At 41.6% G+C, this 72,089-nt stretch overlaps 1 long non-coding RNA gene across 1 annotated transcript; it reads right to left on the bottom strand.

Annotated features, from left to right (window-relative positions):
* Positions 1 to 34,038: 34,038 nt before the first annotated feature.
* Positions 34,039 to 48,112, bottom strand: LOC120571090. The gene is made up of 3 exons (XR_005641180.1): positions 48,062 to 48,112; positions 34,238 to 34,417; positions 34,039 to 34,085 (listed from the first exon to the last, which is right to left on the bottom strand). It is a non-coding gene; the product is annotated as an uncharacterized LOC120571090 (long non-coding RNA).
* Positions 48,113 to 72,089: the final 23,977 nt, after the last annotated feature.

Genomic DNA, 72,089 nt, shown 5'->3' with positions numbered 1-72,089 from the left:
GGTGGGTTTGGCGAAGGCCTGTTAAAGAGCGAAGATTACAATAGATCTTATGAACAAATGCTTATTTCCATACGTCCTATCGTCATATCGTTGCTGAGAGAAGAGATCCCAGGAAGGAGAGAAAGATCAACTGAAGGTTTAATGACCAAACCTGCTCTGTGTAACCGAAGCTGAGGGTTGTAAACAGCGTCCAGTAGCTCCCGTTGTCGCTCGTTCTCCTCTTTTGAACGACAAAGTTCCTCCTCGTACTCTGCTATCGTTCTTTCAAACAGCCCAAATATCTCTTCAGCAGCCGCAGTTAGTCGCTGCTCCACCAACGCTCTCAGCATCTGGACTTTACACATTTTACCTCTTTCTCTACACAACAAAGACACTCTGCTAACACTCCTTTCTGCTAGACGCCATCTTGTTCAAAGTGTGAAGTCAGCCGCAGGGAAGATACAGCTTCCGGTACAGGTTAGTTGCTGAGCTTCAAAATAAACGTCCGGAAGTGTTCCAGACTTCCTCTGAAGACACGCAGGAATATAAATAATTAAAACACACTTTCTTCTTCTTCTTCTTCTTCTTCTTCTTCTTCTTCAGTTGATTGTTTAACGGCGGATGCACACTAACTTAGCGCACTACCGCCACCCTCCAGATAAATTGTGCATGATCATCACTGTGGCTGACATCCTTGAAAATACTGTAGCCTGCAAGCTACAAAAAAAAAAAAAAAAAAAAAAACATTTATAGAAATAACCCTTTTATTCTGTCAATGAGTCCAGTGTTCTTTAAAAATGCAAGCATATACTTTATTACTCTATGATCAGAGCCCTTAGACAAAAGCTCTCTAAGAATAAAACTTTCCCCACTGCCCTCTACTTTCCTTTTCATAAAAACCCTTTCTCTATTAAATTTCCTACACATCATAAAGACGTGTTCCACTGTCTCTGGCACATTACATATCTCGCAATTTCCTGTATTATGTTTTCCTATTAACTGTAATGTTTTGTTTAGTCTGGTATGCCCTATTCTCATTCTTGTATAAATTCCCTCTTCTTTTCGACACCTTAATACTAAACGACCCATACCCACCTCAGGATTTACAATATAAAAATCCCTTCCTTTATCTTCCCTGTCCCATTTATCTTGCCACAACTTTTTAACATGTTTTTTAATCATTGACTTAGCCTCTGATTTTGATATTTTACACTGAATAGATATATTTGTCGCTTTCAAAGCCTGTTTAGCAAACTTGTCTGCCAACTCATTACCAACCATACCTACATGAGCCGGAACCCAAACAAACTTTACATGCGTCCCCCCATTTTGAATACTATGCAACAACATCAATATCTCACACACAATATCAGACCTTTCACATGAATTACCTGATTTAAAATTTTCTAAGGCTGACAGCAAGTCTGAGCATATGGCTACTCTTCATATCTGTCAAGTATCCCGTTTTGGCCGGGAAAGTCCCGTATTTTACCCTTCTTTCCCGCCGTCCTCCCGTATTAGTATTTTCCTGTAGATCTCCCGTATTTTAACCTGCGTTATTAAAATAAATAATAATACCCCGGGCCCAAGCGGAGTAAAAAAAAGAAAAAAAACATTCCCAATCTGAGCTTTGTCACTAGCCTCGCGATAACTGCCACGTGCAGTAGCCTACTACAGGTACTGTAGGTGGCTGTTGTCGCGAGGTTAGTGTGTGAGGTCAGATGATGAGTGACAACGCGGGGAAAAAAAGAAGAAAAAAAACAGAGACGGATGATGGACGCTACGACAGAGACGGTGCGCTGCCAAAACTTCTGAAGGCTTTACTGTGCATTCCCCATAGCAATGCAAGTTGAGAAAGGGTGTTTAGCATGGTACGAAAGATTGTTCCAGAGAATAGGAGGACGTTAGACAACAGAACTGTTTGCGCTCTACTCTCATGTAAAATTAACCGCTCTGGCCCAGCCCACAAATACACTCCTTCCAAAACAGTCTTAAAGAATGCAAAGTCTGCAACAAATTTGTACAATAACTCACTAAAGAAAAGTTATGTGAAATTAAAAGAAAAACTGTAAAAGAAAATCAATATGAAATGAAAAGAATGTGTGGAATGAAAATTAAATTATAAATGTAAAGACAAGCAATCTTATAAATTGTAAATGTTTTCAGCATTCTGCATCAAGTGGTGATTTTAGCTTTCTTGTACACCTGTCTTAAAATGTAAGGGATACTGGAGCTTGGTTGGGGGGGTGGGACTGCTCGAGGTGGGCACCGGAAAATTTCCCTTATTTTCAAATCCAAAACTTGACAGGTATGCTACTCTTATCGGTTTACTTTGCTCTACCCACTGCAATGCCATCACAATAGCTATCAACTCTGCTGAAAACACTGATAAATGATCCGAAACTCTTGCAGAAAACTTAATATCAAACTCTGGTATCACATATGCAATTGCCACTTTCCCTGTATCTGGTTGCTTTGACCCATCAGTAAAAATGTGCACATACCCATAATAGTTATCCACATACCTCATAGCCAGTTGTCCACTATCCCCCTTATAATTTTTGATCTTTTCATGCAAAGTTATATCAGCATCTGGAACCGGCAGTAGCCAGCGGTGCGGTGGATAGACTACTGATGGACCAAATTCGAAATGTTCTACAGCCGCTTGCTTTACCTCTTCATGTATACTTGCACTAAACGTCTCTCTCTTACTTTTTGCCTGCTCCCATGTTGAAATGAGGACACTTTTAGTTGGATGGTCTTCCATCTGTCCTTTTAGATGAACAAAATATGACAGTGACATTTGCAGCCGTCTCAACTCAAATGGCATTTCTCCTACTTCAACCTGAAGCGCTGATATAGGGGAGGTTCTCATGGCTCCTGAACATATCCGGAGGGCTGAACCCTGAATAACATCAAGCTTCTTTAATTCAGACTTTGCAGCAGACCCATAGCGCCACACCCGAAATCAACAATAGATCTAATTAATCCCACGTATAATCTTTTCATTGAAGTCATATCTGCTCCCCACTCCTTATTGCACAAGCACCTAATTATATTAATGACTTTTTAAACTTTTGTTAACTACCTTTTCAATATGATTATGCCAGGTAAGCTTAGAATCAAAAAGCATACCTAAAAATCTCACAACATTTTACTCTTTCTAAATCTCTACCATACAATTACGCAACGTAAACCTTTCTTCAATTTTTTTTAAACGAGAAAAACACTACCTTGGTTTTCTCAACAGAGAACCTGAATCCCCATTCCCCAGCCCATTCTTCTACACAGTCGATAGCTTTTGCAAATTTTTAACAATGAATTGAACATTTTTACCCCTTTTCCAGAGAGCGCCGTCATCTGCAAACAATGATTTGCCTATACCATAATCAAGCGTATCATATATATCATTTATCATAATAGAGAACCAAATTGGTGAGATAACACTTCCTTTGGGGGTACACCGTTTTCCACAAAACACAATCAGAGAAGCTACTGTTTATCCTCACCTGAATTTGCCTATTGCTTAAAACAAAATCCATAAAATACATTTTCCGGTCTATTCCAAAGCCTGGATTTTTAATTAACACACCATCCTTCCAAAGCATATCATGCGCTTTTTCCAAATCAAAAAAAATAGCAGCTACTACTTCTTTACACACTTGGGCCTTTCTTATATCACTCTCCAATTTAATAACTGGATCCATAATTGGAACGACGTTATCAGATTTCGAGACTCAACAGAAAAAGTCAGTCTCTCCACAATCCTTCTCTCCATTATCTTACCTAGGTGGGATGACAAAGCAGCTGGTCTATAGCTAGAAGCCACAGTAGGATCTCTCCCTGGCTTTCTAATTGGAATAATAACAGCCATCTTCCAGCTCTTTGGAATTTTCCCTTGTTCCCATACCTTATTGAATAACTCCAATACAGTATGAAGAGCTTCGTTACCGAGATGCTTCAACATTGCATAACTTATTCGATCTTTTCCCATAGCTGTTACCTTCGCCTTACTCACAGCCTTCTTTAGTTCACCTAGTGAAAACTTCGCATTCAAGCTATCATCTCGATCCTCTACATTTTCTAAAAGATATTGGTACTGTCTTTTTGTTGCCTGCCTCTTTTATGTCTTTCATCTTCAGTTAAGTTAAAACTACTATGAACATTAGCTATATCTTTGACCATTAACGCTGCTTTATCTCCATCCTTCACTGCCATAGTCTCACCATTCTTAAGGACTGGATAACTCCGAGATTTGCCGCACCCAACTCATTTTTTAAAAACTCTCCACACATCATTTCACACGGTTTTGTCGTCCTATAGTGTTACAATATTTTATCCAGTAATTCTTTTTTACTTTCCTAATTACTTTTCTCACCTTAGCCTGCCTCTCTTTTATATTCCATATACTTTTGAAAGCTTAAACTATTTTTTAAAACTCTTTAAATACTTTATTTTTGTGCTTATTGCTTGCGTGCAGTCCTTTGTCCACCATGGTACCAATTTTACGCCTCGCCTTCCCGGCCTCGACTCGGCAATAGAAGCTCTTGCAGCTTCCACCATAGCTACACTAACATTTTCTGCAAATTCATCCACATCATCCATCACCTCAACCTGACCCATATTCCTATCACTTAAAACTGTAAACATTATCCAATCAGCTTTATTAAAATTCCATCTTTCAGAGAAACTCTGGTTCACATTGCAGCTCCTATTACCCATCCTACATAAAATCGGATAATGGTCACTTCCAATCGTTGTCTCACTAAAACTTCCCATATTATTTGACCTGCAAGGGACTGAGAAACTAAAGTCAGATCCAATACAGACTGTACTCTCACCCCAAAACGAGTAGGTGACCCATCATTTAAACAAACCAACCCTTTCCTATCCATAAGTTCTTCTAAAACCAAACCATTATGATCCGTTCTATCCCCTCCCCACAGAGAACTATGTGCATTAAAATCTCCTAACCAAATTACGTTGCCACTTTCTTGCCCTTCAACCAGCTCCAGTGCATCAATATCAAGTCTTTTACAGGGATTATAAAAATTTACAATATTTAAACTACCATTGTCACACCAAACCTCAGTAACTAAATACTCTAAGCCTACACCCTTACCTAAAACTCTGTAGGGAACCCCCACCTTATTAAAAGTAGCACACCCCCACTACTATCACTCCTATCACTTCTTTCACACACATATCCATTTAAAACAAAATTTAGATGAGGTTTCAGCCATGTCTCAACAATGCAAATAATCTCAGGTTTAATCTCTAGTTCGGAGATAAACCTCTTGAGCTCTTGGCCATTTGCCACCAAACTTCTAGCATTCCACTGTAGAAAATACATTTTTTTTTTTTTTTTTCTCTTCTTTTTCTTGTCTTTTCCCTCCTTCCCTGCCTTTTCTTCCTTTTAAGTCTTAGCTTGTAAAATCAACGTAGGCAACTGTGAGACAGGCTGTGATAGGGATGTTGGTTTCTCAGATTTATCTCTGTTCTGGAGTTCTTCATAAATGCTCTCCCACGTAATGTCTTTGATACCCAGATACCTATTGGCACTTTTAACCACAATAGCCTGATAGTCCTTCCTGATCCATTTTCTGCCTCACCACTCGCTCATTCGCGTCGTCTGACTCGCTGAGCCCCCTCTTCCTTTGAGGTTTTTCCTTACTACGGTCACCCTCGTCCATACTATCTTCACTCGCCATCAACTGTCCCCCCAACCCTGCCACAGTGTGATCATACACAATTTACTTAAAGCAGCTTATTCCAAAAACCTCGGTGTTAGTTGTTTTGACAAACTGATAAACGTTATTTCTCCAGCTCCAGAAGATCAACCAGATTCAGCCAAACCGCGTCTCAACACGCCGGAAGTCCACCAAAACACACTTTCGAAGATTGACAAATACTTTATTACATTTTCAGAGCTCAGAGAAAACAATAAACCAAATTAAAGCCAAGCAGCGAAGCTGCGAGGCACCATTAGTGATTCTACATTTTCTTATTATTGCACATCTTTCCTCTGCCATGGGAGTCTATGGCAGACCATAGAACCGTACAGTAAAAAGTTGTGAAATTTGGCACATTGATTCGGGACAGTCCCATAATTCATTTCACCAAGTTTTAGGTCTGCACCACAGGCAGTCAAGCGCCACCAATGGGTCAAAGTTGGAGATGCCAAACAGGTCCACTATGGGGGCACTATTATCACAGGAAGTAGACTCATATCTCAGCAACGCTTTCACGTATCAAAGCCTTACTAAACTTAGTATATGGACTTGGGACCCCATTCTGAGGACACACAATAAATTTGGTGACCTTCGACCCCTAGGGTGGTGCTAGAGTTATAGTAAATGAGCTCATATCTAAGCAATGCTTTCACATTATATACCAAACTTGGTACATGGACTTGGGACCGTATCTTGAGGACCGAACAATCAATTTGCAGTCTTTTTGGCACTAGGTGGGTGCTATAATCACAGGAAGTAGGCTCATATCTCACCAATGCTTTCATATATTGAAACCAAACTTTGTACACGGACTCAAGACCCAATCCCTGAGCTCATGTATCTCAGCAACGTTTTGATGTATGAAGTCCAAACTTACAGGTACAGGGACACGATAGCTGATTGTGAGGACGTGCAAGGAAAGTGGTGTAATTTGTCCTCTAGGGGCACTGTAACAAAGTAAATGAGCTGATATCTCAGCCAATCTTTATCCATTTGCCCTCAAAGTTGCTGTGAGTGCTTGTTGCCATGTAAGTAGCCAGAATAGGGGAAAAGTTAGGACAATTCCAAAAAAAATGTTTTTACTTGTTTTTGGCAGTAAAAGGTAAATATCCCCATTGACCAAAAAGTAAACATCCATATTGACCGACCAACCCCTGTATCTGCATGTATCTTGCATGGTGTTTAGTTGCAGTAGGTAGATGCGCCAGAACTACAGTGACCACAATGTTGCCAAGTAACGTCAAATCAAAATCTGGGTTTCAAAAAGGAAAGAGAAAAAAGAGAGAGAGGAAAGACAAAGGAAAGGGTGTCAAACTGTAACCCAGTTTTTCACCAAGAAAGGTGGGTAGCCTCTAGTCTGTGAGTGGTATTAACCTGTTGGCTTAATGTCCATAGTGAAATAAGCTAGCTAGCTACAGACTAGTGTTAGCCTACATTTAATCACCATTTAATCAGTGCAGGGAAACGTTTAGCAAGATATTCATATTCAATCATTGTCCCCGCCCCTTTTAGCAGACCTAACAACAGATGAGTCAGCAGCACCCCAGTCTCCCCCTAACTGTGCCCCTCCCTGTCCCAGTGAAGATGAGCAACATTGTGTTTCATGACATGCCTGTTATTTGAGAGAACATTTTGGGTTTCCAGGAGTCCTTTGTTGTTATTCATACCTTTTAATTTGATGTCACTGGTACTGTTAGTTTGTTATGACCATACCAAACCTCAAAACCTTTTGATTTAGTGACCACTTGATCTGTTTTGTAGCATTATAATAACCCTGGTGTGGAAATTCCATTTTACATGTTCACTTTATTTTCTTGTTGGTATATATGTGCAGCTAAAGTTAAAAAATCAGCTGTTTTCATTGTTTTGAGAGGATGATGTTAATTTATTTTGATTGAAAAGTTAATATATATTTAAGTTTGTTTTTCTTTTTTTTTAAATCTTTCATTACTAATTATAATAATAATAATTTTGTTAAGAGAATTTTCCATTTTGTCAAATTTTACAATAAAAATACACTGAGACTGTAAACAGCAGTAAATATTGTGCTTGTATTGAACTACAAGAAGCAAGACCGTTGCAAGCCTTTAATTAGAGTTATGTAAAGCTTTTGATGTGACAGTTAGGTCCTAGAGATGTGGTGGTAACAGCTGTGCAGAGGGGGCCCAATTGGATTTTTTGTCATGGGGCCCAAAATTCCTGGTGGCGCCCTGCTCATGCCATGGCAACGCCATTCCTCCTAGTGAACTGCTTGGCCCCCTCATGGCGGCTTGCAGCTATATTTTCATCCAATTTTATTGTTTGTGTGAAGATTAACATCAACCTCACCTTCATAAAGCAGGAAACACGGTGAATTGTATACATCTGAGTCATAAAAAGGACAAGCTTTGCACGCTTTTATAAATACTTACTACATATAGAGCATCCAATTTGTAAATATTATATTAAATTTGTGAAACAAGGACCTTAAGCACTCATCCTTTGAATATCCTAAAGACCTTCAACAATTAATGTTGAAGGTCTCTTCAGCTAAGCCATCTATTCAATTAAATTAAATTTTATTTATAGTATCAAATCATAACAAGAGTTATCTCGAGACACTTTACAGATAGTAGGTCTAGACCACACTCTATAATTTACAAAGCCCCAACAATTCTAATAATTCCCCCAAGAGTATAACAGCACAACAGTACAGACCAACACTTTTTGTTTTATGTGTTTCATAATGACACTTGAGTTCATAATTTTAATGATTTTACATTTGTATTTTCGGGTTTACATGACAGACAGTTGAATTCCTGAATAAAAAAAAAAAATTTCAAAACTAAAAGTTAAACAAAAACATTGTAAAACTTACAAAAACCTATGAGAACCGTGGAGAGTCAACCCACAGCCACTCTGTTGCCCTGCTGAAAATGTGAAGCAGAAACGCTTAATGTCAGATAATGTCCATAATAATTGGACGTTTGGATCGATTTTTTGACAGTTTTCAGTTCAGTGGTTATGAGGAGCAATATGAGAGAGAAATTTGGTAATCATTGATCATTGTTCAGGTACATTAAACCACGTTAAGCTTTTTCACGTAAAGCGTTTTAGAATGTCCTGTTTACTACCCCTTTTCTCGTAGAATTAATCGAATATCCTCTTTCCTTATGTTTAATCCATTCTCCTTGCATTTTATGTACATCCACCTATATTCATGGAGTTGGCAAGATGTTTGTAACTGTTCATTAATAAAAGTAATTGCCCGATCCAAATCGCTGTATCCCTTGCTCCGTTACAGGTTGCAAGACTTTAAAAAAAAAAGTTTTGCATGCTCACATAAAACTTTCATGTGCGCACATAAAAAGGTTTTGCGTGTGCACATAAAAGTTTGATGTGAGCACTTGAAAGTTTTGTGTGGGCACATGAAACGAAATTTTTGATTTTTTTGCTCATGTAGATAAGTGACTTCTGTGGAAACAAACAAAACGGAGAAAGTTTTCTTTCCAGGTTTGGTCCTTCGCACCCCGGGGCTGAGTCAGCTAACAGAACTAGCTAATGCAGGCTAACCACAGCTGATATTAATCAATAAAATGGGTCTTTAATATTTCTATTTTCACCATGGACGTTGAAGTAAAAAGTGCTTTAAAACAAACTTTTGGTGGCTCAGTTCTTAATGTAAACATGAACGTGGTGCAATATAAAACATATCTGAGGGTTGCTTCTTGCTTGTATAATTTACAGCAGAAGTTCTCTGAAAATCTCTTTTATATACAAGCTAAACCGGTATTGGAACTGAAATTTCCCTAACCTGACTGTAATTGAATCTGGATCTTGTGAATTGAAATTGAATCGATTAAGAACATCATTGGCACCCCACACTTATTACTTATATAATAACTCAGAGTGCAATAACATAAAGCCCAGTGTCGCTGTGACTGAACTGGTCAAGTCTCCAGAGGCTGGTTTTAGAACGTAAGACACGTCTCCTGTTTCAACAGCCGATAGAGAAGTCAGCTGGTAAAGTCAGCTACAAACTATAAAAAAAAGATCCAGAATCCATTTTGTTTCTATGTTACAAACGGTCAGCTGGTGGAAATGACCGAGTTGTATGAGGAGCCATTAGGGACATTATTCCCAATTACCTTACACACACACGCATAAGTGAAATGCTCTCACACACACTACTGAGCTGCTCACTTATCACATCCTGTGCAAAAAGAAAAGAAAAGCTAACTAGGTTGGTTGTTTGACCCCACACAAAATGTTTGCTTTGTGAAGAGAACTTTTGATTGTTACGATTACTTAAGTACTCACGTAACCATTGAATAACTGAACCTTGAAAGCCACAGGAACTTAGTTAAGTAAGTTCATGATTAACTTCATCAATGCTGATTTAATCCTTTCATTAAGTTGTAAAATAGCCCCAAAAATTATGTTGTTGCCCGTATAAAATGTTGTTTTCTCTGTTCAGTTCAACTGCTGACTGAAAGTCCTTCCAATCCGCACTGTCATCAGTCTCAGGTTCAGAATAGTCTCCAGTCTGGTCTTTTAGTCTGGTTGTAAAAGTGGATGTGAGTTCCTGGCTGGTTCTGGTACTCCACAGTCCTCTCCATCAGCTTTTGTTTCCATCTGTTTGTCTTTGATGAAGATGTGAGGATTGATGACCTACACACTAACGGGTTTGAGTCTGGTGCACCAGTTGAATCTTTTGTCACAAACACTGCAGTATGAGTTCTCATGTGTGTCTTCAATTGTACATTTTCGATATTGGATTAGCATTCAGATAATGCTAATTTGCAAATCCTTTATCAAAAAAATTGAGCAATTGAAAGGTTTTTCTTCTGCACGAGTTATGGGTTTCATCAGATGTGTCTCGCGGCCAAATCCTTTCCTACAATTAGAGCAGCTGAATGTTTACTTACATCTTGAATCATGTTTCAGAGAGTTTAGAGCTGACTGAGGTTCTCTGGTCTCCTTCCAATCAGCACTGTCTTCAGTCTCTGGTTGTAGATGTGGATGTGTTTCAAATATGTTTATTGTGAAACATTTTCATTCAACAAAGAAGTTTGCATGGCATTTACATGTTTCTTTAAGAATGATCATAACAAAAACCAGTAACAGACATCATACAAATAGTAACAGAAACCGTGACAGACACTATACAAATTATAAATATATATATATATATATATATATAAAAAAAACCGACATAGCTTACCACCCCTGTAAAAGTGGATGTGGATGTGAGTTCCTGGCTGGTTCTAGTCCTCCACAGTCCTCTCCCTCAGTTTCTGTCTCCATCGGACCAACACATTTATGTGTTTTGACATGAGAACACCAGGCAAATCTTTTGTTACAAACACTGCAGCTGAATCTTTTCTCCTGTGTGGACTATCATGTGTCTCTGTAAACTTCCTCTCTGTGTAAAAGATTTCTTACAAACTGAGCAGCTGAAAGGTTTTTCTCCTGTGTGGATTCTCATGTGCATCTTTAAAGATCCACAGTGTGTAAAAGATTTCTTACAGACTGAGCAGCTAAAAGGTTTTTCTCTTGTGTGAGTCATATGTTTCTTCAGATCCGACTTGAAACCAAATCTCCCACACTCAGAACAGCTGAATGTTTTCTTACATCTTGAATCATGTTTCAGAGAGTTTAAAGCTGACTGAGGTTCTCTGGTCTCCTTCCAATCAGCACGGTCATCAGTCTCAGGTTCAGAAGAGTCTCCAGTCTGGTCTTTAGTCTCTGGTTGTAAAAGTGAATGTGAGTTCCTGGCTGGTTCTGGTCCTCCACAGTCCTCTCCATCAACTTCTGTTTCCATCGGACCAACACATTTATGTGTTTTGACATGAGAACGCCAGGCAAATCTTTTGTTACAAACACTGCAGCTGAATCTTTTCTCTCCTGTGTGGACTACCACGTGTAACCGTAAATATCCCTCTTTTTTCTGTGTAAAATTTTTTTTAACACTCCGCCCCTCAAAATTTTTTTTTTTTTTTGGTGTGTTCTCATGTGTTTGTTTAAATCTCCACGCTGTATAAAAGATTTCTTACAGACTGAGCAGCTGAAAGGTTTTTCTCCAGAATGAGTCATCATGTGTTTCTTCAGGGTTCCACGTTCAGTGAAAGCTTTATCACACTCAGAGCAGCTAAAAGGCTTCTCTCCTGTGTGGGTTCTCATGTGTTTCTGTAAATGTCCTCTCTGTGTAAAAGATTTCTTACAAACTGAGCAGCTGAAAGGCTTCTCTCCTGTGTAAGTTCTTATGCGTTTCCTCAGATGTTCCTTCCAGCCAAATCGCTTATCACAACGTGAGCTGCTGAATGTTTTGGGCTCTGGCTCCTGCTGGTCCACACTGGAGCTACACTCCTGCTGCTCAGGGGGAACCTCTTCTTTAACCACCAACAGCTGCTCAACATCTGCAGGAAACATATACAGAGAAATGTTGTGGAACTGTATCTTATCACCTGGATTGTGATTGTTAGAAATAAATACTGGTTGTTCAGACAGTTACTCAGGTTACATCTACACTACTAGTCTTCCTTTTCAGCCTTGGAAAACCTGTTGGAAATGCTGCTGACTGACATATTAGTGCCCTCATGTGGTGAAATAATACAACTGCGCTGTTGAGCACAAAGTAGCGCAGTCGGTAATAAAGAGGCATAACCAGTGCTTAATTTGTAAAGTGGGAGGTCCCGGAGCGCAGAGGGGGGGTGGATCCAGCGACTCAAAACGGGGGTTGGAAATAACGGAAAAACATTTTTTTTTTTACACAGCCTACGTAGCTTCTCTGACTAAAAAAACCTAAACTATGCTATGTGTACATCAAGGCAATGTTTTTTTTATTTCAGAACACGCACTGCATCCATCAGACTATTAAATTAACCAAAAAAACACCGCGGTCTGCACATTCTTGATCGGCAGAAATGGTTTTTGCTTGTTTGGGATCCGATCCTGGCCAGCGTGTTTGAAAAAGTTAAGCAAACTTTGTTGTCTTTTTGACATTTTTCCCTTGACTGAAACGAGGCTATAGCCGCACAAGCGCTTGTGTCACTAGAAGTGCAGCGCCGCGCTGTTGAAGTGTCTCCCCTCCCTCTCCCCCCTCTGTCTTACCCTGAAAATTCACCTCAAAACGCATCGAAAATACAAACAGGATTTTTGTAGAACGTCAATGGGGAATAAAGACTAACAAGACAGATAACAACATTGAACACTACACAAACAGTAGTTTATTTTTTTAATTTAGGGGATTCATTTTTCCTGGTGACACAGGAGGTGCCGGATCCAATAAAAAAGGTTCCGGATCCAACGTCGGAGGTGCTCCAGCGTGTTCCGGCTCAAATTAAGCCCTGGGCATAACAAGAGACAAGTCGGAATAACAGAGTGCAAAGTGGACTTCACTGCATTCAAATGGTTCAAGTTGTGTGTGTCTCTCATGAACGGTGAGTAAAACATTATTTGAGTCTTTCACTGTGTTTTGGTGAGACTTTTGTTGATGCAGAGCTAATCTAATCACCATATGGCTTCCTCATGGTAATTCTAGTTTAGCTGTACCTTTCTAGTTATAGTAAAACTGTAGTATTTGGACAATGTTGACATTATGCTATCTAAATGACATGGATGTCTGTTTTTATTGCAACCTAATAGTGCGATCTGTGTTATTTCTTTCTACAAGAAGTACATCCCTATATGTAACCATCGCCTATACAGTCCTAAGTGAATACCTATTCTATATTTGGTCCTTCGAGCCAGAAGTGAAGTTTTCCCTGGATCTCAGGATGAAGCTTAGTTTCACATATAGTGGGTCATTACCAGAATCAACACGTCCAACACGTTCAGTTACAACATCCTCCCTACCTTAGAGACTATGAAATGAGTTTTGTCGGCCACAGGCAAGCCATTACAACTCCAAGTTATCTGCACACAGCACAGTATGCGACAAATCTATAAGAGGACCACGTAAGTATACAATCTGCATTCTCTGCCCAGTCGTTCTGTTCCTCTAAACCATTACTGCAAGTCAGACAGGATGGGATTTACCTTTGATGAAAGGGACCTTATCCCTGATGAGACTAGGGCACCTGATACTCACCCTATTGTTGAGCAACAGCCTGTAGGTAGTGATGGTCAAATGAAGCTTCGCGAACCACTGTCTTCATTTTCTGAGCTCACTAGATGGCTTTTTCTTTGAACAGAGAGCGCCATCTAGTGAGCTCAGAAAATAAAGACAGTGGTTCGCGAAGCTTCATTTGACCATCACTACCTGTAGAAGCTGGGGGGGAGGGGGCTGAAATACCAAACCCATTAATCCAATAATTCACCTTACCGTTGACCTTGGAAAACATCGTCAGCTGCTTATTTGCCACAGTGTGGACTTCCCCCTGCAACCGGGGAGTCGGGGAGAGACTACTGGTTATCTCAGCCTGCAGAGCCCACCCCCACAGGTACAGTATTAACTCTTCCTTTCACACAGCATGTGCAGCTTAGGATCACTTTCTTACAACACACACTCCATCCTCCCTTCCTTAACACTGCAACATCCCCCACTAAGGCTGTGACGGTAGTGTTTTTACGCGTGCGCGCGGGCAACATATCACTGCGGTATGGCGGTTAACCGAAAACCACTTACGAGACTAGCATAAGTTAGAGCGAGAATGGCAGGGTGCCTTAAGTGAGTGATGTCAGGGCCCGTGTGGTCGCGCAAGGAGAGCAAGCGATAACGGAGAGTAGCGTATGAGTGCCGCTATGAGGAAAAGCGACAGGAAAAAGAGATAGCAAAGATGATGTAAAGTGAGTTAAAAGTGAACCATAAAACAACAAGCTTGAGCTTCTCAACAAGACACAGTGACTTTATCTGTTGACAGTACCACCGGTAAAGTGAATGGCGTTACCCCTGAAAAACATGGGCTTAACCCTTAGTACAGTGTTTCCATTTCAGCTCAGTTTTGCTTTCATTTACGGCCACTCTGCTTTCTCTCCTCTCCGTTGATCTCTTCCACAGACAGTTCAGAAAGCTCTACTGTCAATAAAGTTTGTTGCCGACAATGCCGAGGGCAGATGCTTCGCAGCACAGCGGACATAGCAGCTAAGCAGACAGAGAGCAGAAAAGGAGACTCGGAAGTCCTCTGACATGTTGCGCTCTCTAATACAACCAATATAAGCTGCTCTGTTTAGGCTACAAAAACATGCATGCAGTCTGCGGTTATCGTCACAGCCCTAACACCCACCCACCCACACACACACCCACACACACCCACACACACCCACACACACACACACACACACACACACACACACACACACACACACACACACACACACACACACAACAAGTTCCTTCCCGAGACTATGTTGCAGACGCACCGTTGCTCTGTCTGGTGCTAAGCACCGCCCAAGACGATTGTGATTGGTTTAAAGAAATGCCAATAAACCAGAGGACATTTTTCTCCCATCCAGGAATGCTGTGTGGACTAGCCAGACCTTCCTCTGCAGCGCTTTGAAGGAAGGTCTGGACATGCAAGACTAGTGTGAAAGGAACCCTACTCCTAAAATAAAATAAACCGGGTTCTCTTGAACTTTTATGCTCTTGACTTCTGCAGATTTCCCCCCCTTTATTTCCACTAAAAACCCTGTTAACGTTGTTCTTACCTTCCTCTTCACTCTTCACAGGGACAGGGGTGAATGGGAACTTGGTGATATCAGCCTCCTCCAGCCCTTGAAGCTGCTCTCCCTCCTGACTGCTCCACAGTTCCTCCTGTTCCTCTTTAATGTGTGGGGGGGGCTCTGGATCCTGCTGGTCCACACTGGAGCTACACTCCTGCTGCTCCTCTTTAATAACAATCTGGCTTTTATCATCTGGAGGCAAAGCTGAAACACAGACAGAAGTTAATGTCAGCTAAAGCTTAGAGAAAAGTTGTTTAGCTCGGTGGCCAGTGTGAAAATGAGACTCTAGAAAAGCCAGAAGACTCCATAGGGCCCTACATGAAGTCAGTGCTACAAGCTAACTGGAGATTTTAAAATATGACTACGTCTAAGTACCGGTTAAGATGACTGAATTGTCATTATGTTTTTGTATCTTTTATTTGTTTTTATAGACACACACAAATGCACACACAGACACATGCACGCATACACACAGACAGAGACACACGCACACACACAGAGAAACAAACACACAACAAGACAGATGCACGCGCGCACACACACACACACACACACACACACACACAGACAGAGAGACACAGACACAACAAGACACATACACACACACACACACACACACACACACACACACACACACACACACACACACACACACACACAGACAGAGAGACACAGACACAACAAGACATACACACACACACACACACACACACACACAGACAGACAGAGAGACACAGACACAACAAGACATCACCACACACACACACACACACACACACACACACAGACAGACAGAGAGACACAGACACAACAAGACATACACACACACACACACACACACACACACACACACACACACACACACACACACACACCTTCTAAGTCTCAGAGGTTACAATACTGTGCTGTTGTGTTCCAAGGCCAACATCACTACTATGTAACAATCACCTATACAGTCCTAAGTGATTACCTATTAAATAAGAACCTTTGTTTATCTAGAAAACAGCCCCGACATCACAATCACCAAACCCACCAGACTCCATGTAAATAATCAGGACTTTTAGCGTGTATAGAGCCAGCATATCTCCACCAGACTCCATGTAAATAATCAGCACTTTTAGCGTGTATAGAACCAGCATATCTCCACATGTAAATGGGTGAATTAAGGGTTAATGTCAACCAAACCAGAGTGGTGATTGTCGGAACAGTGGAAAGATGAACCAAGACGGCTTTTAATAGTTTTATTGTGTTTCTGTCCACTTTGAATGCAGTGTGTTTTACGATGATAAAAGTCCTGATTATTTACATGGAGTCTGTTAAGTTTGGCGAAGGCCTGTTAAAGAGCGAAGATTACAATAGATCTTATGAACAAACTCTTATTTCCATACGTCCTATCGTCATATCGTTGCTGAGAGAAGAGATCCCAGGAAGGAGAGAAAGATCAACTGAAGGTTTAATGACCAAACCTGCTCTGTGTAGCCGAAGCTGAGGGTTGTAAACAGCGTCCAGTAGCTCCCGTTGTCGCTCGTTCTCCTCTTTTGAACGACAAAGTTCCTCCTCGTACTCTGCTATCGTTCTTTCAAACAGCCCAAATATCTCTTCAGCAGCCGCAGTTAGTCGCTGCTCCACCAACGCTCTCAGCATCTGGACTTTACACATTTTACCTCTTTCTCTACACAACAAAGACACTCTGCTAACACTCCTTTCTGCTAGACGCCATCTTGTTCAAAGTGTGAAGTTAGCCCCAGTGAAGACTGCAGCTTCCGGGACAGATTAGTTGCTGAGCTTCAAAATAAAAGTCCGGAAGTGTTTTAGGCTAATTTGAAGAAAAAAACACAGGAAGATATGATTAAAATACACGTTTGAAAAAAGACAAATATTTAAATGCATCTTCAGGGCTCTGAGAAAACAAAGAACCTAATTAAAGATGATGGTAGTTTGTTTCCCTTCTTTAATGTGTCAAATAAAAGGCAGAATGTTTAATCTTGGAGTGTAAATATAAGATGTCAGCTGTTTGTTGTTTGTCTAAAGGTGAAGTTTAAGTTTATATTAGACTGATTATTATCATATAAAATATATATATATATATATATAAAATCAGACCACTTTTAAAAAAATGTTTTACACCTACCTACCTACCTATCTCTCTATCCATCCATCCATCCATCCATCCATCTCTCTCTCTCTCTCTCTCTCTTTTTTTTTTTTTTTTTTTTTTTTTTTCTTATCCATCCATTTATTCATCTATCTCACAAACATAAAAAAAACACACATCTTCTCTATCAAGTTGTTCATTTATTCATTTTATTTGCCTTATGTGCACAAAAACACAAAGAAGCAGTTGTTGGCAGTTCAAAATTCAGGCTTGCTCCAACATTATTAAATGTGTAGAAAACAAATCATAGTAAAAATGAGAATCTCTGAAATAGTACATAAGTTGAAATATAACATACATAACATTAGCAGTTTGCAATGTATGTAGGAAGGAGTTTGGTATTTCACACAGGGGGGAGTCAGACATCAGGCTGCATGCTAGCAGCAAACTACATATAACTATAACAGCACAACTGTACAGACCAACACTTTGTGTTTGTTTTATTTGTTTCATAATGACACTTGAGTTCATAATTTTAATGATTTTTCATTTGTATTTTCAGGTTTACATGACAGACAGTTGAATTCCTGAATAAAAATAATAAATCTCCATACTAGGAGTTCAACAGGGACATTCTAAAACTTATAAAACCCATGAGAACTGTGGAGAGTCAACCCACAGCCACTCTGTTGCCCTGCTGAAAACGTGAAGCAGAAACGCTTAATGTCAGATAACGTCCATAATAATTGGACGTTTGGATCGATTCTTTGACAGTTTTCAGTTCAGTGGTTATGAGGAGCAATATGAGAGAGAAATTTGGTAATCATTGATCATTGTTTAGGTACATTAAACCACATTAAGCTTTTTCACGTAAAGCGTTTTAAAATGTCCTGTTTACTACCCCTTTTTGATTTGATTTGATTTATTTAATTAATTGTATCAAGAATGCCATAAACATAAACATGAAAAGACATCTAATACAATCAAGGATAAAAACACAATAAACTCCAGGACTTATTTCCATTGTGGTGATAAAAATTGACATGACATAAAAACATTTTCCTTAAATAAATAAAAATAAAAACGGTAATTTGCCTTTTGTTCTATTCCGCAACCCTATGTAGTAACCAGGTCTTGACTGTCTTTTTGAAAGAGTTCAGTGTGTAAATTACTTTAATTGGCCGATCGAACTTGTTCCACTGAACTGCCCTTATATGGGTAAAGGTTCCTTTCCCTAACACTGTCTTAAATCTATAAGGACACAGGTCAGATATCCTGCTATGCGTGTAAATATTGTGTGTGTCCTTTACCTCAATTATAAGACACGACAAAAAAATAGGGACACTACCAAACAATATTTTACAGGTCATGGTCAGTCTTGACATAGTAACATGAAACTCAACAGGAAGCCAATTGAGCTCAACAAATTGTGACCTACCTATATGAGACCTATGGCCCAAGGTCAGAATTACTCTTATTAATTTATTCTGTGCTGTTTGCAGCCTCCCTTTAAGTTGGTTTGTTAGGCCTTCAAAACCAGGAAGTACATGCATTAATTCATTAACATGCATTACATACATTAAAAAAGCCGAATCATCAGCATACAGAAATAGTTCACATGAACAGGAGTCTGCCATATCGTTAATGTATGTTAAAAATAAGGACGGACCGAGAATGCTTCCTTGAGGAACACCGCATTCAACTACACGAGGGTCAGACAGCACTCCCTTTAAGACCACCAGTTGTTCCCTCCTTGATAGGTAAGACCTAAACCACCTACAGGTGAAGTTGTCTGCCCCCAAGGCCTCAAGTTTGGCAATCAGTCTGTCATGATTCACCGTATCAAATGCCTTTTGGAGATCCAATAACACCATTCCACAGAGATTTCCATTATCTAATTCCCTGCAAATGAAGTCGGATAAATAGAGTAGGCATGATTCATCTCCATCTCCCCTACCTCAACCTTCCGTAAGACAAATGAGTTGGGCAGTGCACCAAGTTTATTATAGTATGATTTCACCCTATCAATGATAAATAACCCAGAGGACGGCCGAAGATTTGAGACCAGCTGTTCTGCTATACACGTGAAGTAGGTATTAAAATGATTAGCAACCTCTTTATTATCGAAAATTAGGGCACCATTAATTTTTTTATCTTGTGCTTCTTGGTTTCTTGGCATTTGTCTTAGTGGCCCCCAAATCCTTTAAGGTCTTCCACAACTTTTTTGGGTTATCTTTATCTTTATTATTATTATTAGTGGGTTGATTTTGCATCTCTAATAAGTTCCTGAGTCTTATTTCTTGCTTGCTTATATAAAATAAAATCATCATAGTTTTTAGTTCTATGAAAAATTTTAACAGTTTTGTCCCTGGTTTTAATAGCATCATATATAGCTTCATTAAACCACATACTAGAACGCTGTTTAACTCTGATCTGTCTAAGAGGGGTCACCTTATTGATCATTTAAAAAAATCTATCTTTAAACTCTGACCATGCTATATTAACACATGAACAATTAACCACAGGTGACCAATCCACCTCATCAACCAGCCTCTTGAAAGTTTCCTGGGAGTATTGTTTAAATGATCTTGAGAGTACAGTCTTGTGAGAGTAAAAAGTTTTTTTTACCAGTTTTTCTTGTGCAAAATATTATATTATGATCACTTATGCCGTATGTAATAGTACCACTTTCAGATATTTTAGTTTTGTCTAAAACTGAGATCAGATCAATAATACTCTCGCAAGTCAGCTGATCAAGACCAAAGGAGTGACACAGGTCCTCCAGCATTTTGCCGGAAGGATGAGCACAGCCCGACACATTTGTGTTCATATCCCCCATTAATATCAGCTCTGAGCTCTCTTTGTCTGATAAATTCAAGAGGACCTGTTCTAACTTATCATAGAAAGTAGCATGGCCTGGCGGTCTGTAACAAGCCCCCAATAAAATGGGGTTGGTTTTTGGTAAACTTATGTCCATCCAAACAATCTCTAAATCCCTGTGTGTGCCACTATTGCCCTTTATGCAGATGACTTGACTATTTTTGTGTCTGATCATGACTCTACCAGACTTAATACTGTATTAAATAATGAACTAAAATTAATTGAAAATCGGAATAGAGAAAATAAGTTAATTATTAATGTTGCAAAGAGTAAATGTATGATGTTGGGATCTAATCACCTTTTAAAAGATTCCCCTGCTCTGAATTTGTCAGTTGGTGGTTTGATCATTGAACAAGTGGCTGAGGTCAAATTGCTCGGCGTGATTGTGGACAGCAGGTTGACATGGAACACTCAGATAAAACTAATATTGAATAAAATGGGCAGGAGTATGGCTGTAGTTCGCCATTGCAGGAAATGCATACCGATTCGCATACGGAAAATTTTGGTGGAATCAATAGTTTTGTGTCATCTTGACTATTGTTCCATCATTTGGGCTGCAACTACAGAAAATAATTTAAACAGATTACAGATTGCACAAAATAAAGTTTCTCGGCTAGTCCTAAACTGTTCTTTTAGAACAAGTATTAGGGACATGCACAATCAGTTATCATGGCTTCATGTAAGAAGCAGAATTAGGGGAGTTGGCTGAAAGCGCAATGGAGTAGACGCACTACGAGATAGCTCCGCAACTACAGAACTAAACCACAGCTTGATGAACTGGAGTCATTATGCAGCTCCCTCCAGACAGACAACAAATATATGAAAACAAAGCTGGAAGACCTCGAATCCAGATCCAGACGCCAGAACACCGAGGGTGCCGAGGGAGGTCAGCCCACCGACTTTATCACGGAGCTGATACCGAATGTGCTGGGCAAGGAGCACTTCGGGGCGAACTTCAAAGTTGACCATGCTCACAGGTCCCTTGCGGCCAAACCCGCCAACGTTGCCCCCCCCCCCGGGACTGTTCATCGCCAGGCTGCACTATCCACAATCCCGAGACCTCATCTTACGGCTCGCCAGTGAGAACCACCCTATCCACTTTAACAACAAAAGGATTTCCTTTTTCCCGGACCTGACCCGGTTGAAACACGCATATGTTGCTATATTCACTCAATAAGTCCTGGAGCTGAAATATATCAGTGTTACCACCTAATCTTACATTGTCATGTGGAGCTATTTAGGTTAGAGATAGGCTCTTAGTGTATACCAGTCACCCTATGACTGTTATTCCGGTAAGGTACTACGTTAGTTACCTAGCTATGGGGGGGTTGTTGGTTCAAGTTCTTTTTGTTATTTTTTTAAGTTTTCATGGCAACATCTATTTTCTACATAACATGTTTGGTGACTTCCTGTAAGATCTCAGCTAGTCAGGCACATTGGGAGGGATATAAAATGGTGAGCTGGAATGTGAGAGGCTTGGGCAGTACTATGAAACGATCCAAGGTTTTTTCTCACTTAAAGTCTCTGTCAGCGGACATACTGTTCCTGCAAGAAACACACATGAAACCAAAATTTAGGGATAAACTAAAAGTCAGCTGGGTAGATCAGATATATCAGGCCAATTTTAATGCCAAAGCAAGGGGAGTAGCAATATTGTTCAGGAAAAATATTCCTTTTATCCACACATCCACATTTTCCGACCCCGAGGGGAGGTTTCTTATAGTAACCGGCTCCTTGAACTCTGTACCAATTGTATTTGTCAATATTTACGGCCCAAACTTCGACAGCCCAAGTTTTTTTCAAAGAGTCTTCAACAACATACCAAATATTTCTGACAATATAGTAATCGGTGGAGACTTTAACTGCATATAGGACCCTCTTTTAGATAAACAATTTCCGAAAAAATGCCTGCAATCAAACTCAAGTATTCGTCTGAAAACACTGATGGAAAGCTCAAACCTAGTGGACATATGGAGGCTTGCACATCCAACCGACAGGGATTATTCATTTTTCTCTCCAGTCCTCAAAGCATATTCTCGTATAGACTATTTCCTGCTAGATTCCAAACTGATATCACTCGCCGATAAAATAGTCTATCACCCCATTGTAATATCAGACCATGCTCCACTTTCCATGATGCTAAAAGTTGGTGAACAGGCACCTACAAAGAGACGATGGCAGTTTGATGCAATGCTGTTAAAAGATACTGAATTCAGAAAGTATTTGGATAAACACATCTCCCACTTTATTTCCGAGAACGATACTGGCGACGTCAACGATTCAGTTCTTTGGGAAGCATTGAAGGCAGTTATAAGGGGCCATGTGATATCATGTTGCTAATAAAAGGAAAAAGGACAATTTTCGTCTTGAGGAAATTAACTAAAACTTAACTAACCTCGAAAATGCATATAAAACCTCTGATGCAGCTGTGGAGGAGATTACCAAACTGAAATTTGAGTATAACACCATTTTATCATTTTATCACCATGGTTCCTTGCTCCATAAGGCAAAAAAAAATATTTCGAGCTTGGCGACAAGCCGCACAGTCTTTTAGCGAGACAACTTAGACATGTACAAGAATCCCGGGCCATTCACAGGATCAAAGAAAAAACTAGCAAATTAATTACATCAAAATTGTATCAAGAACTATATCAATCCAAGTGTACCGCTAACTAAGAAACTATCAATAAATTCCTCACAAACTGCAGGCTCTCTACACTGGATGCTGAGGCGGTACAGGCTCTTGATGCCGAGGTCACTCTAGAAGAAATCAAGACTGCTGTTATGCAATTCCCGAACAACAAAGCTTCTGGCCTGGATGGGTTTAAAATTGAATTTTATAAAGCATACCTGCCTGATATTGCCCCCCTATACTTGCAGATGCTAAAGCACTCCAAAGAAATCTCTATTCTGCCTAACTCGCTTTACCAGGCTAATGGACCCACGTGTGTATCTTGTAAGTTACCCCACTAATAATGCCCGAAATGATACCAAACGTCTACAAGTAGTACAAATAGGTTATGCTCTCATAAAACGATGGATTGGAAAGTTTGTAAGTACACCAGAAGTTTATGTAAATAACACTTGCCTGCTCTCTTCAGCTCTCTGCTGCTGCTGCTGCTACCTGCAGTTAGACGAGTGCTTAGGGCCGTCTACAAATTACAACACCGAAAAGAGATACAACAAAAATATTTATTAATTTAATGATTAAATAAGGTAATGTCTCCAAACTTACCTCAATTATTACTTGTCTCCTGATAGTTATACTACAGCACTTACTAAAGTTAAATTAAAAATATTTTTGTTGCATCTCTTTCGGTGTTGTAATGTGGATGTCCCTAAGCACTCGTCTCAGCGCAACAACAACAGAGCAGAAGCCAGCAGGCAAGTGTTATTTACATAAACTTCTGGTGTACTTACAAACTTTACAATCCATCGTTTTATGAGAGCATAACCTATATATACTAGTGTAGACCTTTGGTATCATTTTGGGCATTATTAGTGGGGTAACTTACGATACAAACGTGGGTCCATTAGCCCCTGCGCTAAGCTATTCACCTGATAACGCTACTCTACACTAACTCTCCCAATGTTAGACCCAGGTGAAAAAAGCTTCTGGGGGGGTGTTTGGCTCGAGGTCATGGTGCAAAGGACCCTAGGGTGAATTACTCCGAACCATCACTTTAATTTACAAAGGGGTGTCAGGCAAGGCTGTTCTTGCTCTCCACACCTATTCAATCTGTGCATCGAAGTGCTTGCCTGTCTAATCAGGGCAAACCCCAACTATAAACCTTTTCAACTCTATGGCAAAGACCACCATCTGTCCCTTTTCGCGGATGACATAACATTATACATATCGCACCCCAGAACAACACTCCCCACCCTCCTGTATATAATTAAAGAATTTGGTAGCCTGTCAGGGTACACCGTTAATTGGGAGAAAACTAAACTGCTTCCAATATCAGATGAGACAGATTTTGATTTCCTACATACAATGTCTTTTAAGATTTTAGATGATCAAATTAAATGCCTAGGTATTATTGCGACACGAAAGTATAGTAACCTGTTAAAGTCCAATTGGGATACTAAGATTCAGCAGTTACGTCATAACATTGACTTCTGGAACACGCTACCAATTTCTTTAATAGGTTGCGTTAATGCGATAAAAATGGTGACGCTCTCCAGGTTCCTCTACATCTTTCAGTGCCTTCCGGTTTATATACCAATATGTTACTTCAAGAAACTGGACTCCATCATCTCATCATTTGTCTGGAGCAATAAAGGGGCCAGAATATCAAAGAACCACATGTAAGGATAAGGTCAAGGGTGGCTTGGGTCTCCCCCAATTTCGCCTTTATTACTGGGCTGCAAATTTGAGAGTGTTCTCCCTCTGGCGTCAAAGCCTATCACCAGACCCCACTTTAATAATGAGAGCCTCCTGGCTCCAGATAGAACGGAAAGCGTGTGAACCTACATCCCTCCTAGCGCTTTTAAACAATCCCGACAAAGTTAAAATCCCGACTAATATAACCAGCCCTGTCGTTCTGAACTCTCTTCAAATATGGAGGCAAATCCAAACCTTTCTTAAGCTGCCCAAAGTCTACCGAGATAGCCCTATTGGCAAAAACCACGCCTTTTCTCCAGGTTTAAATGATCCAACTTTTTCTGCCTGGAAAGATAAAAATATAGTTACAATTGGGGACCTATATATTGGAGGTAAATTGGCATCCTTCCACCAGCTACAACAGTCTCATTCCCTACCAGCATCACATTTTTTCAGATACCTCCAAATAAGAAATTATGTTAGATCTCATATCGCGGGCTACGAACAAAAACCTATAAACACCATACTCTCGTGCCTTATTCGTCATAATGCTAACAGTAAGGGGTCAATCTCGTTTTTATACTCACTTTTGCTACCCCATGTAACCCTATCTGATACTAAAATAAAGAAGGCTTGGGAAGAAGAACTGGGAGTCGAAATCACAGATGATACCTGGAGTGCAATCCTTGCAATGATATCCAAAAGTTCTATAAACTCCAGACATCGGCTTATACAATTCAAGATTGTACACAGGCTCCACTATACAAAATCAAGACTCCATACTATATACCATAACATCTCCCCCCCTGTGTGATAAGTGTAAACAGGACACAGGTACGCTACTCCACCAGCTGTGGCTTTGCCTTAAGCTCCACGCCTTCTGGTCACTAATATTTGACTACATCTCAAAGGCTTATGACAAACATATTGGACCAGATCAATTTCTCGCCCTGTTCGGCCTATCGGTGACTTCCACACTGGATAACCACGTTGTCCAAGCCATCTCACTGTGTACATTGCTAGCGAAACACCTCATCTTACAACAATGGAAATCTGAAGTTATCCCCACATTCCACCAATGGTTGAGAGAACTGGGCAATGTTATCCACATGGAAAACCTTCGATATAAGCTTGCCAATCAAGAGAGGGTTTTTCTAAAAGTATGGAAACCGCTTCTTGACAAATGGTTGGTAACCCAGCAGTCGTGAGTTGATTGATCTCATGTGCCTGACTAATCCTTTCAAGTTGTTGCCACAAGTGTGTCGCCACCTTTCCTCTTTTCCCCAAATCTCTGTTGTTGCCATGTTAGTTCAGGTGTTTTATTTTTATTTTCCAGTTACAATTTAACCACTCCTTTTTGATTTTGGTTGTTCCATGTTTCATTACTGGTTCTGCAATGGTTTGCTTGTTTATCTGGACATTTCTTGTACTGCTATCTCGTAGTTCGTGGCGTGCTGCTGTAATGTATATTGTGCTTGTCCTGGAAAAATTCAATAAAGAGATCTTTAAAAAAAAAAAAAAAAAAAAAGAAGCAGAATTAATTATTCTCTTATTAAATTCTTAAAAAATATAATTATTACAAAAGCACCAGAAATTATTTATAAAAGATTGTCTTCAGTGACGTTCATACCCATTCCACTCGTCAATCATGTGAAGGGCGTTTCTTGTTACCGGTCTGTCGAACAAATCAACTACAAAGGACATCGTGTTATAGAGCAATGGTGGCATGGAACTCACTCCCCTTATTTTTGGTTTCAGAGAGGCACAATATTAGTTTTTCCAAAAGAGTGAGACTGTATTTATTTACTTTGGAGGAACTGTAATGACTGCATAATGAGCTATGGCAATTGAAATGTGATTTTTATTTTATATTATACCCTGAGTGGTAATATTTTGTACATAGAAGAGCTTATATTGTTATATTGTTATGTTTAGTGTATATGTGTTATGTTGTGTTGTGTGTATGTTTGTTCGTTAGTTATGTTATTTGTGCTATTTTGTGTTATGTGTATGTTTGTTCAATAGTTGATACATTAGTTGTACAGCTTTGATGTTAGTATTTTGGTAAAAATTGTTAAGAACCCAGGAAGAATAGCTGCTGCTTAATGGAGTAGCTAATGGGGATCTAAATAATTAACAAAACAAAAAAAACTAGCAATATCATATCTACAGTTAAAAGCCACATCTGAGTGCACATATACACAAACCCCACCCCCTGTTCTATTTCGGTCCTTCCTAACTATACAGTAATTATTAATGGCAATTTCCTCATTGCTTATGGTTTCATCTAACAAACTTTCCGTTAAACAGATAACCCCGATCTCTGATTGTTTCACGAGTTGTCCAATTTCCTCAATTTTATGTGGTAGACGTCTGACATTTAGATGTAGGAAATGTAAACCTTTCTTACTAAAAGTTGACTTAAAGTCCGATTTAAAGTCCGTGACCTTCTCCTCCAGCATCTGGTCATCCTCTGCCTCGTTGTTAGAAGATGCTGTCGTGCGCCTGCCGCCACGGTCGTCACCAATCCGGGGCACATTCTCAGTCACAATGCGGCGATGGGCTCCGGAGAGAGGAGACGGAAAGACAGAGACGCTGTGCGACCCCGAACCGCAAGCCGCTGGACTGCCAGGAGCCGCTAACACGTTCCCGATGTCGCCGGGTCTCCGGCATGACGCATCATCCAATGAACCGTCTCTGCCACAATGAAGGGCTCCGGGAAAGGTGGACATCGAGGCCTCAAACCCAAACCTCGGCCCTGGATCAATTAGCTGAGAGGCTAAATTTGTTAGACCACTGGTAGTCCCACTGACAGGTGAAGCTAGCCGAAGATGTTGTGCTGCGTGGCTAACAATAGGATCCATGCTAGTGGACAGCCAAGGATGTGGGCCGGATTCAGTGTTGTTGCTGTTGGTTGTGGTTTTCTCGTAGAATTAATCAAACATCCTCTTTCCTTATGTTTAATCCATTCTCCTTGCATTTTATGTACATCCACCTATATCCGTGGAGTTAGCCAGATGTTTGTAACTGTTCATTAATAAAAGTTATTGCCCGATCCAAATCATAGCCCAGGCTACATCAATATACGGCTTTCATGCGCTCACACAAAAGTTTTGCGTGCTCACACAAAACTTTCATGTGCGCACATGAAAAGGTTTTGCGTTTGCACATAAAAGTTTGACGTGAGCACATGAAACTAAATTTTAGATTTTTTTGCTCATGTAGATAAGTGACTTCTGTGGAAACAAACAAAACGGAGAAAGTTTTCTTTCCAGGTTTGGTCCTTCGCACCCCGGGGCTGAGTCAGCTAATAGAACTAGCTAATGCAGGCTAACCACAGCGGATATTAATCAATAAAATGGATCTTTAATATTTCAAATTTCACCATGGACGTTGAAGTAAAAAGTGCTTTAAAACAAACTTTTGGTGGCTCAGTTCTTAATGTAAACATGAACGTGGTGCAATATAAAACATATCTGAGGGTTGCTTCTTGCTTGTATAATTTACAGCAGAAGTTCTCTGAAAATCTCTTTTATATACAAGCTAAACCGGTATTGGAACTGAAATTTCCTTAACCTGACTAATCAAATCTGGACCTTGTGAATTGAAATCGAATCGATTAAGAACATCATTGGCACCCCACACGTGCATTTAATATACTGTATATATAATAACTCAGAGTGCAATAACATAAAGCCCAGTGTCGCTGTGACTGAACTGGTCGATTCTCCAGAGGCTGGTTTTAGAACGTAAGACACGTCTCCTGATTACCTTACTCACACACACACACACACACACACACAAGTAAAATGCTCTCACACACACTACTGAGCTGCTCACTTATCATATTTTGGTGGCAAATTTTATTTTAACCATTTGTTTAATGATATTAACCATTCATTTAAATATTTGTTTTAAACCTCCACAAAATCCTGCTCCTTCCTGTAGACTTTTAAAGCACCAGAGAGGGAAACAGCTACAGTCGTCAACTATAGCCCAGTAAAATTATTTAGTTTTACTAGTTTGAAGCTTCTCACATTGTTGGCTTTTGCTTAGATAGAAGTGGAGAAGGCCGATGACTGTTTACGACAGTGAGAACTACGTAGGTTTCTGTCTCCTGAGATAAAACTGTTGTTTAGGCTAATGAAAAGAACAGGAGCAGAGGGGAAGGTGATCAACTATGGCCATGCTAGAAGATACATTTAGAGGGGTGGCTTAACGGAGTTTCTTCACTATATAATGTTTTGATGTTTAGACTTTAGGTTAGAAAGACATTTTCAGTTGTGCTGCGTGTACCTTTGAAACTGTTTTCTCCATTTGCAAATGTAAATAAATACTCAAAGACCAAACTTTGGTTTAATTCTCAAACGGTCGTTATTCGTTTTGATTTTATCCTGAATATCACTAAACCTTGCTGCTTCATAGGAAAACTCCACGACAATATCTTGTGCAAAAAGAAAAGAAAAGCAAACTAGATTGTTTGACCCTACACAAAATGTTTGCTTTGTGAAGAGAACTTTTGATTGTTACGATTACTTAAGTACTCACGTAACCATTGAATAACTGAACCTTGAAAGCCACAGGAACTTAGTTAAGTAAGTTCATGATTAACTTCATCAATGCTGATTTAATCCTTTCAATAAGTTGTAAAATAGCCCCAAAAATAATGTTGTTGCCCGTATAAAATGTTGTTTTCTCTGTTCAGTTCAACTGCTGACTGAAAGTCCTTCCAATCAGCACTGTCATCGGTCTCAGGTTCAGAAGAGTCTCCAGTCTGGTCTTTTAGTCTGGTTGTAAAAGTGGATGTGAGTTCCTGGCTGGTCCTGGTCCACCACAGTCCTCTCCATCAGCTTTTGTTTCCATGTGTTGAGTTTGTCTTTGATGAAGATGTGAGGATTGATGACCTACACACTGATGGGTTTTGAGTCTGGTGCACCAGTTGAATCCTTTGTGTCATGTGTGTCTTCAAGTGTCCATTTTCAATGAAAGCTTCACCACATTAAGGCGCACACTCAGATAATGCTTATCTGCAAATCTTTGACCTTTATCAAACAATTGAGCAATTGAAAGGTTTTTCTTCTGCACAATTTATGGGTTTCATCAGATGTGTCTCGCGGCCAAATCTTTTCCCACAATTAGAGCAGCTGAATGGTTTCTTACATCTTGAATCATGTTTCAGAGAGTTTAAAGCTGACTGAGGTTCTCTGGTCTCCTTCCAATCAGCACTGTCATCAGTCTCAGGTTCGGAAGAGTCTCCAGTCTGGTCTTCAGTCTCTGGTTGTAGATGTGGATGTGTTTCAAATATGTTTATTGTGAAGCATTTTCATTCAACAAAGAAGTTTGCATGGCATTTACATGTTTCCTTAAGAATCATCATAACAAAAACCAGTAACAGGAACAGTGACAGACATTATACAAATTATAAATATATATAAAAATAAAAACCCAACATAGCTTACCACCCCTGTAAAAGCGGATGTGGATGTGAGTTCCTGGCTGGTTCTGGTCCTCAACAGTCCTCTCCATCAGCTTCTGTCTCCATCTGACCAACACATTTATGTCTTTTGACATGAGAACACCAGGCAAATCTTTTGTTACAAACACTGCAGCTGAATCTTTTCTCTCCTGTGTGGACTGCCATGTGTTTCTGTAAACTTCTTCTCTGTGTAAAAGATTTCTTACAGACTGAGCAGCTGAAAGGTTTCTCTCCTGTGTGAGTTATCATGTGTTTCTTCAGATCTGACTTGAAGCCAAATCTTTTCCCACACTCAGAGCAGCTGAATGTTTTCTTACATCTTGAATCATGTTTCAGAGAGTTTAAAGCTGACTGAGGTTCTCTGGTCTCCTTCCAATCAGCACTGTCATCAGTGTCAGGTTCAGAAGAGTCTCCAGTCTGGTCTCCAGTCTCTGGTTGTAAACGTGGATGTGAGTTCCTGGCAGGTTCTGGTCCTCCACAGTCCTCTCCATCAGCTTCTGTTTCCATGTGTTCAGTTTGTCTCTGATGAAGCTGTGAGGACTGAGCTTCCTCTTCATCATCTTCACTCTTCACAGGGACAGGAGTGAATGGGAACTTGGTGATATCAGCCTCCTCCAGCCCTTGAAGCTGCTCTCCCTCCTGACTGCTCCACAGTTCCTCCTGTTCCTCTTTAATGTGTGGGGGGGGGCTCTGGCTCCTGATGGTCCACACTGGAGCTACACTCCTGCTGCTCAGGGGGAACCTCTTCTTTAACCACCAACAGCTGCTCAACATCTGCAGGAAACACAGACAGAGAAATGTTGTGGAACTGTATCCTATCACCTGGATTGTGATTGTTATAAAGAAATACTGGTTCTTCAGACAGTTACTTAGGTTACATCTACACTATTAGTCTTCCTTTTCAGCCTTTGAAAACCTGTTGGAAAGGCTGTTGACTGACATATTAGGGCCCTCTTGTGGTGAAATAGTCAAACTGCGCAGTTGAGCACAAAATAGCGCAGTCGGTAATAAAGAGGCATAACAAGAGACAAGTCGGAATAACAGAGTGCAAAGTGGACTTTACTGCATTCAAATGGTTCAAATTGTGTGTGTCATTTTTGTCTGATCTGGACATTATTTGAGTCTTTCACTGTGTTTTGGTGAGACTTTTGTTGATGTAGAGCTAATCTAATCACCATATGGCTTCCTCATGGTAATTCTAGTTTAGCTGTACCTTTATATTTCTAGTATTTGGACAAAGTTGACATTTTCCTATGTAAATGACATAGATATCTGTTTTTTTTTGCAACTTAAAAGGGGGAATCAGTTTTATTTCTTTCCCCAGGCAGTACATCCCTATATATGAAGCTTGGCTTAAAAGAGAAATCTCCTCCACTTCCTGACAGGAAACACCGTGCTAGGCTAACTTCCCTATGCTACCTCCATCACATCTCCCTTGGTTAAACTAAAGAGGACTTCTATGTGAGGACACCATGAAGACTCCAGAGACTGTTGATATTCACTACATGCAGATTTATTTATACATTTCAACAAACAAACCGAGCTGCCTCGGACACATCAACTGACCACCGGCGATAGTTGAATAGACAACTGAATCTAAGTTTCATATGACTCTTCTTATACAGCGTTTTGGACACATTCACACCCACAGTTACCTCATGTTTGTTACATCTTTGGATGGACCTGAACTGGTGATATTTTTACTTCTAACAGTCCTCTCATCTTCCTTTTCTTAAGTACACCTAGGTCGTTGTGACCCAGACAATAACTACTAACGTACATGCTAGTCAACAGATGGTTTACTTCAAATGATTTCACTTTATTTCATCCTGGAGGGTACTCAGCATGTCCCGGTGTACCACACCGGTTATATCAAAAAATTATATTTCTTTACTTTATTAGCTTTACCATGGCCTAATTAGTGGCATAGGAGACACTATACATGTCAAAAGACCTTAATCATTTTGGTGTCACTGATCATATTACCTTGGACCATAGCAATGCACAAGTGAGTTTTTATAGTTTTATACAGATCATCATATGTCCATCTCAGCTTTGCTTCAAAGAGAAAACTCCTCCGCTCCCTGACAGGAAACACCTTGCTAGGCTAACTTCCCTATGCTACCTCCATCACATCTCCCTTGTTTAAACTAAAGATAGCTTTCAACCTGCACTTCCTGTCTCGCTGACACAGAGAGAAAAGTCTCCTCTCCGAGACTGCTGGGCCTAAATTGTGCTTAAACATGATACACAAAATTAAAACATGAACCCAATGTGTATTGAATAAACTCCCATATTGATACATGATTAATAGTGAATCTTGCTAAACATACATTACTTAGAAAGAAGTGAATATATGTGTGTGCCCTATAAAATATCGGGTGGTTACATTTGTCTGATTTCTTGATTATAATTGATTATATGACAGACATTACAAGACAAAACAACATCTAATAAAATAAGAGTGTACTTTTTCCTACCACACAACATAATGTCTTCTATCTAGATCTTGATACATAAATATTTTTGTTTGATACTTAGAAGTTTTGGTTGGACTTAAGGGCACAAACATTATTCCATGTCACCAGTCTCAGGTTCAGAAGAGTCTCCAGTCTGGTCCTCCACAGTCCTCTCCATCAGCTTCTGTTGCCATCTGACCTACACATTTATGTCTTTTGAGTTCAGACCGCTGGGCAAATCTTCTGTTACAAACTGAGCAGCTGAAAGGTTTTTCTCCTGTGTGGACTACGGCCATGTGTGACTTTAAAGCTCCACACTGTTTAAAAGATTTCTTACAGACTGAGCAGCTAAAAGGTTTTTCACCAGAATGAGTCATCATGTGGGTCTTCAGGTTTCCACGTTCAGTGAAAGCTCTACCACACTCAGAGCAGCTAAAAGGTTTTTCTCCTGTGTGGAGTATCATGTGTCTTTGTAAACTTCCACTTTGTGTAAAAGATTTATTACAAACACTGCAGCTGAATCTCTTCTCTCCTGTGTGGACTACGGCCATGTGTGACCGTAAACTTCCTCTCCGTGTAAAAGATTTATTACAAACACTGCAGCTGAATCTTTTCTCTCCTGTGTGGACTACGGCCATGTGTGACCGTAAACTTCCTCTCCGTGTAAAAGATTTATTACAAACTAAGCAGCTAAAACGCTTCTCTTCTGTGTGAGTTCTCATGTGTGACCGTAAATTTTCACTCAGCGTAAAAGATTTATTACAAACTGAGCATCTAAAAGGCTTCTCTCCTGTGTGGATTCTCATGTGTTTCTGTAAATATCCACTCTGTGAAAAATATTTCTTACAAACTGAGCAGCTGAAAGATTTCTCTCCAGAATGAGTTCTCATGTGTCTCTTCATGGTTCCACCATCGGTGAAAGCTCTACCACACTCAGAGCAGCTAAAAGGTTTTTCTCCTGTGTGGATTCTCATATGTGTCTTCAGACTATACTTGACGCCAAATCGTTTCCCACACTCAGAGCAGCTGAATGGTTTCTTACATCTTGAATCATGTTTCAGAGAGTTTAAAGCTGACTGAGGTTCTCTGGTCTCCTTCCAATCAGCACTGTCATCAGTCTCAGGTTCAGAAGAGTCTCCAGTCTGGTCTTTCGTCTCTGGTTGTAAAAGTGGATCTGAGTTCCTGGCAGGTTCTGGTCCTCCACAGTCCTCTCCATCAGCTTCTGTTTCCATGTGTTTAGTTTGTCTTTGATGAAGCTGTGAGGACTGAGCTTCCTCTTCATCATCTTCACTCTTCACAGGGACAGGAGTGAATGGGAACTTGGTGATATCAGCCTCCTCCAGCCCTTGAAGCTGCTCTCCCTCCTGACTGCTCCACAGATCCTCCTGTTCCTCTTTAATGTGTGGGGGGGACTCTGGCTCCTGCTGGTCCACACTGGAGCTACACTCCTGCTGCTCAGGGGGAACCTCTTCTTTAACCACCGACAGCTGCTCAACATCTGCAGGAAACAGAATCGAATACAGACTGTATTGTATATACAAACTGTTTAGTCAATACTTTTAGCTAACTATGTAATCTGTTTAGTCAGTACTTTTAGATAACTATATCAAATGTTTAGACAGTACTATTAACAGCTGAATGTTTTCTTACATCTTGAATCATCTTCCAGAGAGTTCAAAGCTGACAGACGTTCTCTGCTCTCCTTCCAGAAGTCACTATCCACACTGTCTCCAGTCTCTGGGGGGAGCAGTAGGTGTGGCTGGGAGTTCCTGGCTGCTTCCTCTCCATCAGCTTCTGTTTCCATGTGTTCAGTCGGTCTCTGGTCAAGCCCTGTTCAGGTGAGACAAAAGAAAAACATTTCAGGGTTTTTTGACCGTGATGTAAGTGACAGATCCTTCATAAACTTCAGCCATGTTTTAAACTCCTAAAATTAAATACACCAGGTTCTCTAGAACGTTCATGCTCTGAACTTTAGCAGATTTGCCCCCCTAAAAACCTGTTAATGTTGTTCTCACACACACACACACACACACACACACACACACACACACACACACACACACACACACACACACTTCTTTTGAACGTACACATGTTCCACCAAAACAAGTTCCTTCCCGAGACTATTAGCAGAGGCACCGTGGCTCCGTCTGGCGCTCAGCGCCGACCAAGACGATTGTGATTGGTTTAAAGAAATGCCAATAATCCAGAGTACGTTTTTCTCCCATCCAGGAATGCTGTGTGGACTAGCCAGACCTTCCTCCGTAGCACTGTTGAGGAAGGTCTGGACATGCGAGACTAGTTGTTGAATGTTCCTCTAAATTATTGAATGTTAATTTGTGTTTTCATTTAATGTTGGGCAAACTTGTGATTTGATTTGTGATGAACACCATGCGCCACTTGTCTGTGGGCGTGGTTAACAAAAGTCCATCTGCACGCAGCTGATTTCAGTTGCAGTGTGGTTGACATGAGAAGCAGCAGAACGTCTCTCTGTCTCTTCCTTATTCCTCCATGTTCGGTGCTATGTAGGCTACATTTGGATTCACAACAAGTAGCCGCTTTAACATGCTGCTCTGTCAACAGGTTATGGGCCCAGAGAAACCCAGAGACGGTTTTAGCATGTTCCCTCCGGAGATCATTAGCATGCTGTTAGCACCACGAGCGGACGGGCTGCAGATACGAACTGTTCGCTGGTTGCAGCTGCTGTTTGATGGAGATGAAAAGAGTTATGAGTTATGTGAGGCGAAATTCTTGGGGCACCTTCGTTTGGAAGGATTAAAGGACACTATTTTAACAGAGCCCACCACTGAAGACGCAGATGAGCTGCAAGACGATGAGAAAAAGAATGCTGAGGCCTATGCTGAACTCATTCAGTTTCTGGACGATAAACGTTTGTCGCTGGTGATGCGTGAGGCCGCCGATGACGGGCGGGCAGCCCTAGAGATTTTAAGAGACTACTACCAAGGTAAAGGAAAGCCACGCGTCATAAGCCTCTATACCGAACTGACTTCACTTGTGAAGTCAGACGGTGAAAGTGTGACGGAGTACGTGATCCGGACAGAGACCGCGATTACAGCGCTAAGAAACGCCGGTGAGACATTAAGTGACGGACTGTTGGTAGCGATGGTTTTGAAAGGTTTGCCAGAGTCCTTTAAACCATTCGCGATCCATGTCACACAACGTGATGAGACAATGTCATTTGCTGAATTTAAAACAAAGTTACGCAGCTACGAGGACACAGAAAAGATGCGTGCCGCAGCAGCAGATGACAACGTAATGAGGGTGCTGCATCAGAGAGCGAGACCCGGCGGTACAGGTGACCGGGGAGCTGAGAGGGCCGCAGCGGACGTGGTGTGCTTCAAATGCGGCCTAAAGGGACACCATAATAAAAAGGTAATGGGAAACGTCATTAAAACGATTGTCCTATCCCATTTGAACTACTGTTCAGGGGTTTGGTCAGGTGCTGCCATATCAATTATAAAGAAATTGCAAATTGCTCAGAATAAAGCCGCACGCTATTTACTGAGGTGCCCACTCAGATCAAGTGTTGATGCAATGCATGGCTGTTTATCCTGGTTAAGTGTAAGGAACAGATTGACTGCCTCGTTGCTCAACTTTACCAGAAATATTTTAGTGACTAAACAGCCAAGGGTGTTGTATCAGCAACTTGGTCTTAGTTCTGATAAACATGACTACAGCACTAGGCATGCTATGGAGGGTAAATTCACATTACCTAAAGTAATACTAAATATAAACTGTAATATATAGAGCCATGATTAATTGGAATGCAATGCCTAGTCATTCAAGAAAATAGAAAACTTCAATTCAAAGCATTACTTAAAGAACATCTCCCAGCTGAGCAGAACTCTGTATTGGATAATACTTAACGAATACTGTTAGTATCATTGAGGGTTCTCTGTGTGCATTTGATTTGATTGGTCATATTAGTGAACAATGTTATAATCTCATCTCTACGGTTTTTGAAGAATTCAAATTAGGTCCTGTGTTGTCTTGTGTTGTGTGTTGTGTTGAATGTTGTTATGTTTTGTTATTATTTTCGTTGTTTTTCTTTCAGTTTGAATGTTGTTTTTTGGTGGTTGTTTTTAAATGTAATGATGCACGTCAATGTATAGCTGCACAAGTTGTGGGTGGACTAAAGGAAGAATAGCTGTGGCTACAGCCCCAGCTAATGGAGATCCCAATAAATCAAATCAAACCTGGCCAGAGCCTGCCAGGCTAAGCTATGGTGCAGTCACTGCAAGAGCACCACTTACCGGGACACGTCCTGCAGACGGAAACAGCGCCGGAATCGAGACGACGCACGTAAGGTCTCCGGGAAGAGAGATGACCAGAACATGGAGTACGCCTTCAGAGTGAGTGAGGGGGCAGCAGGAGTCGACGTGAGGGGCCTGATGGTTGACTGCGGGGCAACCTCGCACATTGTCACAGACCTTGCGAAGTTTAAGAGGTTTGATGACAGGTTCCAGGCCGAGACACACTGCGTGGAGCTGGCGAACGGCACGCAGTGCATGGGCGTGGCAGAGCGCCGAGGCGATGCAGAAGTCTGTCTGATAGAAAGGTGCATTCAGTAAAGGAAGACACCTGAATGCAACGCTGAGACAGGCGCTGTATATCCCATCCTTCTCACAAGACATTCTATCTGTGACAGCAGCTACTGCCAGCGGAGCGACCGTGATCTTCAAGAAAGGGAAGGACGGTGAGTCACGTGGGACACCGGGTAAGATGGCTGCTCAATAGAAGCTGTCCTAAACCCCACTAACTAAATCCAATCAATCCGATCATTTATCCGCAGTTTTTCAAAGCTAAATATCTTGATACCGAACCCTCGACTACGAGAGGCAGTTAATCTGCTGGAATATGGCTACATCTTCAAGATATTTCAAGAATGCGAGGACGAGGAATGCTGCTACGGAGTCAAGCGATGCTAGCCCAAAACCGCAACCGGCGCAACATGCTAGTTTGGAAAGCCTCTTTGCTGAAGTGACTAAAATGAGCTCGACCCTCCACACAGTGGCATCCGATGCGTCGGCGATCAAAGAGACTACGGCAGAATTGAAAAATGCAGTAAATGCTATGCAAGAACGATTGACAGAAGCGGAAGGCCGAATTTCTGACATAGAGGACACCACTCGCCAGCTGACAAACGACCGTGACCTACACAGTAAGCGCATGGAGACTCTGTGGAATCGTGTGGAAGACTTGGAAAGTAGAAGCCGTCGTAATAATGTCAGACTGCTGGGTCTGAAGGAGGGCACTGAGGGGGACAACATGACAGTGTGCATAGAAAAACTGTTGTCGGAAGGTCTCGGTAATTATATTACTGATGAGTTCGAAGTCGAAAGAGCACACCGCTCTCCTGGATCCCGTCCGACTGAAGGTCTGCCTCCCAGGCTGATTATGATACGATTCCTACGCTCGTCCGCAAGAGACAAAGTGCTTAAAGCTGCGAGAGAGAAAGGTGGAGCCGAGTGGAATGGATGCAAGCTTTCCCTTTTCCCGGATATGACCAAGGAGCTAGCTGAGAGGCGGAAAACTTTTACTACAGCAAAACATCTGCTTCATGACAAGAATGTGGAGTTCAAACTCGCCTTCCCAGCATCGCTCCGTTTCACATTGAAGGGGAAGAATCGAAAGTTTGAAGATGCATCGGAAGCTGTCAAATTCATTCAACAGCACATGACAGTCTATTGACTAACTGACGCCAATCTATGTGGTGAGTCTGAGAGAGGTACAGTGGGGTCGGATAATGCTTCTGTAGCTAGCTTTTTGTTGACTGGTGAGCGAGCCGGACAACCGACGGACCTAGGTCGATTTTGTTTTTCTTTTGCCCAATTCCGGACTGATTTAATGTGAAATGAGTCTCCAGTTAGTTGTTGGTGACCTTCTTTTTTGTGTTTTCTCATCTAGTGTTAATTAAGTCTTAATCTAGTGTAGAGGGGATGTTTAGGTTTACCAGTTTGGTCATATGTGTTCACTTAAAAAATACATTTGGAATATGCTCAGCAAAAGGTACAAAATGTTTTGAATACTGTTTCAGAGGGGTCAGAGAAAGTGGCTCAGCATTTTATATACCCTTTACTTACAATATTTGTATTCTTTTTTTTAACGGTATGAATGGCAAATAATGTTATGTATTGTTATGTAATGTTATTATGTTAAAATAGTATCCTGGAACATTAATGGTTGTGGGAACCCTGTGAAAAGGAAAAAAGTACTTTTATTTCTCAAACATAAACAAGCCGACATAGCATTCATTCAGGAATCACATCTCGTGGATGAGGAGGCTAAAAAATTTAAAAGAGACTGGGTTGGGCAGGTTTATTATAGCTCATTCTCAAGCAAGAAAAACGGAGTTCTTATCTTGGTACATAAAAGGTTGAACTTTTCAGTGCTGAAGGAACTTAAGGATACTGACGGCAGAATTATTTGTCTTGAAGCTATCATAACGGTATGGAATTGACGCTGTGTAACATCTATGCGCCTAACAAAGGAGATCCTTCTTTTTTTCACAAGGTTAATACTACACTACAAAATTATTTTGGCAGGGGATTTCAATCAGGTCTTAGATGGGGTTCTTGACAAAAGTAGATATTTAGGAACTTCAACACCTAAAGATAGAGGTGACATTCACATGTTGATCGAGGACAACGGTCTGATTGATGCATGGCGAATGGTTAACCCGAGCACAAGAGAGTACACAGTCTACTCACACTGCCACAAATCACACTCAAGAATAGACTTTTACTTGATCTCTCAGAGCCTGATTAGTGCTGTTGTTGATAGTAATATTAATGCTATTTCTCTGTCAGATCATGCGCCTGTTGAACTCTGTGCAAATATTTACTCAGATAATCTTATGGCAGATGGAGAATGAATGCGTCTCTACTGCAAGATGAAGTATTTACTAAAGGACTTGCAGAGGATCTATCCTCATTTTTTGAGATTAATATGGGTAGCACGGATAGCGTGGCAAAGGTCTGGGAGGCATCTAAAGCCTACATTAGAGGCAAGCTGATCGCACAAACTTCCAGAAGGAAAAAAGAGCATATAGATAAAATTCAGAAATTGGAAGCAGAATTGCATCGGTTCGCAGCCGAGTGTGAAGCGGTTGGGATGAGGATCAGCACCTCTAAATCGGAGGCCATGGTTCTCAGCAGGAAACCGATGGAATGCCTTCTCCAGGTAGGGAATGAGTCCTTACCCCAAGTGAAGGAGTTCAAGTACCTTGGGGTTTTGTTCGCGAGTGAGGGGACAATGGAGCGGGAGATTGGTCGGAGAATCGGCGCAGCGGGTGCGGTATTACATTCCATCTATTCGCACCGTTGTGAGAGAAAAGCTGAGCCAGAAGCAAAGCTTCTATCTACCGTCAGTTTCTGTTTACCTCACCTATGGTCATGAAGGCTGGGTCATGACCGAAAGAACGGATCCAGGGTACAAGCGGCCGAAATGGGTTTCCTCAGGCGGGGGGTGCGGGCGTCTCCCTAAGAGATAGGGTGAGAAGCTCAGTCATCCGTGAGGAGCTCCGGTAGAGCCGGCGCTTTGCGTCGAAGGAGCCAGTTGAGGTGGTTCGGGCATCTGGTAAGGATGCCCCTGGCGCTTCTCCCTAGGGAGGTGTTCCAGGCACGTCCAGCTGGGGAGGAGGCCTCGGGGAAGACCCAGGACTAGGTGGAGGGATTATATCTCCAACCTGGCCTGGGAACGCCTCGGGATCCCCCAGTCGGAGCTGGTTAATGTTGCTCGGGAAAGGGAAGCTGCTCCCCCCGCGACCCGACACCGGATAAGCGGACGAAGATGGATGGATGGATGGATGGAAGCAGAATTGCATGACATGGAAAAAGATCTGGCCAACCACTATTCTGAAAGCTTATTTAAAAACATTTGCAAATGTAAGTTTCAAATTCATGATATTTTTAATAAAAAAGCAGAACACGCTTTATTTAGACTTAAGACAACGTTCTATGAGTCAGGGGAGAAGACTGGTCGACTCTTAGCCAGACAGCTCAAAGAACAAAACGTCGCTCATATAATTCCAGCAATAAGAGTGGGTGGCTCTCTTGTGACATCCGCTAAGGAAATTAATGATGTCTTTAAGGAATTTTATGACAATCTGTATAGATCATCTACTACCCCGGATAAATCAGCAATATTGGACTTTTTCATGGACATGAACCTCCCAACTTTGACCGCTGAGCAGGCAGACTTTCTTGATAAACCAGTGACTCAGGATGAGGTGAAAATTGCTATCAGAGCTATGAAAACAGGGAAATCACCAGGAACCGATGGGTTCCCAGTAGAATACTATAAAGAATATATAGATATAATTACCCCAATATTGACGAAGGTATTTCAGGAAGCCTTTGAGACAGGTACACTGCCACCATCTCTTAATGAAGCGCTTATTTCACTGATTCCCAAGAAAGGTAGAGATCATACGGACCCTGCTAATTTCAGACCAATTAGCCTCATTAATGTCGACAGTAAAATACTGGCCAAGGTGTTGGCCCTGAGGCTCGAAATTGTTTTACCGTACATTATCCACACGGATCAAGTGGGCTTTATAAAGGGCAGATCTTCTACCGACAATCTACGAAGGCTTATAAACTTAATGTGGTCACACTCTTCCAGTAAAGCACCAGTGGCTGCCATCTCGTTGGACGCAGAGAAGGCCTTTGACAGGGTCGAGTGGGGTTTTTTACGCTCTGCCATGTCGAGATTCGGTTTTGGCCCTGGTTTTGATAGGTGGATACAAATAATCTACAGCAATCCCAAAGCTGCGGTCATGACAAATGGATTGACTTCGTCATTTTTTAGTCTCTCCAGAGGAACGCGGCAGGGATGTCCCCTTTCGCCTCTTTTATTTACAATTGCACTGGAGCCTCTGGCAATGACCATAAGAGAAAACTCTGGCATTAAAAGGTGTAGATGGCGGCGGAAGGGAGCATAAACTAATGATGTATGCAGATGACATTCTCTTCCTAACCAGTGACCCTCATAATGCCTTACCTTCACTAATGAACACCATTGGTAAATACTCCAAGCTGTCAGGCTATAAAATCAACTGGGCTAAGTCTGAAGCGATGCCGATTTCCAAACACTGCCATCCGCAAGTAGTAACGCAATATAATTTCAGATGGGTTCCAAAAGGCATGATATATTTAGGCATCAAATTATGCTCAGATCTCTGCGAGATAACAAAACTGAACTTTGAACCACTTCTCCAAAAAATTAAAACAAATCTAGGGAAATGGGGAAAGTTAAAGCTCAGCTTGTGGGGTAAAGTTAATGTTATCAAAATGGTAATAGCCCCACAATTCAATTACATATCTATGATGTTGCCACTTAACATACTTTCAAACAATATGATAATCTTATTAGAGACTTTCTCTGGGCGGGGAGGAAGCCCAGATTTAAGATGAGCAAAATGTGTGCACCCAAAGATAGAGGAGGGCTCTGCCTGCCAGATGTTAGACTGTATAGTCTGTCATTTGAAATGGCTAAGATTGCCAACCATTGGAGAGGAACGGTGTCTGGCTTAGAGTGGGCCACGATAGAAAAGGCTATTGCTACCCCATTTCAGCCTATAAATGTGTTATCCCAACGTCGGAATGACAGGGAGAAGGAAATCAATCCAATTGTTAAGCATTCGTGTGAGGTCCGGGCAAAGATTCATAAAATGCACAAACTCTCATGTTACAGACAGCCTTATGCCTCGCTTTGGCTAAATCCAGAAGTACAAATAGGGAAGCAGAAAGTGTTTTGGAAACGGTGGCTATAGACAATGGAATAAATACAATTAGTGACCTCTATAAAGATGGTATATTTATGTCATTAACTGACTTAGTCCAGAAGTACAAATTGGAAGAGAAAGGAGACTTTTGGAAATATTTGCAAATCAGACACTGTCTGATGAAAAGGCCTCAGCCAGGTGTAGTAAGTAACCCAGTTGTTGATTATCTTGACAACCCGTTTAATCATAAGGCGTCAACATTTTACAAAAGCTCAACTTATTTCTCTAGTAGCATATGTGACAATTTGACATTAGTATGGCAGAGAGACCTTGATTGTGTAATTGACTCGGATACGTGGAAACAGATTTTAGCTAACAATGGTAAATATATCAGGGATGCAAGGGGGAAATTTATTCAGTATAAAATACTGCATCGGTATTACTGGACACCAAACAGGCTTTTCAAAATAGGTCTAATAAGTACCAATACATGCTGGAAATGTAAAACAGAGATGGGCACCTTGTTGCATCTCATTTGGGAATGCTCTATGGTCAAGCCGTTCTGGCATAACATATTGGAGTTCTTGGGGACATGGGCAGGAGTAACCATGCCAGTATCCCCAAGACTATGTCTTCTAGGAGACAAAACAGAAACACCAACCCTGACAAAAAGCGCATATTCAGTTCTGATGGCTGGGACAGCCTCTGCTGCCAGAATTATATTGAGATATTGGAAATCATCCATAAACCCAACATTGCAGGAATGGAAACTCCTTATGAGTGAGACGGCATCATATGAGGTTATGCTGGCTAGGATAAGGGGCAAAGAGCCTGAGACCCTGGGGATTTGGGATTATTTTATGGTCCACCTGACCTCAAACTAGTAGCCTGATTATGTGACTGTGGCCGGATTATTGTGCCATCTCTATTTAACTTATTGGTATTTTGTTTGATAGTTTTACTTAACTGATTCCACTGTACTTTCTGTCTGCGCGTTATTTTATTTTATTTTATTTATTTATTTTTTTCCTTCACCTTTTACACTCCATGTGACCAGGATATTTTATGCTTTGGCTGGAATGTTGTTCCGCTATCTGACCTCTTCTCCTTATTTGTCCTCTGTGAACTGTACCATATGAGCTGTTATTTGTCTTGTTTGCAAATAAAAAAATTTAAATTTCAAAAAAAGAAAGGGAAGGACGTTCTGATCCACAAAGACGGTACCAAGTTCCACATACACCTACATGATAGACTAGATTATTTGCACACAGTAAGTAATGGTGATGACGATGAATGTGATGATCAATCCAAGGGTTGTCATGATATGCAGACATGGCATGAGATACTGGGGCACTGTAAATACAATGACATTCAGAAGTTGCCAGATGTTGTGGATGGTATGAAAATTAAAAGCTCAAACAAACCTCTAGATTGTGAAGTGTGCACTCAGGGGAGGTTTTACCAGACCAGAAATAGAGACCCTGATGTGAGGGCTAAAGCCCCTCTAGAGCTAGTACACACAGACTTGGCAGGACCAATTCACCCAGAGTCTAGAGATTGGTACAGATATGCTCTTTCGTTCACTGATGATTTTTCCAGTACTGTGTTTGTGTATTTCTTAAAGAACAAAAGTGACACAGTCCTAGCTACAGAGAAGATTCTAGCTGACATAGCCCCATACGGCAAGGTGAAATGCATCAGGTCTGATAAGGGTACTGAATTGACAGGAAAAGGGTACCAGACATAGCTGATTAAAAATGCAATCAGACATCAAACACCAGCACCTTACTCTCCTCACCACAATGGGACTGCTGAGCGCAATTGGCGCACGCTATTTGATATGGCAAGGTGCATGCTAGTCGAAAGTGGTTTGCCAAAACAACTGTGGACTTATGCAGTCCAGACTGCTGAGGCCCGTTCCAGAAAGCAGGTTTAGTGAAAACTCTGAGTTGGTTAACCCTGAGATGAGGGAAACTCTGGGTTTTCCGTTCCAGAAAGAGAGGTAACTTCACCTCAGAGTCAGTTACTATGGTAACTGAGTCTGTGAACCTAACCTGGTCGGGAGCAGGTTTTCTTCAAGAAACCTCGAGTTTCTCTCAGTCTCCTCCCTCAGAGGGAGGGGAAACTCATTTCCTCATTCATTCATTCAGTCTGTATCAGGCGCATTTTAATGCAGTTTGTTATCTGCATGAATAAAAAAACGTATTGGTTTATGTTAGGCAGACTATAAAATGTTTTTTTTCTCAAACATGTCATGTCCTTTTGTCGACGATCCCTTTGATGAAAAAGCTGTATTAATTCAGAGAGTTTACGTCGGGAGATGATATTGAGTCCCGACTATAGATGTTTTTTCATTTCCACATAACCGATTTGAGAGGTGTTTTTTATCACAGTCTATTAGATATGTAGATACCTTATCCTTCCACTAGTTCAACATCGTGGACAGGCTTTAACATCCCAGCAGATTCTTTGTGTCGCATTACATTTTTTGCAAACGTTAGTTTTCTTTATAACAGCAGCGGATCATACTGTAATAGTAAAGCCACTGTATGTAGAGCCGTCAGAAAAGTGTGATCGTTCTGAAACGTTTTTTAAATGTGTTCCCTGGACACAAACCAGTGAGAGCCATTAAAAAGAAATAAATGATCATACTTATAATTCTGTTAATGATCATGGTGCTGCAGCCTCAGAATGGGAATAGTATAGTTTACTTTTTCGCCCGCAGGATTGCACCTGAATAAAATTATAGGTGTAGCCTACAATTCCAGTTTTCACCAGTAGCCTAATATTATAAGTTAACTGTGAAAAAATATGAAATTAATACACTGTTAATGGGTACGCATTGACTCGAGCAGCAATTTTCTCCCACACCAATTCTCTCTCTTTTGCAGCAGCAGCCGCTGTCTTGCTTTTTTAACGAAATGCATGTTCAAACCATAGACAGTATATAAGAAGGTTCAAACTCGCTGTTTGTGCGCATGAGTATTTCCGCCGACCCGTTTGTTTGTGGTTGTTACCATGGTGAATCGTAGAATCATGGCTCCATTCATACTGCCATATGTGCACGCGCGTAACCCTGAGTGAACATACTCCGAGTTGATTGAACCAACTCAAATCAGCTGTTCTGGAACCGAAAACTCAGTTTCCCATCTCAGGGTAAATCAACTCAGACATCAGGGTTAGACTCAGAGTTTGTTAAACCTCCTACCTGGAACGGGCCTCTGCCGTAGTGAGAAATAGGTGTTTTAATAAACGCACAGGGCAGACACCAATCCAGATGATGACAGGAAGACGGCCCAACCTGTCGAGAATGCAAAGGTTTGGATCAGAAAGTTTTGTTTGCAAACCAGACAAGCGAAAGCTCGATCCGAGGTGTGAAAAGTGTGTTTTTATCGGGTACGACAAATACAGTCCTGCATACATTGTCTACTTTCCAGTCAGTAAGAAAGTGCAGAAGCACAGACTGGTAAAGTTTGTAGCCAAGTCAGGTGTAGAATGACAGACACAGACTAGTTTCACACATGAGGATGATGACTCCATCCAACACAGGTCCAGAAGTCCAGCTCACCGCGTTCTAGAACATGAACCTGAAGGGAGCCACCAACAACCACAGACAGTTGAGGTCAAGTGCGAGTTTGGGTCTAGCCGATACCCTTCTAGAGAGAGGAGAAGGCCAGACAGATACACAGATTGCAATGTGTCTAAATGTATGTCTGAGGAGGAGGCTGATCAAGTCCAGAGTAACATAGATTACTGCTATCGAGTGACGTGTAACATACCTGTTTCATTTACAGAAGCTGTAACCTGAGATAAATCAAGAGAGTGGGCCAAAGCAATGGATGAGGAAATGTATTCCCTTAGAGAGAACAACACATTTACCCTGACCGACTTGCCTGAGGGTAAGAAAGTAGTGGGGGGTAGATGGGTGTATGCTATTAAACCCAATGTTGATGGATCTGAGAAGTACAAGGCCTGATATGTTGCGAAGGGGTACGGTCAAAAGATGGGTGTCAGAGTTTTAATGCAGAAAGCGGCACAGGAAAAGCTGATTTTACACCAAATGGATGTGAAGACTGCCTATTTACATGCACCCATTGACTGTGAGATTTACATGGAACAGCCAGAAGGGTACAAGTTAAAATCACATTCAGGCAGAGAATTGGTGTGCAGGCTAGAGAGGTCATTATATGGGCTTAAACAATCGGACAGAAATTGGAACAAGTTGTTACATGAGTATCTACCACAAAACAAGTTTCTACAAAACCAGGCCGACCACTGTGTTTACACAAGGCAAGGAGAACACGAGAAGGTGATCATAGTAATTTGGGTCGATGACTTAGTAATTGCAGCAAGCGATGAAAAAGCTATGAACGTTACGAAGGATATGCTTACAGCAAGGTTTAAAATGAGGGACTTGGGCAAACTAAGATTTTTTCTGGGCATTGATTTCAGCCAGAGTGACGACTGTGTAACAATGTCACAAGCAAAGTATGTTGTGTCAACATGCAAGATTGTAAACCAAGGTCAACACCTTGTGAACAAAAACTGAGCTACACAGATGATGCTGCATTGATGAGTGATGTTTTGAGATACAGAGAGGCAGTTGGTAGTATGATCTATGTAACTGTCTGTACAAGACCGGATTTGAGTTTTGTTGTAAGCAAAGTGTCGCAGTATTTTACTGAACCTACTGAACAGCACTTTGATCCAGTTAAACATGTGCTGAGGTATCTAAGAGGCACAAGGGATAAGGTGTTGTGTTACAGGAAATGGGATGAGAACCTTGGTATACCAACAAGTGATGCAAACTGGGCTGGTCATGTTAATGATAGACGGAGTACATCTGGGTATTGTGTGAGCCTGACGAAGAGCGGACCTTTAGTGTCATGGAAGACCAAAAAGCAGCCCACTGTAGCACTGTCCACTTGTGAGGCAGAGTATATTGCTCTGGCTGCAACCATCCAAGAGTGTCTGTACCTCACTCAACTGCTAGACGGCATTGATAAATATCAGTATGCACTACCTAAGCTGTATGAGGACAACCAAGGCACAATCGCTTTGGCTAGGAATCCTATCAGCAGACAGAGGTGCAAACATGTGGATATAAAATACCATTTTGTACGGTCCATTGTGAATGATGGGAAGGTAATAGTGGAGTATTGTCCTACTGAGCAGATGGTAGCGGATGTAATGACCAAACCTGCAACAAAATTTAAGTTGGCCAAGTTTGCTAAGTTTTTGTTTGGAGATAACTAAAGGACAAACCCTGATGAAGTACTTATGTAATAGGTGCTTTTGTTTGTAATAATGTGAGAGCAAGTGGGGGTGTTGAATGTTGCTCTCAATTATTGAATGTTAATTTGTGTTTTCATTTAATGTTGGGCAAACTTGTGATTTAATTTGTGATGAACACCACGCGCCACCTGTCTGTGGGCGTGGTTAATAAAAGTCCACCTGCACGCAGCTGATTTCAGCTGCAGTGTGGGTGACATGAGAAGCAGCAGAACGTCTCTCTGTCTCTTCCTTACTCCTCCATGTTCGGTGCTATGTAGGCTACATTTGGGTTCACGACAAGTAGCCGCTGTAACATGCTGCTCTGTCAACACTAGTGTGAAAGGAACCCTACTCCTAAAATAAAATAAACCAGGTTCTCTTGAACTTTTATGCTCTTGACTTCTGCAGATCCCCCCCCCTTTTTTTATTTCCCCTAAAAACACGGTTCTTACCTTCCTCTTCATCACCTTCACTCTTCACAGGGACAGGAGTGAATGGGAACTTGGTGATATCAGCCTCCTCCAGCCCTTGAAGCTGCTCTCCCTCCTGACTGCTCCACAGTTCCTCCTGTTCCTCTTCAATGTGTGGGGGGGGCTCTGGCTCCTGCTGGTCCACACTGGAGCTACACTCCTGCTGCTCCTCTTTAATAACAATCTGGCTTTTGTCGTCTGGAGGCAAAGCTGAAACACAGACAGAAGTTAATGTCAGGTAAGGCTTAGAGATTGCAGCATTTCCCCCAGTAGCTCGGTGGCCAGTGTGAAAATGAGACTCTAAAAAAGCCAGAAGACTCCATAGGGCCCTACATGAAGTCAGTGCTACAAGCTAACAGGAGATTTTAAAATATGACTATGTCTAAGTACCGGTTAAGATGACTTGAATTGTCATTATGTTTTTGTATCTTTTATTTGTTCTTGTTATAGACACACACACACAAATGCACAGACACACACATTCACGCACACACAGAGACACACACATACATACAGAGAGACACACACACACACACACACACACACACACACACACACACACACACAGACAGAGACACACACACACCCTCTAAGCCTCAGTGGTTACAATACTGTGCTGTTGTGTTCCAAGGCAAACATCACTACTATGTAACAATCACCTATACAGTCTAGGGCTGGGCGATAAAACGATAACGATATGTATCGCGATAGACACGTAATCAATATCAATAGAAAATGCGTTCGATAAAACGTTCGATAACTTGTTTTTCTTCTTCGGAAGAAACCAGAAGTTGCGAAGCAAGTTTGGTTGCATGAACAAAGGCACTCACTCTCTGGTAACCTAGCAACGTAGGGAGTGACACTCTAACAGCCAATCATGTAACAGTATCAAGTTTGGTTGCGCCACATCGCTGTCTCGTGTTGGATTCTACAATAACAGAACCGCGGTGTGGACGATAAGTGGAAAGTGAGTGCCGCGAGCGAGCGGGGAAATTGTTGATAAAACAGGAAAAGTCAGTATGGCAGTTTTGGGGATTTTATAAGTCTGACCGTCGTCCCCACCAACACTACCGCAAACTTGTTTCACCACCTTAGCCGCGCTCACACTTTGGAGCACAGCCGTATTCGCCAGCAACGTCCAACAACATCTGCAGCTGCTACACCGCACAAGCAGCAGACCGCCATGGAAAGGTACTCTGCATCAGCGCCTTACTAAACACTACAAGCAGCAGACCACCATGGAGAGGTACTCTGCATCAGCGCCTTACTAAACACTACAAGCAGCAGACCACCATGGAGAGGTACTCTGCATCAGCGCCTTACTAAACACTACAAGCAGCAGACCACCATGGAGAGGTACTCTGCATCAGCGCCTTACTAAACGCTACAAGCAGCAGACCACCATGGAGAGGTACTCTGCATCAGCGCCTTACTAAACACTACAAGCAGCAGACCACCATGGAGAGGTACTCTGCATCAGCGCCTTACTAAACACTACAAGCAGCAGACCACCATGGAGAGGTACTCTGCATCAGCGCCTTACTAAACACTACAAGCAGCAGACCACCATGGAGAGGTACTCTGCATCAGCGCCTTACTAAACACTACAGGCAGCAGACCACCATGGAGAGGTACTCTGCATCAGCGCCTATACTAAAACAACTAAAAAACAAAAAAAAAAAAAAAACAAACAGCAGCCCGGGTACTCTGCATCAGCGCCTTACTAAACGCTACAAGCAGCAGACCACTACGGAGAGGTACTCTGCATCAGCGCCTTACTCAACGCTACAAGCAGCAGACCACCACGGAGAGGTACTCTGCATCAGCGCCTTACTAAACACTACAAGCAGCAGACCCCCATGGAGAGGTACTCTGCATCAGCACCTTACTAAACGCTACAAACAGCAGACCACCACGGAGAGGTACTCTGCATCAGCACCTTACTAAACACTACAAGCAGCAGACCACCATGGAGAGGTACTCTGCATCAGCGCCTTACTAAACACTACAAGCAGCAGACCACCATGGAGAGGTACTCTGCATCAGCGTTACTAAACACTACAAGTAGCAGACAACCATGGAGAGGTACTCTGCATCAGCGCCTTACTAAACATTACAAGCAGCAGACCACCATGGAGAGGTACTCTGCATCAGCGCCTTACTAAACACTACAAGCAGCAGACCACCATGGAGAGGTACTCTGCATCAGCGCCTTACTAAACACTACAAGTAGCAGACAACCATGGAGAGGTACTCTGCATCAGCGCCTTACTAAACACTACAAGCAGCAGACCACCACGGAGAGGTACTCTGCATCAGCGCCTTACTAAACGCTACAAAGAAATAACGGAGGCAGACGTGCTGAGCACTGTCCAGAAGCCAGGTTACCAACCTAGCACTAAACTTACAGAAAATAGTTCTTCTCAGGTTTCTCTATGTTTATATTTAACACTTTGCACCATTTTATTACACCTTATTAAGCAGTTCTTTCTTATTCTTTCTTCACTGTGATTTTAGACTTATGTTTACATTTTAATTATTTGAGTGATTTCCATGGTTGTGTTGACATTTCTGCTTTTATAACTGAGGGGATTATAATCAGAGGAAGGTTAAGTTTAAAATAAAAATGTTTAAATTTAATATATTTTTCTCCTGGTCCCTTTAAATAGGTCATAAAAAATATCAATAATTATCGATATCGACCGATATGAAACACTTATATCGTGATACAGTTTTCAGCCATATCGCCCAGCCCTAATACCGTCCTAAGTGATTACCTATTAAATAAGAACCTTTGTTTATCTAGAAAACAACCCCGAAATCACCATCACCAAACCAGACTCCATGTAAATAATCAGGACTTTTAGTGTGTATAGAGCCAGCATATTTATTTCCACATGTAAATGGGTGAATTAATTTCAACCAAACCAGAGTGGTGATTTTTGGAACAGTGGAAAGATGAACCAAGACGGTATGATAGTTTTATTGTGTTTCTGACCAATTTGAATGCAGTGTGTTTTACGATGATAAAAGTCCTGATTATTTACATGGAGTCTGTTAAGTTTGGCGAAGGCCTGTTGAAGAGCGAAGATTACAATAGATCTTATGAACAAATGCTTATTTCCATACGTCCTATCGTCATATCGTTGCTGAGAGAAGAGATCTCAGGAAGGAGAGAAAGATCAACTGAAGGTTTAATGACCAAACCTGCTCTGTGTAGCCGAAGCTGAGGGTTGTAAACAGCGTCCAGTAGCTCCCGTTGTCGCTCGTTCTCCTCTTTTGAACGACAAAGTTCCTCCTCGTACTCTGCTATCGTTCTTTCAAACAGCCCAAATATCTCTTCAGCAGCCGCAGTTAGTCGCTGCTCCACCAACGCTCTCAGCATCTGGACTTTACACATTTTACCTCTTTCTCTACACAACAAACACACTCTGCTAACACTCCTTTCTGCTAGACGCCATCTTGTTCAAAGTGTGAAGTTAGCTGCAGTGATGACTCCAGCTTCCGGCACAGATTAGTTGCTGAGCTTCAAAATAAACGTCAGGAAGTGTTATAGGCTAATTTGAAGAAAAAAACACAGGAAGATATGATTAAAGGTGAAGTTTATGTTTATATTAGACCGATTACTAACATATAAAATATATATATATAAAATCAGACCACTTTTAAAAAAAATGTTTTACACCTACCTACCTATCTCTCTCTATCTATCTATCTATCTATCTATCTATCTATCTATCTATCTATCTATCTATCTATCTATCTATCCATCCATCTATCTATCTCTCTATCTATCCATCTATCTCTCTATCTATCTATCCATCCATCCATCTCTCTCTCTCTATCTATCTATCCATCCATTTATACATAAAAAACACACATCTTCTCTCTCAAGTTGTTCATTTTATTTGCGTTATGTGCACAAAAGCACAAAGAAGCAGTTGTTGGCAGTTCAAAACTCAGGCTTGCTCCAACATTATTAAATGTGTAGAAAACAAATCATAGTAAAAATGAGAATCTCTGAAATAGTACATAAGTTGAAATATAACATACATAACATTAGCAGTTTGCAATGTATGTAGGAAGGAGTTTGGTATTTCACACAGGGGGGAGTCAGACATCAGGCTGCATGCTAGCAGCAAACTACACATAACTATAACAGCACAACTGTACAGACCAACACTTTGTGTTTGTTTTATTTGTTTCATAATGACACTTGAGTTCATAATTTTAATGATTTTTCATTTGTATTTTCGGGTTTACAGGACTTACAGTTAAATTCCTGAATAAAAATAATAAATCTCCATACTAGTTCAACAGGGACATTCTAAAACTTATAAAACCCATGAGAACTGTGGAGAGTCAACCCACAGCCACTCTGTTGCCCTGCTGAAAACGTGAAGCAGAAACGCTTAATGTCAGATAACGTCCATAATAATTGGACGTTTGGATCGATTCTTTGACAGTTTTCAGTTCAGTGGTTATGAGGAGCAATATGAGAGAGAAATTTGGTAATCATTGATCATTGTTTAGGTACATTAAACCACGTTAAGCTTTTTTACATAAAGCGTTTTAGAATGTCCTGTTTACTACCCCTTTTTTATTTGATTTGATTTGATTTATTTAATTAATTGTATCAAGAATGCCATAAACATAAACATGAAAAGACATCTAATACAATCAAGGATAAAAACACAATAAAGTCCAGGACTCATTTCCATTGTGGTCCTCAACACATTAAGACAAGACACTTACAGAGTGTATGATAAAAATCGTCATGACATAAAAACATTTTCCTTAAATAAATAAAAATGGTAATTTGCCTTTTGTTCTATTCCGCAACCCTATCTAGTAACCAGGTCTTGAGTTCAGTGTGTAAATTAGTTTAATTTGCCAATCTAACTTGTTCCACTGAACTGCCCTTATATAATTCAATTCAATTCAATTTTATTTATAGTATCAAATCATAACAGAGTTATCTCGAGACACTTTACAGATAGAGTAGATCTAGACCACACTCTATAAATTCCAAAACCCCAACAATTACAGTAATTCCCTCAAGAGCAAGCATTAGCAGTGGCTATTGCGACAGTGGCAAGGAAAAACTCCCTTTTAGGAAGAAACCTCGGCAGACCCAGACTCTTGGTAGGCGGTGTCTGACGGGCCGGTTGGGGGTGTGATGAACAGTGGCAAATAATAGGCAAAGGTTCCTTTCCCTAACACTGTCTTAAATCTATAAGGACACAGGTCAGATATGCTGCCATGCGTGTAAATATTGTGTGTGTCCTTTACCTCAATTATAAGACACGACAAAAAAATTAGGACACTAATTCAATTCAATTTTATTTATAGTATCAAATCATAACAAAAGTTATCTCGAGACACTTTCCAAAACCCCAACAATTACAGTAATTCCATCAAGAGCAAGCATTAGCAGTGGCTATCGCGACAGTGGCAAGGAAAAACTCCCTTTTAGGAAGAAACCTCGGCAGACCCAGACTCTTGGTAGGCGGTGTCTGACGGGGCCGGTTGGGGTGTGATGAACAGTGGCGATAATAGCCATCTGAAAGGTCACAGTGACGTCGAAGGTTATCGTGGAAGTTCATGGCATCGCAGGGCACATGGTCATACTGAGTAGTGCAGTCCCCTATACCGGATCCAGACTACTCTGTGCATAGGAACATCACAGCAGGGCGTTGCGGGATGTAACGTGGCGCTGCAGAGCATGGGTGGATGCGGCGGATGCAGCAGGATGCAGTAGGATGCAGCAGGATGCAGCAGGATGCAGCAGGATGCAGTAGGATGCGGCTGATGCAGCAGGATGCGGCAGGATGCAGCAGGATGCAGCAGGATGCAGTAGGATGCAGCAGGATGCAGTAGGATGCAGTAGGATGCAGCAGGATGCAGGGCGATGGCAGCAGGATGCAGCAGGATGCAGCAGGATGCAGCAGGATGGCGCAGGATGCTGAGCAGGATGCAGCAGGAGTTGGCCGGATTGGCTCACAGAGCATGCGCGGGTGAAAGAAACATAAGGACCTCGGGGAGTAAACTCCCCAGAGCTAGATTAGTAACAAGCAATTTTGGGACAGGATGCATACAGAAGTAACAAGTAGAGAAGAGAGAGCAGCTCAGTGTGTCACAGGAAGGAAACAGCAACCCCTGCAGTCTAGAATTGTAATAGCATAACTAACTACGAGGAGAAGCAGGTGGGCCGGGTTAGGTGGACGCTGCAACTCCTCACTCCCTAACTATAAGCTTTATCAAAGAGGAGGGTTTTCAGTTTACTCTTGAATGTGGCGCCGGAAGCTGGAAGCTGGAAGCTGGTTCCACAGAAGCGGAGCCTGATAGCTGAAGGCCCTGGCCCCCAGTCTACTTCCAGAGACTCTAGGAACCACGAGTAGCCCCGCATTCCGGGAGCGCAGTGCCCTAGTGGGACAATAAGGTACTAAGAGCTCTTCTAGGTATGATGGTGCTTGACCATTTAGAGCTTTGTAAGTCAGGAGGAGGATTTTAAATTCGATCCTAGACTTCACAGGAAGCCAATGCAGAGAAGCTAATACAGGAGAAATATGATCTCTTCTCTTAGTTCTCGTCAGAACACGTGCTGCAGCATTCTGGATCAGCTGGAGAGCCTTAAGGGACTTATTTGGACAACCTGATAATAAGGAATTGCAGTAATCTAGTCTAGAAGTAACGAATGCATGGACTAGTTTTTCAGCATCATTCTGAGACAGGATATTCCTGATTTTGGCAATGTTACGAAGATGGAAAAAGGCTATTCTTGAGGTTTGTTTTAAATGGGCGTGAAGGATATATCCTGATCAAAAATAACTCCCAAATTTCTGACCCCGTGCTGGAGGCCAGGGCAATACCATCCAGAGTAGCTATATCTTCGAAAACGAAGTTCGGCAGTCGTGTTGGTCCTATCACAATAACTTCCGTTTTGTCTGAGTTTAACATCAGGAAGTTGTGGGTCATCCAGGATTTTTATATCCTCAACACACGTTTGAAGTCTTGCTAACTGACCACTTTCATCTGGCTTAATTGACAGATATAATTGGGTATCGTCTGCGTAGCAGTGATAATTAATTGAGTGTTTCCTAATAATATGTCCTAGAGGAAGCATATATAAGGAAAATAGAATTGGTCCAAGCACTGAGCCTTGAGGAACGCCATGGCTGACTTTGGCGTGCTTGGAGGGTTTATCGTTAATGTTAACAAATTGGGATCGCTCAGAGAAATAAGACTTAAACCATTTTAGTGCAGTTCCTTTAATTCCGACTAAGTGTTCTAATCTCTGTAACAGGATTGTATGATCAATAGTGTCAAAAGCAGCACTAAGATCTAGTAAAACAAGAATGGAGACAAGTCCTTTGTCTGCAGCTGTTAGAAGGTCGTTAGTAATTTTCACCAGTGCCGTCTCTGTGCTATGATTCTTTCTAAATCCTGATTGAAAATCATCAAATAAACTGTTGCTATGTAGAAAATCACATAACTGATTAGCAACCACCTTCTCAAGGATCTTGGATAGAAAGGGAAGGTTAGATATAGGTCTATAGTTTGCTAAGACCTCAGGATCCAGGGTCGGTTTTTTCAGAAGAGGTTTTATCACAGCTATTTTAAATGACTGCGGTACATAACCTGTTAATAAGGACATATTGATCATATCTAGTAGTGAAGTGTTTACCACGGGTAACGCTTCTTTGAGTAGCCTCGTTGGGATGGGGTCCAAGAGACAGGTAGATGGCTTAGCTGAGGATATCTTTAACATTAATTGTTGAAGGTCTATAGGATAAAAGCAGTCTAAGTATATGTCCGGATTAGTCGTTCGTTCTAGCGGTCCTGTATTTAAAGATGAACTGTTAGAAGTTGAGGGCAAAAGGTGATTAATTTTATCTCTAATTGTTATAATTTTATCATTGAAGAAGCTCATGAAGTCATCACTACTCAGAGCTAGAGGAATAGATGGCTCAGTAGAGCTATGACTGTCTGTCAGCCTGGCTACAGTGCTGAAAAGAAACCTTGGGTTGTTCTTATTTTCTTCTATTAGTGATGAGTAATAGTCTGATCTGGCTTTTCTTAAGGCCTTCCTATAGGTTTTGAGACTTTCTTGCCAATCCAGACGGGATTCTTCCACTTTGGTGGAGCGCCACTTACCCTCGAGGTTTCGCGAGACTTGTTTCAATCTGCGAGTTTGTTCGTTATACCAAGGAGCTTTTTTCCTTCGCTTCATCGTCTTCTTTTTGAGAGGAGCGACAGAGTCCAAGGTCGTCCGTAGGCAAGTCGCAGCACCGTCCACAAATGCATCAACCCGAGAGGGACTGAGGTTAACATAGAGGTCCTCTGTTATTCTAAGGCACGACATAGAGTCAAATGCTGTTGTAATATCTTCCTTAAATTTAGCTATAGCACTGTCAGATAGGCATCTAGTGTAGAAGCCATTATCTAGTTTAGTATGGTCAGGTAGCAAGAATTCAAAAGTAATTAAAAAATGATCTGATAATACCAAATTTCGCGGGAAATATTCTTAAGTCCTCAATTTCAATACCATACGCCAGCACAAGGTCGAGGGTGTGGTTAAAACAGTGCGTCGCCTTGTGCACACTCTGACTGAAACCGATTGAATCCAGTAATGTGTTGAAAGCAGTAGTAAGGCTATTGCGGTCGAACCCCACATGGATATTAAAATCACCTACAATAAGTACTTTGTCTGATTTAAGGACTACACATGATAAAAACTCTGAGAATTCAGATAAAAATTCAGAATACGGACCTGGAGCTCGGTAGACAACAACAAATATAATTGGCTGTTCTGATTTCCGTGTTGGATGTTGAAGATTAAGAACAAGGCTTTCAAAAGAGTTATAATTCAGTTTGTGTTTAGGATTAATTAACAGGCTTGAATCAAATATGGCCGCAACTCCTCCTCGGCCGGAGCCTCTAGGAATTTGAGTATTAATATGACTGGGGATTTACATGCATTTCAGTAAGACAGAATAGATCAATTTGATTATCAGATATCAATTCATTTACAAGTACTGCTTTAGAAGACAGAGATCTGATATTTAGTAATCCACATCTAATTTTCGTCTCCTTTTCTATCATTGCAGTGGTAGTTTTAATTCCAATTAGGTTGTTAAGTATTGCCCTCTATTCACCACTTTGTGTGGTCTGTTGTTGATTATAATTGGAATAGTACTAGTACCACATGTTACTGGAATAGTACTAGTACTACACGTTACTGGAATAACACTAGTACTACATGTTATCCTGCAGAAAACATTTTCAGATTCATCCACTTGTATAGTGCTATCAGGATCAATGCCTGGGGACATGAATCTGTGATATTTTCAACATAATGTCAATACTTGCCTTTCAGTGTGGTCGTTATGTTGTCAGATAGCATCCTGGCTCCGTGTCGGTTTGGGTGGAGACCATCAAGCTTCAGCAGGTTGGGCATCTCCCAGAACAGGTTGAAGTTGTCGACATAGGGAATGCTCAGGGAAGTGCAGAGTGGTTCCAGCCAAAACAATATTTTACAGGTCATGGTCAGTCTTGACATAGTAACACGAAACTCAACAGGAAGCCAATTGAGCTCAACAAATTGTGACCTACCTATATGAGACCTATGGCCCAAGTTGAGAATTACTCTTATTAATTTATTCTGTGCTGTTTGCAGCCTCCCTTTAAGTCGGTTTGTTAGGCCTTCAAACCAGGAAGTACATGCAAATTCAAAATGATTTAGAATTAAGGTGTTGGCTAAAATGATCATTGTTGATCGATCTAAAAATTTTGAATTTCTGGCTAAAAACTTTGTGAGCCCAGTGACTTTACTCAGAACCTTGTTGGCCATATTCCTGCCATCCAAGTTGTTTTCTAGGATGCATCCCAGCATATTGTAAATCAGCCAGTTGTTTACAGAAGATAGCCCTGAGCTCAGGGTACTCTCTATAGTGGATTGATGTTTCTGAGACATTAAAAAAGCCGAATCATCAGCGTACTGAAATAGTTCACATGAACGGGAGTCTGCCATATCGTTAATGTATGTTAAAAATAAGGACGGACCGAGAATGCTTCCTTGAGGAAGACCGCATTCAACTACACGAGGATCAGACAGCACTCCCTTTAAGACCACCAGTTGTTCCCTTCTTGATAGGTAAGACCTAAACCACCTACAGGTGAAGTTGTCTGCCCCCAAGGCGGATAAATAGAGTAGGCATGATTCATCTCCATCTCCCCTACCTCAACCTGCAGTGCACCAAGTTTATTATAGTATGATTTCACCCTATCAATGCTAAATAACCCAGAAGACGGCCGAAGATTTGAGACCAGCTGTTCTGCTATATAAGTGAAGTAGGTATTAAAATGATTAGCAACCTCTTTATTACTGAAAATTAGGGCACCATTAATTTTTTATCTTGTGCTTCTTGGTTTCTTGGCATTTGTCTTTAAGGTCTTCCACAACTTTTTTGGGTAATCTTTATTATTTGATATATCATTCTTATAGTGGGTTGATTTTGCATCTCTAATAAGTTCCTGAGTCTTATTTCTTGCTTGCTTATATAAAATAAAATCATCATAGTTTTTAGTTCTATGAAAAATTTTAAGAGTTTTTTCCCTGGTTTTAATAGCATCATGTATAGCTTCATTAAACCACATGCTAGAACGCTGTTTAACTCTGATCTGTCTAAGAGGGGTCACCTTATTGATCATTTAAAAAAATCTATCTTTAAACTCTGACCATGCTATATTAACACATGAACAATTTACCACAGGTGACCAATCCACCTCATCAACCAGCCTCTTGAAAGTTTCCTGGGAGTATTGTTTAAATGATCTTGAGAGTACAGTCTTGTGAGAGTAAAAAGTTTTTTTTACCAGTTTTTCTTGTGCAAAAAATTATATTCTGATCACTTATGCCGTATGTAATAGTACCACTTTCAGATATTTTAGTTTTGTCTAAAACTAAGATCAGATCAATAATACTCTCGCAAGTCAGCTGTTCAAGACCAAAGGAGTGACACAGGTCCCCCATTTTGCTGGAAGGATGAGCACAGCCCGACACATTTGTGTTCATATCCCCCATTAATATCAGCTCTGAGCTCTCTTTGTCTGATAAATTCAAGAGGACCTGTTCTAACTTATCATAGAAAGTAGCATGGCCTGGCGGTCTGTAACAAGCCCCCAATAAAATGGGGTTGGTTTTTGGTAAACTTATGTCCATCCAAACAATCTCTAAATCCCTGTGTGTGCCACTATTGCCCTTTATGCAGATGACTTGACTATTTTTGTGTCTGATCATGACTCTACCAGACTTAATAATGTATTAAATAATGAACTAAAATTAATTGAAAATTGAAATAGAGAAAATAAGTTAATTATTAATGTTGCAAAGAGTAAATGTATGATGTTGGGATCTAATCACCTTTTAAAAGATTCCCCTGCTCTGAATTTGTCAGTTGGTGGTTTGATCATTGAACAAGTGGCTGAAGTCAAATTGCTCGGCGTGATTGTGGACAGCAGGTTGACATGGAACGCTCAGATAAAACTAATATTGAATAAAATGGGCAGGAGTATGGCTGTAGTTCGCCATTGCAGGAAATGCATACCGATTCGCATACCGAAAATTTTGGTGGAATCAATAGTTTTGTGCCATCTTGACTATTGTTCCATCATTTGGGCTGCAACTACAGAGAATTTATTTAAACAGATTACAGATTGCACAAAATAAAGTTTCTCTGCTAGTCCTAAACTGTTCTTTTAGAACAACTATTAGGGACATGCACAATCAGTTATCATGGCTGCATGTAAGAAGCAGAATTAATTATTCTCTTATTAAATTCTTAAAAAATGTAATTATTACAAAAGCACCAGAAATAATTTATAAAAGATTGTCTTTCTTCAGTGACGTTCATACTCATTCCACTCGTCAATCATGTGAAGGGCGTTTCTTGTTTCTTGTCGAACAAATCAACTGCAAAGGACATCGTGTTATAGAGCAATGGTGGCATGGAACTCGCTCCCCTTATTTTGGTTTCAGAGAGGCACAATATTAGTTTTTCCAAAAGACTGAGACTGTATTTATTTACTTTGGAGGAACTGTAATTATGTTATTAATAATAACTGCATAATGAGCTATGGCAATTGAAATGTGATTTTTATTTTATATTATATCCTGTGAGTGGTAATATTTTGTACATAGAAGAGCTTATATTGTTATGTTCTGTTTAGTGTATATGTGTTATGTTGTGTTGTGTGTATGTTCGTTAGTTATGTTAGTTGTGCTATTTTGTGTTGTGTGTATGTTTGTTCGTTAGTTGATGTAGAAGATGTGGTGTGCACTTCTGTATTTGTCTTCATTGTTGTACAGCTTTGATGTTAGTATTTTGGTAAAAATTGTTAAGACCCCAGGAAGAATAGCTGCTGCTTAATGGAGTAGCTAATGGGGATCTAAATAATTAACAAAACAAAAAAAACTAGCAATATCATATCTACAGTTAAAAGCCACATCTGAGTGCACATATACACAAACCCCGCCCCCTGTTCTATTTCGGTCCTTCCTAACTATACAGTAATTATTAATGACAATTTCCTCATTGCTTATGGTTTCATCTAACCAACTTTCCGTTAAACAGATAACCCCGATCTCTGATTCATTCATAGGTGATAGACTTCTGACATTTAGATGTAGGAAATGTAAACCTTTCTTACTAAAAGTTGACTTAAAGTCTGATTTAAAGTCCGTGACCTTCTCCTCCAGCATCTGGTCATCCTCTGCCTCGTTGTTAGAAGATGCTGTCGTGCGCCTGCCGCCACGGTCGTCATCAATCCGGGGCACATTCTCAGTCACAATGCGGCGATGGGCTCCGGAGAGAGGAGACGGAAAGACAGTGACGCTGTGCGACCCCGAACCGCAAGCCGCTGGACTGCCAGGAGCCGCTGACACGTTCCCGATGTCGCCGGGTCTCCGGCATGACGCATCATCCAATGAACCGTCTCTGCCACAATGAAGGGCTCCGGGAAAGGTGGACATCGAGGCCTCAAACCCAAACCTCGGCCCTGGATCAATTAGCTGAGAGGCTAAATTTGTTAGACCACTGGTAGTCCCACTGACAGGTGAAGCTAGCCGAAGATGTTGTGCTGCGTGGCTAACAATAGGATCCATGCTAGTGGACAGCCAAGGATGTGGGCCGGATTCAGTGTTGTTGCTGTTGGTTGTGGTTTTCTCGTAGAATTAATCGAACATCCTCTTTCCTTATGTTTAATCCATTCTCCTTGCATTTTATGTACATCCACCTATATCCGTGGAGTTGGCCAGATGTTTGTAACTGTTCATTAATAAAATTAATTGCCCGATCCAAATCGCTGTATCCCTTGTTCCAGAACAGATTACAAGACTTTAAAATCCATTTTAAATGTTGTATTGAAACAAAATAATGGTAACGACTTGCAAGCAAAGCAGCAATGTCCTTATAATGAAGACCTAGATTAAAATATAGTGCAACTAACTTCTGTACTGTAGTCATTTATCTACCTGTCACTGTCATAGCCCAGGCTACATCAATATACGGCTTTCATGTGCTCACACAAAAGTTTTGCGTGCTCACACAAAACTTTCACGTGCGCACATGAAAAGGTTTTGGGTGTGCACATAAAAGTTTGACGTGAGCACATGAAACTAAATTTTAGATTTTTTTGCTCATGTAGATAAGTGACTTCTGTGGAAACAAACAAAACGGAGAAAGTTTTCTTTCCAGGTTTGGTGCTTCGCACCCCGGGGCTGAGTCAGCTAATAGAACTAGCTAATGCAGGCTAACCACAGCTGATATTAATCAATAAAATGGATCTTTAATATTTAAATTTTCACCATGGACGTTGAAGTAAAAAGTGCTTTAAAACAAACTTTTGGTGGCTCAATTCTTAATGTAAACATGAACGTGGTGCAATATAAAACATATCTGAGGGTTGCTTCTTGCTTTTATAATTTACAGCAGAAGTTCTCTGAAAATCTCTTTTATATACAAGCTAAACCGGTATTGGAACTGAAATTTCCCTAACTTGACTGTAATCGAATCTGGATCTTGTGAATTGAAATCGAATCGATTAAGAACATCATTGGCACCCCACACGTGCATTTAATATACTGTATATATAATAACTCAGAGTGCAATAACATAAAGCCCAGTGTCGCTGTGACTGAACTGGTCGATTCTCCAGAGGCTGGTTTTAGAACGTAAGACACGTCTCCTGTTTCAACAGCCGATAGAGAAGTCAGCTGGTAAAGTCAGCTACAAACTATAAAAGAAAGATCCAGAATCCATTTTGTTTCTATGTTACAAACTGTCAGCTGGTGGAAATGACCGAGTTTGTATGAGGCGCCATTAGGGACATTATTCCCAATTACTTTACACACGCACAAGTGAAATGCTCTCACACACACTACTGATCTGCTCACTTATCACATCCTGTGCAAAAAGAAAAGAAAATCTAACTAGGTTGTTTATATAAATAAGAGGGCCTATGTTTGACCCCACACAAAATGTTTGCTTTGTGAAAAGAGAACTTTTGATTGCGTTTCCGATTACTTAAGTACTCACGTAACCATTGAATAACTGAACCTTTAAAGCCACAGGAACTTAATTAAGTAAGTCCATAATTAACTTTATCAAAGCTGATTTAATCCTTTCAATAAGTTGTAAAATAGCCCCAAAAATAATGTTGTTGCCCGTATAAAATGTTGTTTTCTCTGTTCAGTTCAACTGCTGACTGAAAGTCCTTCCAATCAGCACTGTCATCAGTCTCAGGTTCAGAATAGTCTCCAGTCTGGTCTTTTAGTCTGGTTGTAAAAGTGGATGTGAGTTCCTGGCTGGTCCTGGTCCTCCACAGTCCTCTCCATCAGCTTTTGTTTCCATGTGTTGAGTTTGTCTTTGATGAAGATGTGAGGATTGATGACCTACACGCTGGGTTTTGAGTCTGGTGCACCAGTTGAATCCTTTGTCTCATGTGTGTCTTCAAGTGTCCATTTTCAATGAAAGCTTCACCACACTAAGGCATACATTCAGATAATGCTTATCTGCAAATCTTTGACCTTTATCAAACAATTGAGCAATTGAAAGGTTTTTCTTCTGCACAAGTTATGGGTTTCATCAGATGTGTCTTGCGGCCAAATCTTTTCCCACAATTAGAGCAGCTGAATGTTTTCTTACATCTTGAATCATGTTTCAGAGAGTTTAAAGCTGACTGAGGTTCTCTGGTCTCCTTCCCATCAGCACTGTCATCAGTCTCAGGTTCAGAAGAGTCTACAGTCTGGTCTTCAGTCTCTGGTTGTAGATGTGGATGTGTTTCAAATATGTTTATTGTGAAACATTTTCATTTAACAAAGAAGTTTACATGGCAAAAATAAAAACCCAATATAGCTTACCACCCCTGTAAAAGTGGATGTGGATGTGGGTTCCTGGCTGGTTCTGGTCCTCAACAGTCCTCTCCATCAGCTTCTTTCTCCATCGGACCAACACATTTATGTGTTTTGACATCAGAACGCCAGGCAAATCTTTTGTTACAAACAGTGCAGCTGAATCTTTTCTCTCCTGTGTGGACTACAGCCATATGTGACCGTAAACTTCCTCTGTGTATAAGATTTCTTACAGACTGAGCAGCTAAAAGGTTTTTCTCCTGTGTGATTTATCATGTGTTTCTTCAGATCTGACTTGAAGCCAAATATTTTCCCACACTCAGAGCAGCTGAATTTTTTCTTACATCTTGAATCATGTTTCAGAGAGTTTAAAGCTGACTGAGGTTCTCTGGTCTCCTTCCAATCAGCACTGTCATCAGCATCAGGATCAGAAGAGTCTCCAGTCTGGTCTTCAGTCTCTGGTTGTAAAAGTGGATGTGAGTTCCTGGCTGGTTCTGGTCCTCCACAGTCCTCTCCATCAGCTTCTGTTTCCATGTGTTCAGTTTGTCTTTGATGAAGCTGTGAGGACTGAGCTTTCTCTTCATCATCTTCACTCTTCACAGGGACAGGAGTGAATGGGAACTTGGTGATATCAGCCTCCTCCATTCCTTGAAGCTGCTCTCCCTCCTGACGTTCAAAAGACACAGACATGACATACAACATACCTTAAAAAGAAATAGAAACCTATACAAAGAAATAAAAATCAGAAGAAACAACAACACACTACAGGCTTCTGCATACTAACTTCCAGAGTGCTCAAGCTGTAAAGACCATGGATGTATTAAGAGATATGGATACAGTGTTAGACGCGAAGCCCCGTTCAGTCTAGCTACCGCTGAAGATAGCTAGCCCTGGCAGTTTGGGAAAAGAGACGTTTAAAACATTGAATCCTCATTACAGGCTTTACAGCATACAGCTCTCGGATGTATCATTAGATAAAACACATGATGAATTTCAGCCATTATATCCATTTTTACAGCTATAGGATCTCAGGAGAACCATCATGAGCCTGCAGTGCAGGAAAGACATGGGCGCAGTCCCACTGGTCTGCTTGCGTTCTATATGTGCGTTAAATAATTCTGGATTTGGCTATTAGTGCAATTTAAAACATGATGGTTTGAACAAGGACCATTTTAGTGTTCGGACTGTTCATGAGACAGTTTACGCGGCTGTGAAAGATTCACGTAACAACTCTGACGTTGTTGTTTATCAGAATGTCCACAGAGTTGGCAACAGTGACAGCCTTTTCTACACTCCTGTAGCGATGGGTGGGGCAGTGACACTTGGCGGCATGTTGGACAGTGGTTCAATGGCATGTAGCATCAGTGAAACAGCAGAGATGAAACTGAAGGAGGCTGGGGTGGTGACTGACCAAAGACGGATCGATGTGGATGTGGTCCTCATTGGCTGTGGCGGACTTCGTGTCAAGCCCAAATGTGCTTTCGAAGTGGAGGTGGAAGTGTACGGCTGTAAGATGTTAGTTCCCACGCTTGTTGTTCAAGGACAGCATGATGAGTTGATACTCGGAACCAATGTTATAAAGCACATCCTGCATCAGTCTAAACTATGTGATTCTTATTGGAAGACAGTGTCCGGCCCCTGCCCAACCAGAGACCCAGAAGTTGAACGCTTCATGTCTATGCTCTCTGGTCTAAGCCCTTGGAGAGGTGGAGATGTTCCTGATAAGGTTGGTACAGTCAGGTGTAACTCAGCTACCTGCCTCGAGCCGGGTCGTGAATATCTCATCTGGGGTAAGCTGCCCAAAAATACTGCTGTTTCCCCAGGCAGCACAGTCATGACAGAGCCCACGTCGTCCCGCTCTGCTCCCAGAGGTGTTTTGGTTGCAAAGATTGTGACTCCGCTGTGGGGAGACCGGTGGGTCCCACTAAAGCTCATCAATACATCTGATAGGCCTGTTCTGTTGAGGCGCAACGCAAAGCTGGCAGATGTCTATTCCTGTGTGGCACTTGAGGACATGGATGCTGCTGAACGCTCAGAGGTTCCCTTGGTCAGTTGCGGCCAATCAGCTGTGCCACCTACTGTTGCTGCAAATTCTGTTGAAGACCAGCTCAGGTCCGTTGGGCTCAGTAATGTTGACATTGAGTCATGTGAAGTGTCAGAGGACTACAGGAGACGGATGGCTGACCTTGTGTTGCAGTATGAGGACGTCTTTTCACGCCACCATCTTGACTGTGGTGAGGCGAAGGGTTTCGGCCGCCCATACACCTGTCAGACAGCAGACCTTTCAGGCTCCCATACAGGAGAGTGCCTCCTGGTCAGTACCAAAAGCTGCTCGAAGTACTGAGTGAGATGGAGGAAAAGGAAATCATCAGAAAGTCAACAAGTGAATATGCATCTCCATTGGTGCTTGTATGGAAAAAGAACGGAGATCTCCGCATCTGTACAGACTTTCGCTGGTTGAATAAGAGGACCCTGAAGGATGCTCATCCCCTTCCCCACCAGGCCGATTGTTTGGCAGCGCTGGGAGGAAATTGCTTCTTCAGTACGATGGATCTGACTTCTGGGTTTTATAACATGCCACTCCATGAGGACGACAGGAAGTACTCAGCCTTCACCACCCCTATGGGCCTGAAGTGCCGACCTCATGGAGCCTGATGGCGTGACCCCGTCCCAGAAGCGCATAAGATCCTTTTTGGGGATGGTAAATTACTATCAACACTTTGTTCCCAGATACTCTGCCATCGCCAAGCCGCTCTTTGATCTGCTGAAGGGTGTGAAAAGGAAAGGCAAGCATAATGCAAACAAACTGTCAAGCAGGAAGTTGCATGCTTCTGACTGGATGCCATGTCAGAGTCAAGCTTTTGAGGACCTGAAGGCTTCCCTGGTTCACAGTGTTGTCCTAGCTCATCCTGACTTCACCCGTCCATTCATGCTGTCAACTGATGCATCCCTGGAAGGCTTAGGTGCTGTTCTGTCGCGCGGTTCAGGAGGCGCACGACGGCCGGGCCCCATTGCTTTCGCCAGCAAGTCATTGTCACATTCCCAAAAAGAATTACCCAGCGCACCGGTTGGAATTTCTAGCCTTGAAATGGTCTGTTCGTGCGAAAGTTCAGCCACTGGCTGAAAGGACACAGATTCACAGTCTGGACGGACAATAACCCGTTGACTCACATCCTGACAAAGCCAAAGCTAGACTGTTGTGAGCAGCGCTGGGTAGCCAAGTTGGCCAGTTATGACTTTGATATCAAGTACATCCCAGGGCAGCAGAACGTGGTGGCTGATGCTTTGAGTCGTGTCCCATTTGTCAAGGAGAGTGTTGGCCACAGACTGCTTGCCGAACCATATGCAGGTCTTCTGAGTACGGTCAGGGATATGTCTAGCACTTCTGTCCAAAACGCCTTTCGGTCATCTAGTGGCCACAAGAAACCCTCTCCAGTGAGTGACAATGCCCCGTCCACGTGCAGTCCGCTTCACATGCACGCTCAGTCTGTCAAGATGGAGGAAGTGTCTGCTGTGCTGCAGTCGCACGTTGAGTGGGATGCTGGCCCGAGACTCCGTGCCGTGGACGTTTTTCAGTACCTACCTCAGTTGGTTCCGCCTGGACAGGACGCCTTACCTGCCTACACCGAAAAGGACCTCCGCACTAAGCAGTTAGAGGATAAGACTCTCGCTTGTGTTTTGTCATATGTTGAGAGACACCGGAGACCCTCTAGGAGAGAAAGATTTAAGGAGTCTGTCTCTGTCACAAGATACTTGAAGCACTGGGATAGATTTACTGTGAGCAATGGTGTGCTCTACAGGATTTCAAGGCACCAAAAGACCAAGGCAAAGCGCTTCCAGTATGTTGTCCCTGACTCACTCAAATCTGAGGTTCTGCGGGGAATTCACGACGGAGCCGGACATCAAGCTCAGTCTAGGTGCCTCAGCTTGGCGAGACAGAGATTCTTCTGGCCAAGCCTTGACAGAGATGTGAGGGACTATGTCCGTCATTGTCAGCGATGCATCGTCAGCAAGACAGTCGAACCTGAGGGAAGGGCTCCCCTGGAGAACATAATTTCAACCAGGCCTCTGGAATTAGTCTGTATTGACTTTTGGTCGGCTGAAGACTCCAGAAACAAGTCTGTTGATGTTTTGGTTATAACTGACCATTTCACGAGGATGGCTCAGGCGTTTTCATGCAAGGACCAGACGGCTAAGCAGGTGGCGAGGGTTCTGTGGGACCGGTACTTTTGCGTCTTTGGATTTCCAGAAAGGATCCATAGCGACCAAGGTGCTAATTTTGAAAGTCAACTGATAAGTGAGCTCCTTCGGGTATCAGGTATCAGGAAGTCACACACGACCCCCTACCATCCAATGGGGAACGGGAGTGTGGAACGTTTCAACCGGACCTTGGGTGGTATGATCCGTGCACTGCCTCCTGGAGAGAAAGCTGACTGGCCGCGACGCTTACAGACTTTGACTTTCATGTACAACTGTGCAGCCCATGAGACAACAGGCTATCCCCCCTTTTACCTCATGTTTGGCCGGGTCCCCCGCCTACCTGTTGATGTCCTCTTTCGTACTGTCCTCCATGACTCTGATGTGACGAGCTATGATAAGTATGTGGCATGTCTTGCTAACGATCTGAAAGAAGCAATGGTGATCGCCCAGGATCATGCGGCAAAGGAGCAGGACAGGCATGCCCAACTCTACAACAGGAAAGTGAAGGGATCTCAAATTGGCCTTGGTGACAGAGTGCTTGTTGCCAACAGGACAGAAAGAGGGAAGAGAAAGCTTGCTGACCGATGGGACTCGACCGTCTACACTGTGGTCGACGTGAATGAGGAGACGCACACATACAGGATCTGTGATACTCTCACCGGGAGGGAGAAGGTGGTCCACAGGAACCTGCTTCTGCTGGCCAATTTCTTCCCTGTGGGGGATGCTTGTGACATGTCTGATCTTACCTTGTCCGTGCCTGCTACGACCTCCTTGGCTCCAGGAAGTGATGATGTGGGGGAGTCGAAGGAAGCCCTGTTTGGGAGAGTGGGCGACTCTCTGTGTGCGGCTAGTGAAGGCCTTGATACTGAATGTGGCAGGCACTCACCTGTGACGGCAGGAGAAGGAATGAACCCCTTGACTGACCCAGAACCTGTCGACTCTGAGAGGACTTTTGAATGGATTACACAGCTGTCTGTACCGAGTCTGTCTGAGGTGGATGCTGCGGATATGACAAGTGTGACTTCCGACTCCCGGGCAGCCTCTATCTCACCTGGGGACATTTCCACTAGACAGTCTGTGCCCAGTGACTTTAGCCTTGTGACTGCTGTGGATGTTCAGGCACATGTGGGACAGCCAGGCCCTACTCTTGACACTATGACGCAGACCGGCAGGACGTCAGACTCTCTGCACACTGTTAACAAGACTAGACCTATGCCCTCTGTAAACACTGATGCACAGACACAGGTCAGGTCGAGATTTGGTCGCCTGCTCAAGCCTGTAACCAGGCTCATACAAACCATGTCCAGGCAGGATGTTGTTTAGGGCAAGTTCACTGTTAGAACGGTTTGCATATCCAGGCTTTCCCTGACTAGAAGCATATTCAGTAACAGGTCTGAAAGTTAGTTTTTGTGTTTATTTTTATTATTATTTTTTGTGGTGGGCCTACACAACACTATGTTTTGGGGTCGTGCGGGGTGTAAAACGGCACCCTGTTGCCAGCTGTTGGATTGGGAGATACGCGCTGCTCTCATACCACTTCATCCTAATGGGATACCTTTGATGTTGGGCTTCTTGTTACTGACCCTTGTGAATTGTCAATTTGTTGTTTTGATTAGTGTATGTTGTGTAGCTGGGGCTCATTTTGATAAAATTCAGTGGGGGTGGGTGTAACGGAGTTAAAAATGCACTTTATTAATTCTAATTTCCAATTTATGTTTAATTTAATTGTAATCATTTAAATTATTATTTAATAATTAGTTGGGAATTTGTGAATTTTATCTTATTGAGTTTAATTTATTTATCAAATACTATTGTTTCCGGCGGAGATGTTGTTCCTCATTGCGCCTCTTTTGTACCTCCGAAGTCGCCGTAGCTTCCGTCTTCTCCTCACAATACCGTCCTGTATTGCTGAGGTAGGTTGTGTGTGAAGTGCTGCTGCGCTATTTTGTTGTTTTCTTTTAGAATTGTGTTGTGCCCCTTTACTATTTAGTGCTTCTAAGCTAATACAATATTAATTAAGTTGTTTAGTGCCGTTGTGCGGTTAGATATGGGTTTTAATGATGCATTGTTTAACTTTTTCTTTTCGCGCCATTTTTGCGCTGTTTCTGTGCAGTATAAGTAACGGAGGCTCAGCGATCCAGTTTGAGTGTGTAAATTCTGTTATTTAATGTTTAGGAGCAGAGGTGCAGATACAGAGGAAACAATAGACCAGAAGCCAATCAGTGTTTTATTGTCTTCTGCAGGTATGTGTATTTCTTTGTTACACTTTTTTTTTATCTGTGCAGTCTCCAAACCCACGTACTGTTCAACTTTTCCCACTGAAACTGTTAAAGTATAAAATGTTGGTTCTCATGTTTGTCACATTACCTGTTACAATCCAAGTAAGGTTTCTAAGTGTGTCTTAGTTGCCCCTGTTGGCTGGTGGTGTACATGTTGGGAGTTGAGTGTAATATATGTATATATATATTATACCATGGGTTTTTGTGTATGCGTCTTCTCCTCACAATACCGTCCTGTATTGCTGAGGAGCAGAGGTGCAGATACAGAGGAAACAATAGACCAGAAGCCAATCAGTGTTTTATTGTCTTCTGCAGAATAAATCTTGGAAAATCATCAGCTGTGGTTGTTCTTCTCTTCACGCCCTGATCATATCGGTTACATTCAGTTGATGTACCCCTAAATTAATTATCCGCTGACATATAGACGGGGTTTTTTTGCCATGTAAAGTCTATGTGAAATGTCTTTCTGGGCCAGCTTGTTGACAGACCTTGCAATTCCACCGTTGGCCGCTAAGCCCATGGTTGCTTCAAGACATGATGCTGTTCCTGGGGGCTTGATAAAGACTGACAATTACACCTAAAGCTTATCTTATTCTTATTTCATTGTTTGGTATATAACTGCTTTGAACTTAAAGAGCAGGGACTACTTTTGTGTCTATAGATAAACATCTGAGCGGACAAATATGAAATGCGGAGTTCTCCAAGGCTCCATTCTGGGGCCTCCTCTGTTTAACAACTACATGCTTCCACTGGCTCAGATTATGGACAACAACAAAAGTTACCATATTATGCAGACACACATTTACATAACTACATCACCAGGGGACTATGGTCCAATACAAACACTGAGGAAGTGCATTGAACAAATCAACAATTAGCCCCCAGGGTTCAACATTATGTTGTTTTTTTTCGCTTGTCCGGTTGGGCAACTTTTTACTTGCCCCCACACAAAAAACATTTGAAAAGCCCATCAAAAGCGTCAAAAAGAAAATATCAGTGGGGGTCAGTGGAGAGGGCTGAGGGGGTGCAGTTGGTTGTGGGATATCAGAGTAGGAGCGGGTGAGGGGCGTGAATGTGGGCTTATCCATCCTGCAGTAAAGCACTGCACTTTCGAATTCTGGGACAAAACAAAGACCAATCAATTGGTAGAAGATCCAGGAGAATTTAAGTTGACTGATATTTTCTTTGGTTGAATACAGCCCTTATGTACACAGTACTTTAAGGTTTATGTCTTTCTTTATTCAACTTTGTTGTCCTTAAACAGAGTCAGATTCATTGTACATGTTTAGATACTTGACCATTAAATAGGTCTAACAATTATTAAATAATTGTTGAAATGCATTTTTTTTAGGTATTTAATTTTGTTTAACCACAGTTAAAGCAGTTCCTCCTCATTCCCTCTGAGAAGGTCACCCGAGCTGCATTAGGAGGCTCTCCTCCCAGCGAGCTTCGACACACTTTACGGCCCCACTGACGTGTATTGTCACTGGACAATAAACAACAATCACCATTTTGTTGTGCACCCATCAAATGACCACGGCAAACAGTCCAGTAGCCTTTCTATCCATTTTATTTCTATGTGAGGACACCATGAAGACTCCAGAGACTGTTGATATTCACTACATGCAGATTTATTTATACATTTCAACAAACAAACCGAGCTGCCTCGGACACATCAACTGACCACCGGCGATAGTTGAATAGACAACTGAATCTAAGTATCATATGACTCTCTTCTTATACAGCGTTTTGGACACATTCACACCCACAGTTACCTCATGTTTGTTACATCTTTGGATGGACCTGAACTGGTGATATTTTTACTTCTAACAGTCCTCTCATATTCCTTTTCTTAAGTACACCTAGGTCGTTGTGACCCAGACAATAACTACTAATGTACATGCTAGTCAACAGATGGTTTACTTCAAATGATTTCACTTTATTTTCATCCTGGAGGGTACTCAGCATGTCCTGGTGTACCACACCGGTCATATCAAACCATTATATTTCTTTACTTTATTAGCTTTACCATGGCCTAATTAGTGGCATAGGAGACACTATACATGTCAAAAGACCTTAATTATGTTGGTGTCACTGATCATATTACCTCAGAACATAG

The sequence above is a fragment of the Perca fluviatilis genome, chromosome 13, assembly GCF_010015445.1.
Source record: "Perca fluviatilis chromosome 13, GENO_Pfluv_1.0, whole genome shotgun sequence".
Lineage (NCBI taxonomy): Eukaryota > Metazoa > Chordata > Actinopteri > Perciformes > Percidae > Perca > Perca fluviatilis.
Note: the sequence above shows the minus strand (reverse complement) of the source record. Positions and strands in the feature narration are given on the sequence as shown.